This window comes from Theobroma cacao, chromosome 4 (assembly GCF_053813885.1).
Source record: "Theobroma cacao isolate CCN51 chromosome 4, ASM5381388v1, whole genome shotgun sequence".
NCBI lineage: Eukaryota > Viridiplantae > Streptophyta > Magnoliopsida > Malvales > Malvaceae > Theobroma > Theobroma cacao.
The window spans coordinates 3052612-3113559 of NC_142642.1; the positions used below are offsets into that span (position 1 = coordinate 3052612).

A 60948-nucleotide genomic window follows, 5' to 3' on the forward strand; every position below is an offset into this window, starting at 1 on the left:
GAAGATCAAGGTAGTGGATGTAGGTCAAAGAGATTGAACCACTATAAATCTTTGTGTATTGTCTACCCTTTTTTATTTTTTTATTTCATTCTTCTTTAAATCATTCTTTCATCGAACATTTAACTTCTCATCATTAACCTTTAACTAGATTCTAATTAGAAGTTAAGTTTAGCGACAGTCAAAAAGTACTATTCACCCCGTTGTAGCACACATCTTTAGGACCAACAAGTGGTATTGGCGTCTAACCCTTATTTTTAAAGCTTAACATCCTTAGGGAAGATCCAAATAGCTCTTCAAAAATCTGTTGTTGCTGAGGGATAGCCCACAAACAGACCACCTCTGTTTGATCGATCAAACTACCCCTATTAGAGCACTAGAATGTCTTTTAAATAAGAGCAATAGATTATGAAATGTAGGATGTCATCACTGATGGACCTTATATCCCCTCGACGATAAATGTTGTGACCAATGAAAGGATTACCAAGCCAAAGGCTGAATGGACTGAAGCTAAAACCAAAAGGTTCAAACAGACGTTAAGGCAATTAATGATTTGCACTATGCCTTGACTCCCACAGAATTTAACAAAATGTCAACCTGTACCACTGCCAAACAAGTTTGAGACAAACTTAGAATCATTCATGAAGGGACTTCACAAGTCAAAGAGTCCAAAATTGCTCTCTTAACCCACAACTATGAAATGTTTAAGATAGAACCTGGTGAAGATATCACCAGCATACTTGATACGTTTACTAACATCACCAACAAACTTAGTCAATTAGGTAAGCCAATCCCTGAACATGAACTTGTAAAAAGACTTCTTAGAAGCCCACTTAAAACTAGAAAGCCAAAAGTGACCGTTATCCGGAAAGGTAAGGATTTGAATGTCATCACTCTTGATGAAATTTGTGATTCTTTTCTCACTCATGAGTTAGAGCTTAAACAAGAAGAAAAAGAAGACGAGAAAAGCCAAAGAAAGGAAGAAAAGCATTGCTCTGAAAGCAAGCACTCTTAAAGAAGAATTAGATAGTTTATTATGTGATGACGATTAAGAGTTGGCCATGGTAGCTAGAAGATTTAGAAAACTTATGAGACAAAAAGATAGAAGACTGGCCAAGAAAAGCTAAAGGAGAAATCAAAGTTCTTTATGGAAGATCAAAAACAAAAAAGAATCTAATAAGAAGGAAGATATTATATGCTTTGAGTGCAAAACACCATAACACTTCAGATTGGAATGCCTATTGCTGAAGGAGGAAACTCCCAAGAAAAATAAAAAATCAAAAAAAGCTATAGTGCCTACAACCTAGTTTGACAGTGATGCATCAAGTTCAAAAGTTGATGAAGAGAAAGTGGAAGAAAGAGCAAACCTATGTTTGATGGCCAAAAATGATGAATCTGAGGTATCTTCTATCCTTTGTGATATTTCAAGTGATGAATTTAAAAAAGAATATGAATGCCTCTATGATGAGTTTGAAAAACTTGCATCAAAATATAAGACTTTAACAAGAAAGACTACATCTCTTGAGAATGATCTAGAAAAGATAAAATATGATTTCAACTCTGTTTTTGAACAAAGAAATTGACTTCAAATTGAACTAGAATATTCTATAACAGAATTTGAACTTTTGAAATTGGAACTTGAATATAGAAATGAAGCATTGCAAAAGGCAATTGATGAAACCATTGCTCTCAAGGGCTTGACGGAAGAAACATTAAGAAGAAATACAACCTTTAAGAGAAATTCTCATAGCTTCTCATCTAGGTGTTATGTATGCGGCAAAATAGGTCACCTTTCTTATGAATGTTATAGAAGAAAAAGCACTCATAGAACAAAAATGATTTGGGTACCAAAAGGCTCTCATGTATCAACTAACCTTCGAGGACCCATCAAGGTATGGGTACCTATTAGAAAAGATTGAAAATTTGTTTTGTAGGTTGAGCCAAACCAAGAGGACACATGTTCAAAATCTCAACTGAAGCAAAAGCAACCATGGTACATGGATAGTGGCTGCTCAAGGCATATGACAGGAAATGAAATGCTGTTTGCTCAACTGGATAAGAAAAAAAGTGGTACAGTATATTTGGAGATTATTCAAAAGGTAGAATTCATGCTATAGGAACTATTAGTAAAAATTCTAATGCTCAAATTAATCATGTTCTGTTTGTTAAAGGCTTAAAGCATAATCTATTAAGTATCAGTCAACTACGTGACAAGGGATTTAAAGTATGTTTTGATTCACATAGATGTGAAGTTATAGATATTAGTACCAATAAAACTGCATCCATAGGAAAAAGAATAAAAAACATGTATGTTATATTTCTTGAAGATCTTAAGCTAGATTGTGAGACATGTCTTATGGTAAATGATGAAAATGATAGCTGGTTATGGCATCGAAGACTTAGACATGCAAGCATGCATACCATTTCAAAACTAATAAGAAGAAATTTGGTTATTGGATTGCTTGAAATTAAATTTGAAAATAATCAGATTTGTGACGCTTGTCAATTAGGGAAACAAGTTGGAACATCGTTCAAAGCCAAAAGGATTATTTCAACTTCTAGACCTCTTGAGTTGTTGCATATAGATCTATTTGGTCCAATCAACATAACCAACTTAAGAGGTAAATCATATGGTTTTGTGATAATTGATGACTATTCTAGATATACTTGGGTCTACTTCCTTGCTTACAAAAATGATGCATTACCTACATCTGCAAATCACTGTAAAAGAGTCTAAAATGAAAAGGACTTCTCATTATCAGCATTAAAAATGATCATGGATGTGAATTTGAAGGAGATGAATTTGAAAATTTTTGCAATGAAAAAGGGTTAGATCACAACTTTTTTGCTCCTAGAACACCTCAACAAAATGGGGTTGTTGAGAGAAAAATTCAAACTTTAAAAGAAATGGCTCAAACCATGCTTTGTGAAAACAATTTACCAAAGTATTTTTGGGCAAAAGCTGTCAATACAGCAGCCTACATTCTAAACAGAGTTTCAATAAGGGCCATGATATCTAAAACTCCCTATGAACTATACAAAGGCAAAAAACCAAACATTTCTCATTTTAGAAGTTTTGGCTGTAAATGTTTTGTTTTGAACAATGGGAAACATTTTCTTGAAAAAATTGATGCTAAGAGTGATGAGGCAATATTTCTAGGATATGCATTAAACTCAAAAGCATATAGAATTTTTAACGAAAGAACTTTAATAATTGAAGAGTCCATTCATGTAGTTTTTGATGAAACTAATGCTGTGCAAAAGAAAACTTTTATTGATGATAATGATGCAAAGGACCTTAAGAGACAAATGGAAGAAATGAGCTTGGAGAACAAGAAAAACAGAGAAGAAAGCTCTCATGAAAGAGAAGCAGAAGTTTCATCTTTAGAAGATTTGCAAAAAGTTAAAAATCAACACAATGATCTTCCAAGGAGCTAAAAATATGTCAAAAACCACCTAAAAGAGCAGATTATTGGTGATCTTTCAAAAGGAGTTAGAACTAGAAGAGTAATTAAAGAAATACGTGAATACTTAGCTTTCATTTCACAAGTTGAACCTAAAAATTTCGAAGAAGTTGAAAAAGAATAAAGTTGGATGTTAGCCATGCAAGAAAAACTTGAACAATTTGAAAGAAACAGAGTATGGACATTAATTTCAAGGCCATTCTGTCATGACCCAATATTCCCTTCGAGCCCGTGACAATGGCCGATGTGTCCCGATAGACACTCATTACCCGGAATGCCAACCGAAACCCCGCAAGGCTTTAATATCAATTTCTCATTTCCCTTGTGAGTAACCGTTGCCAAATATCACGTTCTAAAATATTTTAAACTATTTTCAACTTAAAACAATAAAAAAATAATTTTCATCTCACAGGGATATTTTAGTCATTTTTTCTTGAAAATTTCGAAACCAGCTAATAATGTAGCATACGGGTGCAAAACACATATTTCATAATCAAAAATAAATTTGGATGTCTAAAACATTCGTTTAAAATGAAATTATGACTATTAGAGTAAAATAAAAATATTCAATAAAACATTCAATTTTCTCATAAAACAATATTTTTAGAACACTGCATAAATAATTTTTACAGCGTAAAAAATTCATACATACTGTAATACAGTAAGCCAAAGTATTTATTTAATTTACAATAACCAATGGGCCCTCGAATGACCAAAAGTAAGAAAGATTGTGAACTTACAGTTTAGAAGAAGCAAATCCAATGGTGGTCTTCGATCAAATCAGCTATATATAAACAATCCTGAGCCTGAAATGGGTGGAAATGAGGGTGGTAAGATTGTATAATCCTAGTGAGTAAACAAATACCATCTAAAATATCTAAAGCCGAATAAATGGAGACAGATAAAATAGTTTAACATAGTGTAATTCATCACCTTTTAACTTGTTTCAAGCAAATAAAATCAATTCATATAAATCGAATAATCAACAAGGCTTATGAATTTCTTAAAAGCTTTTCCTCATGCCAAAATCATTCTCATACTCAGTTATCAAGGATGCCTTGATCGAGGGCCATCCCAACCGAGTCCGCCAAGGCTATTAAAAAGTTATGTATGCATAAATTATGTTTTTATTTTGAAAACATAGCCGTTCTTTGGCGTTGGCTGAGTTCACCCTCACGTGGTGGTTTGGCGTGAAGTGAACTCTAAAGTTATACCTCAGGAGTTACCCTACTCGCCTCTCCAACCGAGGTAAAATATAACGGGATTCCATGCCCCTCTAATAGGCTGGTCAACAGAAAACTCGCTCACTGCAGTAAGTTAAACCCACCATACAATAAAATTTGCAATAGCATGACATGGCAATTATTTTGTTTTATTCTACAGCCTTTCAAGGCAAATCAACAATTTATACATTTCCAACACATTTATCAAATCAACCATTCATACCAATATTGCCATAAGGTAATCAATTAGAATCATGAATTTACAACACACAAAAACAGTCTCGAATTACTCTATTTTCAAACCATCATTCAATTTTAAAACAATTTTATGAAAGCATTTCATTAAATCACATTTTGTTTATAAAATCGAAAAATTAATCATTTAATTCATTTTCCATAAAATTCACAAAATCAAATAAAACATACTTTAGATGATTAAGATGATGATAAGGTTACTCACTATTTTGGGAGTCGAATTCCAAATACTCCGATTCTTGATCCTCGGGTATTATCTCTTTACTTTTGCCAGAATACTCACCACCTAGACATAATGCACAATAAGCCATTTACTACATTGTGCTAAATTATTATAAAACCAATTCAGGCTTTATACTAATGTATGAAATGGGATACAAATTGTTCGGATTATTGTCTAAACACGATGTTCTACACAAATTCAATTGTGTACCTAAATTAAACGGTATTGGCCTAATTCGATCTATCACTCGATTAATTGGCCAATACGTCCAATTCAACTCCAAATAATTTCATTTTTCTCCCAATACTCCAAATCATCAAACACAATTTAAATAACTTGAAATATGACAAAATCATCCTCACAGTTTCTCTTGGAAAATTCGACCATGGTGGGTTCATCAACACTATAATTTTACCTACTTGATTCTCACACCATAAATCACTAATTCCCAACCAAATCACTTGAAATAAAATCAAAATCATCCTCAATATTCCACATGGAGAATTCGGCCAATGATGGGTGATGGGAGAACATGAATTTTTCTTGCTTGTTTTCCTTCAAAACATGATAAATCAACTATAAACACTAAAATATCTCAAAATCTAACCAAATAAATCATCAAATCTTCTCTCTCTAAATTCAGTCAGCCATGAATCCTTCATGGCATCTTGTGATTCAACCATGAAAAATGTAAAATAATGCATGGGAAAGGTAGATCACAAGTCAAAATCAAGAAATTTTACCTTTGATTGCTTGATTACTTGAATTTTCACACTTTTCCCTTCAATTTTTCCACCTAGGGTTTGTTTTCTTGTTTTCTTCTTTTCTTCCTTTGTTCTTGCTTTGGCCGGCCATATGAAGAGAAATGAGCTGATTTTATGCTGATTTTTAAGCTAAAAAAATAAATAGATATAAATTTGACACATGTCACCATTCCATTGGACCATGTGTGATACTTAGCCAGTAAGCAATCTCTCTCCACCACAAAAATTTCCTCAATTATACATGATAATATTGGGTAAAATCCATGTTCTGGACAAGTGTTGGGTGGTGTAAAATTACAATTTTGCCCTTATGGTGGCAAAATGACTATTTTACCCCTATGCTCGAAAAAATATCTGAATTAAAATTTTTCACTTCACAAACTCAAATTATGTTCTAAATAGTCAATCTTGATCAAAAACTTCTTCCAACATTCCAATTTTTAACCTCGGGTGGCAAAATGACCATTTTGCTCCTAAGTCATGAAAATTCCAATTTGACTCCAAATCGGTCCTCGAACTCTGAATCACCATTTTAAGTCATTCTGAGGTTTTAAAATTCTCAATTTCATTTTAAAATCTCTATTTGGATTAGTTCGAGGTTTAATTAACTTAATTGTACCATTTAGTACATTACCGTCCTTTAACAATTTTTGAAATACCCAAATAAGCAAACATGCATTCTTATGTAGGAATGGCATAATAAACATATTGTAGAGTCAAGCTTGACACATTCAATCACCCAATTGTTGGTACAAAGTGGGTGTTTAGAAACAAGGTAGATGAACAAGGTAATGTAATAAGAAACAAAGCTAGGTTAGTTGCTTAAGGATATAATTAGGAAGAAGGTATTGACTATGATGAAACCTTTGCTCTTGTTGCCAAGTTAGAAGCCATAAGGTTATTATTTGCATTTGCTTGTTTCATGAATTCCAAATTATTTCAAATGGATGTGAAAGTGCATTTTTAGATGGCCTTATTCAAGAAGAAGTTTACGTCAAACAACCCCCTGGTTTTGAAGATTTTGAAAAATCTGACTATGTTTTAAATTGCATAAGGCCTTATATGGATTAAAACAAGCTCCAAGAGCTTGGTACGAAAGACTTTCAATATTTTTGGTTAAAAAAGGTTACATTAGAAGAAGTATTAATACAACCCTATTTAATAAGAAATGCTTGAATGATTTAATTATAATTCAAATTTATGTGGATGATATTGTATTTGGTGCTACTGATGAAGTTTTGTGTAAGAACTTTGCTGAAGAAATGCTGGGTAAGTTTGAAATGAGCATGATGGGTGAACTAAAATTCTTTCTTAGTCTTCAAATTAAACAATGTGAGGATGGTATCTTTATCAATCAAGAAAGATGCATACAATACATGCTGAAAAAGTTTGATGTGATGAAGCAGTTAGACCAAGATTGATAAAGATGAAAAAAAAAAGAGTGTTGATCAAAAGCTTTATAGAGGTATTATCGGCTCTTTACTCTACTTAACTGCTAGGAGATCTGACATATAGTTTAGTGTATGCTTGTGTGCACGATTTCAATCACATCCTAAAGAGTCACATTTAACAGCTGTAAAAAGAATCTTTAGGTATCTCTTAGACACACAAAGTTTAGGATTATGGTATCCAAAAGGATCATCTTTTAGTCTTATTAGATACTCTGATTCTGATTTGTTGGAAGTAAAACAGATAGGAAAAGCACTAGTGGCACTTGTTAGTTTCTTGGAAATATGCTTGTTTCTTGGTCATGTAAAAAGCAAAACTCTATTACATTATCAACAACTAAAGCGAAATACATATCTTTAGGAAGTTGTTGTGCACAAATTATATGAATTAAACAACAATTAAAAGATTTTGGAATAACCATGCATAATATTCCCAGTTCAGCATTCTAGGACCAAACACATTGCAATTCAACATTCATTTTATTCGAGATCATGTACTTAAAAGAGATATTAAGATTGAATTTGTTGACATTGTGCATCAACTATCAGATATCTTCACTAAAACCTTAAGTGAAGAACGATTTTACGAAATTAGAAGAAATTTAGGGATACTTAATGTAAATGAGCTTTAGGTAAATCTTTTAAGTTCTCCTCATACAAGTCAGTAGAAACTTAATTGGTTAAGAGAATCATCTAACTGATTAAAAACGTTCTGTGTTAATCTATCTATTCAAAATGTGTGACTTAGTCGATTAAATGTAAAACTTAATCAGTTAAGAAACTAAAATAATTTTTTAAAAAAATTATTTTTAAGGGAAAAAGAAAAGGAGAACGAGGGAAAAGAAAACTATCTAACTAAAATCAAAACTGGGGACCAAAATTTGAATTTTGAAAATGAAATGTCTGACCTTATTTAAAGAGGGAGATTAATAACCTCTCTTAACTTCTCATCTTCTCTTCATATTCTTTCTTCTTGAACTGCCTTTTCGATTCCTTATCTCAAACTTTTCAAATGCTATGTTAGAAACCACAGAGAATAATGGCCAAATCTTCACTACCAAGTGACGCTCGGGAAAGGAAAAAAGGGAAACATCCTATGGAAGACAATCCATCATCCAAGGCTCAAAAGAAAGGGAAAAAGAATAACCCAATACCAGTGACTGAAAAATAGGAAAGAAACAGAAAAAGAAGACATTGGAATCAAAAAGAGAGGTGGAAAGAGGAAATCCCAACAAAAAAAGTAACTCTGCATCCTCAAAATTTAGGAATAAGATTCATGAGGAAAGATTTAAGAAAATAGAGAATGCACCCATATCTTGTGAAAAATTCATTAATTGGGACAGTTTTGATGAAGTTCCTAATATCAAAAAGGGTCTGTCAGAATATTTTGAGGAACTTAAATTAAAAAAATTAAGTTTTTTTAAGAATAGATCTTATAGTGCTAGTCTTGTTAAAGAATTTTACTCTAGCATTGCACCAGATAAAACAAAGCTTGATGATTCAGAGGATTTTGTTGAGGATGGTTTTAATGTGCTTTCGAATGGAAAGGAATTTGTGCTCATTACTACTAATCTAGGTAACTTGTTGAAAATTGAATGTAATGTGGGAGAATATGAGATTTCAGAGGAATATGATCCCCCTTCTCTATGGGAAATCATCACTAGGAAAAAGGAAAAGTACTCCTTTAGGAGTTATGCAAGCTTTATCAAGAGTCCTCAAACTAGGATCTTACACTACTTTATTGCAACAACAATTCATGGACGAAGTGGCAGTTTTAGCTATGTAAGTCTCCAAGACATGTGGCTAATGGAACATGTATTCAATGCAACTCCTCTCAATTTAGGAAGATTTATGGTTGAAAGAATAAAGAGAACTTGCCGTGTAGATAAAATTAATCTAGCTTATGGGAACCTCATCACTTCCTTGGTAAGGAAAAAGGGAATCTGGAATACAAGATATCAAATGGATCAGGTCAAAAGCAGAGATCAAGCCATTTATTTGGGAAGTCTACCAAAAATGGGATATAAACTTGAAAGAGAAAAATTTATTAAAACTCCCAAAAACACCCCAAGAAATGAGAATTCCACTTTTGCTCAGACCAAGTCAACCCCTTTCAAATCTCCAATGAAATGATTTTAAATTTATTAATGAGAATTGATGGCAAGCTAACTGATCAGTCTGATAAGATTCTGAAAATTGAAGATCAACTGTAAGGCCTGGTAAATATTATGAAAGAAAAAGGAAAAGCACCATCTAGTCCTACATCTGAAGGTACCTTAGTAGCCCCAAGTCCTATACTTGAAGGACAAACTGCTGAGAATCCTGCTCCTTAAACTAAAGGTGGTGAACTTGAACCTGCCACTGCAAGGAAACAACCTACTCTTGAACTTGAAGTTGAAGGAGAATACAATGATGATACAGAAGTAATTGGTTATCTTGATGATATCATTGACAATTTTAATCTTCAACAACATGATGAAGCACAAAAAGCTAAGCCATCTCCAATAAATTCTGAGGAAATCTTAATTGTGGATGTGTTTCATCAAATGGTAAGGGAAGAGTAAGCTATAAAAGAAGTAGCGAAAAGCAAAACACAGAAACCAACACCTGCAAGAACTTCACCTGACTCAGTTCACACCACAGGCAGAAGTGAACTTTTTGACAAAGTGAAAGGGAAAGCAATTGCATATGCACAGGTTATAGTCAAACCTACTAGAAAAAGAAAAAAGACAATGGCAACAAAAACGAAGTTCCTCAAGAGAAGAATGTCTTCCAGGTTGACTGACAAAGCTAGATCCTTAGTTAAATCCTCTAGCCAGAACCCTCTCCAAGTCTCGAACACTCTTTCCCTTGATTCCTCACCATAAAAAACATCACCCTTGTCATCTCCCAAACCCATCAATGTTCACTTTAGGACCGATGAATCCACCCCCTTTGACCCTTCTTAAATCAACAGACCACCCCTGTTTTGCTGATGACAAAAAGGGGGGAAAAGTAAAAGTAACAATACAGTAATTTAAGAATCTAGGAATCTGATTCTAATGATGCTTAGTTTTTTTATGACATTCTATTATTTTGACTACTAATGGTTAGTATTTGGATGTTGATAACGTACTTTTTGTTATGTTATTCTGTTACTTTTGTTGGCTTGTTAATGACATTTGGTTTTAGAATGGATATGGTCTGTTGATGATAATATGTTGATGAAAGCTGGTTACAATATTGATGATATCTTGTCAACTTATTACTGGTAGTTATGCAAGTTTGTATGTCAACTCATGAATATGTTTTGTTATATGTCTCATAACTATCGAATCAATGCTTTCTATCTACATTAAGAAGTAGATAAAAAATAATTAACTAGCCTGCTGAGTTGGCAAACAAAATAACTTGAAAAGATCATTCATATATTAAGGGAGAGCACACACTCAAGGGGAGAAACTCCTCATCTTGTGTAGTACAAAAGGAACAAATAGACATTGTGATTTTAATCAAAGGATGTTTTGTCATCATCAAAAAAAGGAGAGATTGTTGGTTCCATAAGTTTTTTATGAGAACAAAACATTCCCATTCATTAATGCCTAATTATACTACTTGAGTGTGCAGGATGAAAATGTATGTCAATAATAAATCAATGACTGGAAAGCAAACATCAAAACTCATCAGAATAAGGAGTTACAAATGAGCTACAAAGAGAAGTCTCTTAGTCAGATAACCAACGGAGTTAGTTAAAGTCCAAAAGTAGAATTGGCAGCTTTAAAGACAATAGGCTTTTAATCGGTTAAAATCTTACTTAACCAATTAACGGAGTAAAGCAGATTGCAAGATAGAAAAGACTTAATAGACTAAGAAGTATGGTTAGCCAGCTAAAAGCTCACTGTCAAAAATTTGATTGCGAGCTAGAAAAGACTTAATGACTAAGAAGAATGATTAGCCAATTAAAAGCTCACTGTCTAAGGATTTGAATTTGAATGTCTGAAGACAAACTAACAGCTAGAATAGATTCTAAACTATTTCCAACAGTTTAAAGCTGTCAATATCCATCAAAGTTGATTTTTCAAGTATAAAAGGCATCTCTAACGATTAAGAAGAGTATGAGATGCTTCCAAGAAAAAAAAAAGCCCAAAAATAGCAAAAATTCTCTCAATCCTTGTCACGACCCGAAACTCCCATCGAGCCCGTGACAACTGCCGCGAAGCCTTGACAGATATTCTTCCCCCGAATGCCCTTCGAGACCTCGCAAGGCTTTTGTACCAGTTTTTCTATTCCTATCCCTTTTTTTCTTTTTTTTTAATAATAAAATAAAAATATTAATTAAAATAATCTATTTTAATGTAAAACAATATATATATATATTTTTGAAACATCAAAAATTAATTTTCTGCACATAAAAACAAAATAAATTTATACATACCGTAATATAGAAAACTGGAGTATGCAATTTAAATTACAATGACACGTGGGCTCCTAAATAACTGAGAAGGTTTAAGTCTATAACCTTGCTTTCTAGGATGCAACTCCGAAATTTACTTCTCGATGCAATTGACAGTCTACTGCCTATTTTGAGCCTGAAAAATGTATAGGAAGAAGGGGTAGATTATAAAATCTCAGTGAGTAGACAAATATCATCAAAATAATCTAAAGCCGAGTAATAGGAGACAATTAAAATAATTCATCCCAACCCATATAAATAATTGGATTTCATCCAATTACTCAACATGGCTTATGTACTTTTCAAAAACTTGACCCTTGCCAAAAATCCATTCTCAGGGATACCCCGTGAAGGCATCTTACCAAGATCGCCAAGGCTGTTTATTGTCACACACACAAACACATTTCACCTCTGACAACACAGTCGTTCCTCGACGTTGGCTGAGTCCCAGTTTCACGTGGTGGGCAGCGTGAAGTGTAATCAAATCCTACCTCGGGAGTTATCATACGCGCCTCTCCAATCGAGGTAAGCTCAATATTTGGGAATCGTGCCCCTCTAACTAGGCTGGCCCACGGAACTCCCGTCACTGCAGTGCCCACTTTATAATCCACCAACCAATAAAATCACAATAGTATGACATGGCTCACTTAACACATTCAAGGCAAATCAAAGCAGTTCACATATTCTTTAAATCATAAAAATAATAAGTCATACCCACATTTATCATAAGCCATTTAATATAAAATCATGGATAAACAACACAATCATAGTATAGGTCTCCAATTACTCTAGTTTTGAAATCATTATTAAATTTTCAAAAATTTTATAAAATTATTTTATAAAATCTCATTTTCTCATAAAACACAATAATTTTCCAATTAAACTATTTTTTCATAAAATCACACAATTAAATAAATCTACTCTAGATAATTAAGACGATAGTAAGTTTACTCACTGTACTAGGAGTAGATATACTCCTATTCTCGATCCTCAGGTGTAGTCTTTTACCCGTATCAGATAGCTCACCACCTATCCACAATACATGACACAAAAAATTTAATAATTTGTGTCAAATCAATATATATTATTTCAGGCTCTTATCTATGCGTATGCACTAGATAGGGTGTGAAATGTTTGGACAATCGCTTAATCACAGTGTCCGACCTAACTCGCCTATACACGGTGTAAATTTCTAAAATTTCCAATTCAACTCCAATTCCATCCATTTCAATTTCAGTTATCCAATTATATCCACAATACCTCAATGACTGTGAATGTAGTCCAATTTATCAGTTCGGACCACAAATTACGCTTTTACCCCTAGTGGGTAAAAATTTCAATCTTTTTGCACCAAAAATTCCCATTTAATTTCCAACCTCATAATTCATCATTTTTCCATCTAATTCTCTTAAAATAAAGTCAACCTCATCCTCACACACCATTGGCTAGATTCGGCCTAGAGAAATTCATGGAGAAAATGAATATTTTTCTTGTTGTTTTACTCATAAACATGCTAAACTAACACTAAACACTAACATAGTTCAAAATCAAATTAATCTAACAACTTTCTCTCTCTAAACCCATATGATCAGATTTGAATCCATCATCAAAACACATAATTTAACCATGAAAAATAAGGAGAAATGCATGAAAATGATAAATCTTAAGCTAAGCTTGAAAAATCATACCTTTAAACACTTGATTCCTTGAAAAATCACACTTTTTCTTTGAATTTTCTCACTCTAGGGTTTGTTCTTATTTCTCTCTCTCTCCTGCTGGTTTTGGCTGACCCTCCCAATGAAGAATTCTGAAATTTTCAAGCCTTTTAATAGGCTTAATAAAATATTATTATTTTATTTACCTTTTGAATATTTTATTACTTTATGTTTTTTTTTCTAGCCATCTTTTTTACTTTCTTTTTCTACCACTCAATCCTCTTCACTTATTCATGTCTTCCATGAAATTTCTTGACTTTTCCAAAGTTTTGGCGGAGTAAATTTTTAAAAATTACACTTTTACCCCCGTAAAGTGAAAAATTACATTTTTGCCCCAAAAACTAAAAAATTGCCCATAGACATATTTTTCATCCCTTATACTCATACCATTCTCCAATTTGTCAAATGTGATCTAAATTCTCTCAAAATCTCAAATTTTATCTACGGGTGGAAAAATTACGATTTTGCCCCTATATAGTGAAAATTTCGGTTTGACTCCGAATTGATCCTCGAACTCCGAATTACCATTTTGAGTCATCCCTGAACTATGAAACTCTTAATTTCACCTTAAAATTCCTATTTGAACTAGTTTGAGGCTTAATCGACTCAATGGTACCATTAGGAGCAATATCATCTTTTAACGATTTCTCGAACTTCCTAAATATACAAACATTCTATCGAGCATGTGAATGACATTATAATTATTTTACAAAGAAGGGTTTGACAATCCTTCTTGTACTTTACTCAAATCTTTGTAATAGAGTTTAGCACTTCATCTTGTACCATTCAAATCAACTTAGTGATCATAGGTACTTTCCCATATCTGTAATTCTTGATTACTTAGAGTGTGCGAGGCACTCTAAGGGATTAATCAAACTTGGTTTAGCTTGGTTGTTGTTGTAGGTTCTATATAAGTCTTAGAAATGTTAGTTTTTGGTTTTGGTTAATCTCAAGAAAAACCATTGTTAAAGGTTGTGGCTGAGCTTGTGAAAAGCCATTTTGAGTTTTGATTGATCCCGTGAAAAATCATTGTTAAAGGTTGTGGCTGAGCTTGTGAAAGGTCATTGTAAAAGCTTGGGAATTCCACCAATTCTAGTGATTTGATTTGAAAATCCTTGATTGGAAGATCAAGGTAGTGGATGTAGGTCAAAGAGACCGAACCACTATAAATCTTTGTGCATTGTCTACCCTCTTTTATTTTTCATTTCATCCTTCTTTAAATCATTCTTTCATCTAGCATTTAACTCTCATCATTGAACTTTAACTAGCTTCTAATTAGAAGTTAAGTTTAGCAACATTCAAAAAGCGCTATTCACCCCTTCTCTAGCACACATCTTTGGGACCAACATAATTAAAATAGCATAATATTCAAAAAATCTCTAAATTATTTTTAAAAAATTAAAATCAATCTTTACTCTTTTATTGCGTTGAATCAAACTTTTATGCTTTTATTTTGGGTTAAATAAACATTTATAACTAATAATTGATTAATTATCATTAATTAAAATACCATTTGTCATTTTATACAAATATGACATTAATGTGGATAATGAAAATGTCACATGATCATGTCATCATACCACATCAACATGCTACATGATCATCTATTATGATATATCTGCATATAACGTTAACGCTATATGGCATAAAATATCTAATGACATTTTGACTAAATCAACTATTAGTCAAAAGTGCTTATTTGGTTCAAAATAAAACTATAGGGGATTAATTGAACTCAATAAAAAATAAATATTATTTAAATTTTCTTAAATAATTTAAGAACTTTTTTAAATATTAAGTCAATCAAAATTGATCAAACTAATTGTTCCACTCAAGTATAACATTAAAAATAAATTTAACTAATAATACGTAGTAGTAATTTGATGCTGGTGTATAAATAAGGTTGCCATACAATGCTACTTGTCGTTTGCACCCTTTTCTGAATATGTTTAAATATTTTAATTGATGGTAATCTTAAATTGAATTTCACCACTCACACCCTTATTTAGAGGTGTATTTTCAATCGATCTGAATTTAAAATTTTAATAACGGAATTAATCAAATATTTTTATAAAAATAATCGAAATCGATCAAATAATATTTTAAAATCGATTTATTTCAATTGATTGAGTCATTTCTAACTATTAATAATATTTATATATAAAAAAATCAAAATTTTGCTTAATGTACTACTAATAAAGCGTAAATGATTTTAGTTTAATCATATATATTTTAAAGATATTAATATACATAATATAATTAATGATTGAATTTTCGATGGTTAAGTTATAAATTTTAAATATAAAAAATCTATCAAAATAGTCAAATAAACCACCTCTTTTAACCGATTGACATGGAAATAAAAAAAATCAAATTGATTAATATCAAAATAAAAACCAAATCGAATTAATCGAACTCAATAGATTATTTGGATTTGCATAAAATAGCAGTCACTCTTACACTTGATGAGTATACATACATAGTAGTTGATAATTTGTTGGAGGGTGGAGGGGGAAGTTACTGAAATCCCCAGTGTTAAGAACCAGCCCCAATAGAAAAGAATATCGTAAAGCCAAAGGAAATTTGGCCTTTGCATATATAATAATGCTTACATTTACTGCAAGATTTCTCTTATTGGTCTTCTCATTTATTGATCCCACAAGCTCATTTGCATGGCGGGCACGTGGCAATGCAAGCTCAGCTGTTGTTGACAGAAGAAAAACCATCGGACGATTCTTAATCCGCTTGCTTCAAAATCATGATCAAATCCGCACCTTTGATTTCTCAAACATGTTGAACTCGCAACCTGGCTACGTAAAGCTTTGGCCAAGACGAAGAGAAGAAGCTCAGACAGAGCGGTTTGGTGTTACTTTCCTGGCCAGTTTCAAATTCGAAAAAAGAAGATACCACTCTTAGAGAAAGGAAGAGATGATCAGCTCAGAGAGATGGGGGTGGTTTTCTCACTTCCAAAAAGCCCAAACGCCATTGATTTCTGTTGCAAAAAGATGCAGAACTTTTGCAACACTTGGAAGCTCTCCACCTTCCACTCGTCAGCCATTTCTTGGCTGTGGCCTAACCACCCCTATCCTCCAACCAACGCTTCCCATTTCTCAACATTAACTCTTAACCTCAACTCTGGTTACTTTCCCTTGTCTTGGGTTCTTTCCCTACCAACACTTCACAAAATTACACACCAAAGGAAGCGCCCAGGAATCCACATTGCACATTTGTCAGCAGAACCCTAACCCTGCTTTGTTTTTCTCAAGATTGTTATCAACTTCAAACCCAGCTTTAACCCATCGAAGTTTACCCAGTGGAGTGATCAGAGTGAGCATATTTTTTTTATTTAGAATGAGAACAAAAGATCTAAAAGCAAAGCATGAATGTGAGATGAACAAATGTCACAAGAACCAGGCAATGTATTCACCAAAACCTTGCCAAAAATAGCAAAAGTAAAGGGCTACCTTTCTCTTTAACCCAAAACCCTCCATTTCGTGATTGCCGAGCGTCCATCACCGGGTAGTTTCGATCTGCACAGCCAGAGAGAAGCAGTCTCTCTCACAGAAATCTAAAGCTTTTTTTTCCTTTTCCTTTTTTGTTTTGTTGTTTTTCCTTTTTGAGTTTTATTTTGGTGTTCAGCCAATTGAGCTAAGGCCCAAAAAACCCTAATGATGGCTGCGGCTACGCCTAGTGTTCATGAGAAACCCGAGGCCCTTGCTTTGGTGGCAGGTGTAGAGGGTGTCACTGTAGGAGGGGACAAGACCCATCAAGCCTCGGGTCGATCCGGGTTGACCCGTGACCTTATCGCTGCTGTTCCAAGCTTTGGTGTTAACAGGAAGAAAAGGATGGCTAGACAGAGGAGATCATCTTCCACCATCAAACTCCTCTCTTTCACTAACTCCTCCAGTAGCTCTCACGTGCCATCCTCCACTCTCCCCGCACGTGTGAGTTCTCAATTTCTTACTTCAAAGTTTTCATATTATTTTCTTTTGGTTTGCTCAAAATATCAGCTAAACTTAAGTTACAGTCTTTTGGTCTGGGTCTGGGCTTTCTTTACAGGGTGGAAGTAACCCATCCCTCGACCCTGTGCGGTGTGATCTGAGCTAGTGTCATGTTTTATTGTCTCCTATTATCTTGTCTGTATGCTCCTGCTCGGACTTGTTAATATAATACCTAGTAACAGATCATATCTGCTACAATTGTTCTTTGTTTCCACACTGTATATATGCTTTACTTGTCAATTGAGCTAGCTAGCCAACCGTAATTCATTCTTTTTCCTAAGAAAACGATTTGTTTCACTTCTTGTTGTTACTTACTACTAATCTTATTATCTAATTAATAAGTATATATTAGCTACCTCAGAACAGTAAAGATCCATCAACCTGACATAGAACATCAACAGAAAATCATGGTCTATAGAGAAGGAGCTGCCCTTCGTTTATGGAAAAAATAAAGTTATTTAATTAAGAGCTCATTATATATATGGTATTTTGCAGATTAAATTGTCAATTATTTGTCTCAAAATCTAATAAAGAAATTTTGATCTTCTCATAGAGAATCATTGCATTCTCAAGATTCTACTTTTGTTTTTGATCTAAGAATTAACGGATATGCAGAAATTTGTGACTTTAGATTAAATAATTACTTGATAGGTCTAGCTAACGGATATGTATAGACACTTGTTCAGATTAGTTAAAATTCTATTTTAAGAAATGTTTTTTCATTTAACGTATTAGTTTTAGTAAATTTAAGAACAGACGGTACATTAATTATACTTGAACAAGTGCGCAATGTGCTTATAGACACTCTTTAAGATTTACCTTGATTTGCAATCATTATTTAGGTTCTTTTTCTTCTATTAATTATTTGTAAGTATCTCAAAAATAAATGGAGCCTGGAATTAGTTTCTCCAATTCTCTGATCTCACCTGATATTTAGTCTAGTAAGAAAGTATACTTTTTCATTTGCCTAATAATTTGATCAAATGTGTCAAGACTGAAGAGGCTACCACATTCCCAGCTTGCCCCGGGGCATAGCATGTTTTGTACATTTTCTTGTATTATGACAGATGTATTTGCCGTTTCATGTTTTTTTTTTTTTTTGTTTTTGAAGTTGCAATGTTGCCATTCTGTCTTGTTGCATATCATTGTCTCATAGATATAGTGGATTTTGGATTCTGCTATCTCAATGGTTCTTTATTCTATTTGGTGATCATTCTGATGACCTCATAACCATCTTATGCTTTAGGTTATTGATCCAAAGAAATTGAGATTCCTTTTCCAGAAGGAACTTAAGAACAGCGACGTAAGCTCCCTCCGAAGAATGATACTCCCAAAGGTTTCAATCCATTCTTCTCCCACTTTCAGATTTGTTTATTTTCCATTCTTGAAGTCCTATGGTGCTTAAAACATTGCCAGCCTGTGTAATTTATCCGAACCATTCATTTGATGCAATTCCCTATCATGGAAAATTCTGAATTAAACACTCTTCGTTTCAGAGAGCAGCGGAGGCTCACTTACCTGTCCTTGAGTCCAAAGAAGGGATTCTTATCAGCATGGATGACTTAGATGGCCTGCATGTGTGGAGCTTCAAGTATAGGTAAGTTCTCTACTGGTTTTTGAGTATCGGTCTTCTGTGGCAAGAAAACTTAAAGGAAACTTGATCACCAAGAATTAGCTAGTCTGATAGGGCTTGCTTCCATGTGGATGGAATTTTGGTTGGATGAGCATCAGGCAGAAGAATGATATCTATTTTTGTCCTTAAATAGCATGATAAACTTTTTGTTTCCTTCTTTGTAAGCAGGTTTTGGCCTAATAACAACAGCCGTATGTATGTACTCGAAAATACAGGTAAACACATATCGTCCCCTCATAATTTTTCCGTTCTACGCTTGAAAATGTTTTCATTGCCAAACCATGATTGATTCATCGTTGCTGCATTAAATTTCACAGGGGAATTTGTTAACACACATGGATTACAGCTTGGTGATTTCATCATGGTGTATCAGGATAGCCAAAATCAAAATTATGTATGATCTGCCAATATGAATTTAAGCTTTTAGAATTAGCTTTAACTAGTTTCTTAACTGACCTTGATTGCTATTACTAGCCTTCTCATTGTCGAAAGATTTTCAGGTAATCCAGGCTAAGAAGGCCTCTGATCAAGATGTATATGCTGACATAGCTAGAAATGCTGTCAATGACCTATTCCTCCATGATTATGAGGTTAGTAAATCCAGCTCCTATTATTATCCTACGATGGACGATACTGGCATGTCATTTATCTATGACACGACCTTCTCAAATGACTCTCCACTTGATTTTCTGGGTGGATCAATGACCAACTATTCAAGGATCGGATCTCTCGAAAGCTTTGGCTCGGTTGAAAACTTGTCCCTTGACGAGTTTTATCAAGTTTAAATTACATCACTGGTGTTATATTTTGTTAAACCAAGCTGGCACAGCTTCATCTCATGAAATCTGAAAGAATATGTGGGCAACTTCAATTTGGTCCTTGAAATGGTGTACTTTTGCATCAAATCTCAGCATATATTGTCCGATGTTAAAAAAGAAAAGAAAAAAAAAAGAATAAAAGTAAACAAGTGAAAGAACTTGTTGCTATCATCCTGTGTTGCTTTTGATATGGACATGACTAAAACTACTAATCAAGGGATATCTCAGTGCATATATTTGTGTAGTATCTCATTTACATTCTCAATTAAATCAAGGGATATATATATATATATATATCTCAGTTAAATCCTAAGCCTTTGAATCAATATATATGGAGCTTGGGATTATACTTGGTAGAAACATCATTGCATGTATATGATGACAAAATTGGTGTGTAATTGAACAACTGTTTTGATTTTTTTGTAGATGATCATAAAAGAGGAAAGACTTTTAAACTGACCTCATTTTGTTGACTTACTGTCATAAAATGTAAGGCTTTGATTTGATTCCATGATGATTACACCAATGTGATCAAATCAACGTCAAATGGGTATAAAAATGATAAGTATAAATCACATGATTTAAAATAAAAATATAAAAATTAAATTAAATATAATAAAAAATAAAAAAAAATAAATTATAATATCAAGTAAAAAAGAACCGCTTTTACCTCAAGGTAAAAGCACAACCAAGAGAAAATAAAGAGAATGGGCTAGTGAAGTAGAGGAAAATGATGTAAGTCATTGCTATTAATTGATCATTCAAGTTTTAAAAAAAAAAATACATTTCTATAAAATAAATTTCTCCCACTAATTACAACTTTTCTTGGAAAGAAAAATAAAAAAGAATGGTACAAACTGCGTTGCTATCTGTATTTGTTTTTTTATTTGACATCAGCCAGTTCCATGCTGCCAAATATTACTGGTAACAGTACTCACTAGTTCTTTACATTCTTTCCAACAAATTTAATCGTATCGAATTTTTTTCTTTCAAAAGCAATGAATTCTTACACAAAATTAAAAAAATATATAAACATTATGGATTTGAACAATTTCAAGTAAAATAGTTAAAAATTCATATTGTTATCTTATTTCCAATATTTAGATATCAAAATGGTTAGTTATCAAATTTAGACTTAAAATAATAAAAAATCTATTAACAATTAAATCTATATTCTTTTGTTATACCCCAACTATTTCTTATATTTTAATTTACATTTGCATGAGCCTTTAATTTTAATAAAAAAATAAAAAAAATCGTTAAACTTGATATTAATTAATATTTTTTATTCATGTGATATATGACTTGATAACGTAATATATTTTATATCACCGGTTATCAAGTGAGACAACAAATATCAATTGATGTTAAATCTAATGATAATTAATTTTTTTGATAAAATTAAACGTTTGTATGAACACAAATCAAATAATAATGATTTGTTTGAATTTAGAAATGTTTTTAGTGCTTAAAACCTCAAAATTACAAGGTATATATATAAATTATATATAATTAATCCTGCGATTTTATGTGTAAATGTTTAAAAAATTAATAAGTTAATTTATTGTTTTTATTTTATAAGGAATATAAGCTTCAAAAAGAAAATACAACTTCTTTACAGTAAAATTAAATTTTAAAAAAATAAAGTAAAATCCCTTAAAAGTTGTACCTGTATTTTATGATCCTTCCTTTGCCACTAATAGCCATAGCCACGGCACCCGACCTGTGACTGTCTTCTATCTCTCTGTTTCTCTGTGTTTTTCTTTGTTGTCAATGGCGAGCAGATACTGGGTGGTGTCTCTTCCGGTTCAGAACTCAGCCTCGACTCTCTGGAATAGTTTACAAGACCAAATCTCCAAACATTCCTTCGACACTCCTCTTTACAGAGTATTCTCTTTCTTTTTTTTCCTAATTAGATCTGATTTTTCTCTTCTTTTTTTTTTTCCTTTTTTCTAATTGAATTTAATTTGCAGTTCAATATACCCAATCTCCGTGTTGGGACTCTCGACTCTCTCCTTGCTCTCAGCGATGATCTCTTGAAGGTAATATCCTCTTTTTATTGTAACTATGATTCAGTTTCAATTTCCTTTCTTTCTGCTTTTTGTTTATCAAATTCTACTGATTCTTAGATCTGCTAATTTCTGATGTTTACACTGAAGCATTGAAATTAAAAATTTATCAACTTTGCGTTCTTACTTTGATTTATGCACTATTAGCTTATGCCTTTAGATTAGTTTAAGACAAAACAAATGAAATTAAGAGAATTTTATGGAATTGAATTTGATTTTCTGGTGATTTCGATGAATATCCAGTCAAATAGCTTCATTGAAGGAGTTTCTCACAAGATCAGGAGGCAGATCGAGGAACTGGAGAGGGTATCTGGAATGGAGAGCAATGCTCTCACTGTCGATGGAGTGCCCATTGATTCTTATCTAACCAGGTAAAATTTTGCTTACTCTAGTGAATGAATGTGGAATTTATTATGGATCTGATTGGGTATTATGGATGGTGTGTTTTTTATACGAGTTGGTTTTTTGGTGTTGTGATGGAAGGTTTGTTTGGGATGAAGCGAAGTACCCGACAATGTCGCCTTTGAGGGAAATTGTTGATGGTATTCACACTCAAGTGGCAAAGATTGAGGATGATCTCAAGGTAACAATTTCTCCGTTGTATTTTCTGATTTATACACCTTTATACACTTGGCTTTATGACATTTGTTGGTTGAATGGAAAGTTGAGGTCTTAACATGTTGTGTATTATGTTAGGTTCGTGTTGCTGAGTACAACAATGTGCGCGGGCAACTTAATGCCATAAATAGAAAGCAAAGTGGAAGGTATGAGTATTGCTTTAGTCTGATTGTTGCATATGCAAGAATATTTTGTTTTAATAGCTGATCAAATTCTGCCTATTTTAGCTTGGCTGTTCGTGATCTTTCTAATCTGGTGAAGCCAGAAGATATCATTACTTCGGAACACCTAGTGACTCTCCTTGCAATTGTTCCCAAGTATTCACAGAAGGATTGGCTGTCAAGCTATGAAACATTGACTAGCTATGTGGTAAGCAACATCATTCTTGGTTTAAAGGTTAACTCCAGCTGTCAATTAATTGCTGCTTCTGCTATAGAATGCCACCTGACAGAGCAGTTATTCTTCTTGTGATATTTTTGAAGTCTCTGGAATAGCTGAATCTTGTGATGCTGACTCGTTGTTCCAGTTTATTGCTGGGGATTTGAGAAATAGAGTTCATTTTTGGGATAAACTTCACAGCTTTATTAATGACAAAAAGTTGTGTGTGTTAGGTTTACCTTATTGTGTAGAACCATTGCTCTTAGCATTTACATTTTGTATCGGCAGACTTGTTTATTTATTTCATAGTTATTAAACTTTATTATTGTTTGTTGAGGTCATTCTGAGTGACACAGCTAATTGTTTTCAGGTCCCTAGGTCCTCCAAAAAGTTGTATGAAGATAATGAATATGCTCTTTACACTGTCACATTATTTGGTCGTGTTGCAGACAATTTCAGAACGAGTGCACGCGAAAGAGGCTTCCAAGTGAGTGCATTGTACAATTCCATTTTCATTTTCTATTTGAGTGCCATTCTTTTGGCATTCTCATGCATGGAGAGTGTTATCCTTAAAAATTTTTAACTTGGTTGGAGGATGTCTTATTCCCATGTTGCTGTATATCTATTGATGCCAATCAGATTCGTGATTTTGAATATAGTCCAGAAGCACAAGAGAGTCGAAAGCAGGAACTAGAAAAATTGATACAAGACCAAGATAGCTTGCGAAGCTCTCTTTTGCAATGGTGCTATGCTAGTTATGGAGAGGTATTTTGTGATTCATTATTATTTTCCTGTGACATTCCTCAAATATCACTCATTTTGAACTGTTTTATGAATGAGTTGTTTGGCTGTAGGTTTTCAGCTCCTGGATGCACTTTTGTGCTGTACGTGTCTTTTCAGAGAGCATTCTGAGATATGGTTTGCCGCCATCTTTCCTGGTAACATTAACTCTGTGATTTCCATAACCGTATGTGAACCAACAATTGTGTGAAGACTGAGTACTGGTTTGATCTGATTCCAGGCATGTGTTTTAGCTCCATCTGTGAAGGGTGAGAAGAAAGTGCGGTCCATCCTTGAAGGATTATGTGATAGTACAAACAGGTAAGTCCAACAGGCTTCATTTTTGTTGTGTGTGATTGATGAAACCTTAGTGAAAATGGTACAAACATTCATGGCTACATTGTGCAAATCTGCCCCGATATGGATGCACAAACAAATAGAAAAAATTATGTTTCAAATTCCCCATCTTGTTACAATTAGTCTGCATTGAGGAAATGTTCTGAATATGATTAGCTGGAAATTGTGTTGAAATGAGTTGGTATGTACATGTCTAACGTCTAGTAACAATGGCTATGTAAATCTTGAACATACCATATTTATCGATACTGTTGTGTAACTGTGAACTTTTACTTTGTCGATCTTGAAAAAAAGTTGCCTTGATTGTCTTACAATGTTATTTCCTGCTTTCCCGAATTTCACACCAATACTGATCTTCCTTAAAATGCAGCACATACTGGAAGACTGAAGATGAAAGTGGAGCAATGGCTGGTTTAGGAGGTGATGCTGACGCCCACCCCTACGTCTCCTTTACAATCAACATTGCTTGATGAATGCCAAAGTCTCAATTAGCTTTTGTCTGTTCTTGATTCCAAGCATATTCATCAGGACAACAATAATAATAAGGACGAGTGTCGGAGATGCTGTATATTAGGTTTAATAGCTCGATTCTTTTTGTTATTTATGACATCCTCAGCTTAGGGAAGCTCCATTTGAGGGTTTTGTGGAATATAGTGGATGAACCTTTGTGGGGGATGCTGTCTGAAACTATTGTGTTCTAAATTTATGAGGCTTTGATCCTTGGTTTTTATTGTTAACGAGGAGTGATAGATTGTATTGTGATTGCTATTTTTACATATATATCATAAAATGCATCTTCTTGTTTCTCTGAATTTGCTTTACCTTCGGTGCATGCAGCATGAGCAGTTGGTCGAAAATAAAAGACATAATATCTGATAACCTTTTTGAAGTATTTACAAAAATTTAAATATATTTTTATTGCTATATTGTATTCAATTAATTTTTTATATTTTCACATATAATATGATAATAACATGACATATTAATGTTCTACAATTTGATCATATTTCACAATTTTTAGTTTTCACATGAACATGTCATATTAACATAAAACATTTTAACTAATAAAATTATAAAATGATCTATGACTCATAATAAAAATATAAAAATATGACTGAGAACCATAAAATTATTCTGCTTATTCACACTTATATTTTTTTATAATTCTACTTAATAAAATTAACAATCTAATCATTTGTAAAAAATTCACAAATCACCAACCGATGAAAAAATTCTACAAAATGTGAAGTAAAAAGATCACCAAAACATCAGGTGAAAAAAAATTAAAATCAGAAATATAAATTAAATTTACTATGAGATATAAGGCCCAAATTAGAAATTCCAAAGGAATCGAAAAGACAGAAACTTACAGCAATGTGATTTAAGGGAAATAAGAAAGCATAAATTGCATGCCTTGATACAGCAAAATAAATTCTCTCCGCATAAATCAAATGGTTGCTTAAAAAGTTCAAAGACAGAAACTCAGTTGTATACCCCCCATCTGCTCATTATTTTGCTGCTGCTGCAGAGGGTAGAGTTTGATCTTCAAATGAAATTCACATATGATGATTCTAACTACAAAAATGGTCTCTGGAGTTTTTAGAGGATGAGACCAAAATCATCCTCTGACAAGAACCAACAGTAGTCAACACAAAAAAGAGTTGATAGAAAGTTCTGAATGCAAAAAGAATTTTTTCCACCAGCTTGACAGCCATTCAAGCAATCCTATGTTTATTTTATCCCTACGAAAAAGGTTTTGAAAGGCCTATTAGAACAACAAAACTATTTCAGTTGATTTTTCCGAGGTTCTATGCCTTTACAACCTCAACAGCAGGAGCAACACCACCAGTGGTTGGCCTGAAAGATTGCATAAAATCCCATCAGCATAAACTATAATCACATGAAAATCTGTATTTACAGAGACTGATGCTTTATTGCAATGGTGGGAAGAACTTACAGTCCCACAAACACTTTGAATGCATCATAGATACCCCACTGAGCTCCAGTTAGTGTTCCAATCATGACAATACGAAGGGGAAGCCCACGGGTAAACAGACCCCATAAACCAAGCTTCTTCACAGCCTGGATAGCCAAAAGACATTATGGTCATGGCAAAGTAAAAATGATTCATTAACAGCAATTGAAGATCAAAAGGATTATCCAAGGTACAGAACTTACATCACCAACAGTTGCTCCTTTGGCATTGTTGAGGAAAGAGACGAGGTTGTCAGCAGGATGAGAAACAATAGCACAGAACACACCAGCAATGTAACCACCAGCAAAACTAATACCAAGTTGCAGAGATTTGCTGCATTGGTCCTTTGGAGTGGGGATACCATACTTGTAGATCATCTCAACAATGGTCTCAAATGAAGCAAACTTCATCATGGTATCTGAAAGAAAGGAAGAATGTCAAAATAATCCTTCAATATAATTAGCAAATGCTAGAACTACCATGAAAAAAGTGGGCTAAAGAAATAGGGAGAAAGAAAAAAAAGGAAGCACAAGCAGACAGTACCAGAACCTAAAAAATAAGTAATGATAATAAAGCCCGTAATTAGCAAATGTATCCGCCAAACTTACATGGAATCTGACGGCCCCAAAGAGGAACAATGCCCTTGTACAATCTGCAAAGGGGAAATTATTAGAAAGCTCATTCTGACAAACAATTCCCTGTATTACTTAAAAATGAAAATTAAACAATACTGAGAAACATACCCAAGAGCTCCTTCAGATTTGACAAACTTGGGAAGACCATCTGATAAACCCCTAGCAAAACCGGGCTGGGTTTGAACCCTGACCTTGACTGCCTCAAAGGGGCAAAGTGCAACATCAGCAATCACCTCAGCAGATGCAGAGCCAGCAAGATAGATCAAGGTCTTGTACTTTGAAAAATATTCAGGTCCAGCAAGGTCAGAGTAGTACTTCTTGAAAAACTCGTAGAATCCAAACTTGCCGGCACCCTGTGCACTGTAACCCAGAAGGGTAGGAACCCAACCACGGAAGAAGCCTCTGACTCCTTGCTCCTTCAGCAGAACTCCAAAACCAGATGTAATACTTTTGTACTTTGCAGGGTCAATCTGGCAAAACAACAATCCAGATGTCAATTTAGATCCTCCACCATACCAGATTGCTAACATAAAAACAAATCCATAAAGCATAATCTACTGTTCTATTGCAAAATAACTATATATATGATGTATAGTTGTCAGGTGCATAATATACAAACTATTTCAATGAAAACTGAACATAGATTAACTGAGACAAATAAAACATGTATTCATATAACAAAACTTCCCAACTTAAATTTAGGAAATCCTTCTACAAACAATAAAACAAATACAATTACAAGCAAAATTCAATAAATAACATAATGCACAAAATAAAAATCAAGTATCTATCGTACAAGATCAAGAGCGAGAGATTTTGACAGAGAAATCAAATATCGAGTGCAATCAAAGTGATACTCCTACATAGTTGCGTATTTCTAGCACTGAAACTCTAAAAAGCAAAAAAATCAATCACTAAGGCATCAAAATCGAAAAGAAACGTGTCCAAATTCTTCAATAACAGCAACAGACAGTGATATATTTCTGGAACTGAAGCAGTAAAAAACTAAGCACAGATCTAACAAGCAATAATTCGTTAACAAAAATTCTCAAACGAGCAACAAGCTAAGCTCAGATCTAACCTCAAAGATTAGTAAACAACTTAGAGAGAAGGTAAAAAAAGAGAGCCAGATCTGTAAACCTGCATATTACACTTGACCAGGTCAAGAGGAGTAACAGCCATGTGAGTGAGACCACAGCTAAGGATACCGCCGAAGGTACAAGCAGCGTAGAACTGCGGCGAGTACATCTCGATCTTCTTGCCAGGCTCATTCGGCGAGGCGATCATGAACGTCCTCGTCTTGATCGACGGAGAGGATGATACCGCGGGAGCATCGAGTGTAGCGGCGTGCGAAGCACCGAAGGCAGGGTTGTTGGCGCTGAGGAGTCGATCGAGAGAGAATGACTTGGCAGAAGAAGCGTACAGGAAGCTCGGGATTAGGGACTGTTTGGAAGAATCGGAAACCGAAGCCATCGCCGAAGGATAAAACGGAGAAATATTTGAGAAATGGAAGCGAGAGAAATTTTCTCGGATTCCCTTCTCTTCCCTTCTCTTTTTCTTCCCAATCTCTCGCTGCCAAATGCTGCGTTAAAAACCTGGCATTTCCGCTTTTATTGGGTAAAGGAAATGAGAGAGGAAAACCCTCGCGTGATTTGTACATACCATACCGAATTGACCATGAGGGTTGCTGTTAATTACGAAAACGACACTTCGTCAACCTCCTATAGTTTTTTCTTCCCCGGTGGCTGGGTATGGCTGGCTTTAGCTGGGGCAGGCATCAACCTTGCCCTTCATTGGGCCACCCTGACGGCACCTCCAACAAATTGAGAGAAACATATTATGCTTTTCATTTTTTTTGTCTGTGAAAACTTAGAAGAATGAAATTGGATAACTATAACACAGTAATATTATTAATTACTCTTTTTATTTTTAAATATTTATCTCTTTTATTTTTACGAAAATTAATTTGATGTATTTTATATTACATTTTGAACAACTTTTTTATAATATAAATGTGTTATATAATTTATTATGAAAAAATAAAAAAAATATGACAAATAAATTTATAATATGAAAAACGGAATTCATTTTTATATATCCCAAAAAAAATTAGATATTAAGACAAAGGTTTATCCTTTTTTTATTTTTCCAGAGACTAAGACAAAAATTTTGATTTTGTAATATGAAAAAAATCATGAAAAATAAATTTAAAATATAAAAATCAGACTTTATTTTAGAATATTCTTAAAAAATAACAAAAAAAAAACGAACCAATAGTATTATTAATTATTATCCAATAATAATTGTAATTTTGTTAATGTAGGGTTCAAAAATCCAATTATAGGTTCAATTATTTCTTTTTTGTGTTTATTCAAAATCATCAAGTTCTATTAGCACTATTTTGAATTATTACTTTAAAAAAAATGCAATGATTATTGGTGTGGTTAGGCTTGTAATTGCGTGCAGCAAACACTGGTAGAATTGTAACTTAAGGACGGCTATAAAATAGTGGGCTAACGGTAGCCACAATGGCATATTCCTCCACATATTTTGGGACCTTAAAATCTCTATGTTTTCTTCTTATTCTTCTAAAACTAAAAGAAGAATCTTTTATTTCTTTTTTCCCATGTTTGAATAAATATTTAGACAACTTTTTCCAGTAATAAAGGGGTAATACTTTTGATGAATAAGAATGACATTAATTTTGAAGCATGCGAATCCAAGTTCTTGATTAAAATTTAATTATTACTATTTTATTAGAATTTGATTAAAAATCAATATTTAATACTCAAATTCTTGATATTTAATTACTATTTTATCAAAATTCGATTAGAAATCAATACTTAATATCACTATGAACAACAAGAAGCACCAGCTTGTCACCCAAACACCAAGGGTATGAGCTTTAGGTACAGTCGTTATTCTATACTGAAGAATGTAATAGAGATTAGTGTTAATTACTCTTTGATTTTGTTTTTATATTTACATATAAATTGTTAATATATGAAACATTCAGATACTCGAGACCATATATATATCTTTTAATTTTATTCTTTATGTGTTAATTAGATATCTTACACTATCTGATTTGATTAAATAGAATTAAGATTTTTCATAGTTATAATTTTAGTAAGATTTGAATAGTAAAATTACTACACAAGTTCAAGTAGTAGCTATAAGGTACTTACTATCCGAATATAATTATAAATAATAATTTTTAATATTAAATTTTAAATTTATATATATTTTTTTGTTTATGTAAATTACTTATAATTAATATAATATTACTAAAATTCTTTAATTATTTTAACTATTATTTTAATTTTTAATTTATTTTTAAAATTAATTTAAATTTATTAATTTAAATTTTATAATAATATACATAAAAATTTATTTTAAATTTATTTTTGTTTCGGATTAAGTACAAGTTTGAATTCAAGTTTTTTACAAGCATTAATAATCAAATTGATATATTAAGAGTACTCGAGCATTTAGCTCATTAATTGGTGCATGATCCCCTACTTAAAAAATAGAATTCGAATTCTCTTTTTTTCTAATTATAAAAAAAAAAATTAATACATACATTAAGAAAAAAAAAGTGCACTGTATATATTGGCCAGAAACTTATAGCTACAAGTACAATATATATCATGTATCTAACAATCCAATTGATGCAGAGAAAACACCAACAATTTAAATCAATAAATTAACCAGAAACCACGTTTAGCATCAAACATAATCATCAATGCTTAAGATAAATCCTAGAACATGCCATTCTAAAGAAATATAAATTAATCCAAATCAATCCACCATTCTAAAGAAAAATAAATTGATCCAAATTAATAACTTGGCAAAGTCCTTAAAATAACAAAAAAATAATGAATTATACGAAAATCCACAAAAAAATTAATACAAGAAATCCAAAAATTAGCATGATTTGCATATGAACATATTTCAATCCAAATTCTATCAAATAAGGCATGGAATATCAAGGTAAAATCCAAAGTCATGCAAATATAATCAATTAATGAGAATTTCAAGCCTTAGTAAATAATTTTTGAGAAAATAAAATATTATAATATACCAGTATTTCATTTGTTCATTTGCAAGTATCTATCTCTCTTTAATTTTTACAAAGATTAAATTAAAATTTTTTATTTTGATGTATTTTATATTATAATATGATTTTGTAATATAAAAAAGTAAAAAAATCATGAAAAATAATTTTATAATATAAAAAACAGAAACATTCCAAAAAAAATTACAAACTATGACCTAAATATTTGCCTTGCATCTATATTAGATTAAGATGGTTCATCAATATTTGTGATGAATATATTTGTGATGGTTCATCAATATCCACATCTATGTAACCCTATAAATAGGATTTTGTACTTAATAAAAAATAGACAATCAATAATAATTGAAAATAGTGAAAAATGAACCAAAAGTTCTTCTATGAGAAATAAACTTAAAGTTTTTTCTCAATTCTTCTCTCAATTATTTTCTTAATATATCTTTCTTTATATTTTATATCAAAAAAATAATTTTACAATATAAAAATCTGACTTTATTTGGAGATATCCCAAATAAATTAGACATTAAGACAAAAATTAGCCCCTCTTTTATTTTGATGGAAATTAAGATAAAAATTTTGATTTTGTAATAGAAAAAAGTAAAAAGAAAATCAAGAAAAATAATTTGTAATATAAATAACAAAGATATTTCAGAAAAAAATACTAACTATTACCTTAATATTTGTCTCTCTTCTATTTTTACAGAGGTTAAGTAATGAAACAGTAAAAAAGAAAAAAAACATGAAAAATGAGTTTAAAATATAAAAAACATATTTAGCAGAGTCAACGATTGACAGGTCATAATGTACACAAAATAAAGTAGCAATTTAGTCCCTGATTTCAAAACAAACACAAGGGCATTCAAGTAAAATCCGATGGACAGAAATAAGTCAAGCTTTCCTCCAACATTCACGTCACCTGATTTCAACTTACTCCTTCCTACTTCCACCGGCAGCTGAATTGCGCGTTAGTATTTCAGTCTTCTAACCCAACATTAACAGCATAAACCGCCTTACTATATTTCAGATATCAAACCAATCAAAAGGGTCAGTTCAAAGCAACATTTTCACCCTTTTTCTTCCTTGGAGATGAAGGTATTTTGTGACAAGTTCAAGGGAAAGGTCAGCTCTGATGACTATTCGGCCATGCTGGACCACCTTCATGCCTACAGCAGTGGAAGAATCACTATGATCCGTTTGAAGGAGTTGGTGGAAGATTTGCTTGGAAAATACCCTGGATTATTCGACCACTTTCTTTATCTTTTCAACGTGTCTCATGGTTTACCACCACCATCACAACCAGCACAGAACATCAACAAAAGGAAGAGGCCTGCAGGTTCTGAGGAGGGAGTTGGAGAAACCCATGGACGCAACAAGAAGATCATCAGGCTGAGGTTAACTTCTAGTTCAGTTCCAATCCTTGACCACCCTGAATCTACTTCAAGAAACGATCGTCTGTCTCGAGCATTAAGGTTTTGTGACAAAGTAAGGAAGGAAACCAGTTCTGAGAAATATCTGGCCTTGCTGCGATGCCTGCACTATTATGGCACTGGAAAAATCACAAAGGGTGACATGATGAAGATGATGGCCGACGAGTTTCCAGAGTTTGAGCAAGATTTTCGTCAGGTTTTGGAGTTTTATGAGAGTTTAAGTCAGCCATCACCGCAAGCTGAAGACAAAGCGAAGAAACCAAACAAAGACATCAAGAGTAGTACTACACAAACACAGCTTGATGACTTGACACCAAGCTATCGATTTCTTCCAAAGAATCTTTCAGCAAATGAGATCAGTAGCGGCAGCGAACCTGGCGATCTTAAAGTACTGAATAACTGCTGTTATTCCAAGGGTTTGTTCAACAGTGGCAAGGAAAGGCGTGTAGACCCTTATGAAGAAATGTTGAATGAGCATGAAGATTACTTGTATGAGAGAGATATGTTGCTGGAATGGCTGCGTTCGACAAAGAAGAATGCAACTAAGTTATATGAAGCCATAAGCGAGGGTAAAATTAAGCAGCCAAATCCGGAGGAGGTGGACAACTATTTTAATCCTTATAATTTCAGATTTATAGAAAGAATGTACGGCAGTATTCACGGACCAGCAATATTGGATGAACTTCGTCAGGCAGCCCACATTGTTCTCCCTTTCATTATGAAGAGGCTAGACCAGATCAATTCATTTTCTTATCAACCAACCTGTTAAACCTATTGCCGTATTAGTCAGACAATCTTAGCTAGATGTCTGTTTGTTTTATTGGGGGCTCTCCCCTTTCCTGTAATTAATTTCTTTTATACTTTTAGCATATTTGGAATAAAAACTTCAGTTATACAATATATATTTTATTTCTTTTGACTCCTGTCTTTTTGCATATGTCTCAATAGGCTTGCTTGCCATTTGAATTAAGTTGAAGGATGGTTGCACAAGTTATTTGTGCATAGAAATCAAGAAAGGTTTTGTTTGCAAATCATTGAATTGCCCTTCATTGGTTTTTCATGCACTGTTTAATATGTTTTGTAGCTCAAATTTTGTGGCCTTTCATATGTTTCATGCAATCTAAGATATAGCAAACTAACATTGGGAATAGATAATGAAAGCTTTTATGGTTGCTTTTGTTGCATTGCTTTTGAATTTTGAAAGCTTTTAATATGTTATAGCAAACCAAGCTATTCGTAACGGAAGTATCACACAAGAATTTATTTATCCTCAATAAAAGGAAAGCGGTTGCAATATAGAAAGAATCTCCTTTTAAGATAGAGGGAAGAATCAGAGCTTCCAAAGTTCTTAACGTGTTTCTTTTGTTTTTGTTTTTCATCTCTTTCTTAAACCCAAGAAACATCCAATCCTTCTTGGGTGAGAACACTTTGGTTCAATGGAGAACAGTGCAGCTTCTTCTTCGCCTGCTTGCCCCCAACTGTCCCAATGGCTTCAGACAACTCTATCAGGTCGAAAAAACCATCCATCCTCCGCTTTCTATGCTGATGTTTCTTTTCTGTTCTTTTCTTTTCTTGCTGCAGTTTTTGTTTGACCTCTTTTATCAATTTTCTGCAGATTTGGACGAGAAAATGAAGGCCATGATGACCCTTTTGGAGGAAGAAGACAAATCATCGTGCCTGAAGGCTGATATTGCTCATAACAGGAAACCAGGACTCGTGCAAATGTTGGGAGAGTTAAACAGATCATACTGTTCTTTAGCAGAAAAGTATGATCAGTTGAGGTCTGAATCACACAATGTCCGTCATAGGTCTTCACCATTGTCCTCTAACTCTAAACAAATCCAACAGGCTAGCAATAAGAAAAGAGTTGTGGGAGCCTCTGATGATCTCATTCTGGAGGCTTCTGATTCTCGCCCCGAATCTGTTGTTGATGATCCTGATTTCAAACATTATAGATCTAGCTTTGAATACCTGAACAAGTTAGCCGATGATCTGATATTAGCAGAACAATGCAACATGTCTACCATTAGAAAACCTGAACAAACGAATGGAGAATTTTCAGATGAAGAGAATGTTGTTTCCAAGATAAATGGGTTTCAAAGACTTAAACCAAAAGCAGCAGAGTTCCAGAAGGGTAGTTCTGAAAGTGAGAATACATGGTTTCAACTCAAGTTTCAATTCACAAAGCTTATGGAGGAGAATCTGCGCCAGCAAGCAGAACTGTTTAGAAGGAATGAGGAGAAGAGAGAAACCATCAATGAGCTACAGCTACAGCTTGAGCACTTAAAGAGTGAGAACAGGGCCCTGCAGAAATGTCTCCATAGCTCAAAAATTGGTGTGAAGCGCAACCATTCTCAGACATCAAGATCAAGAGGACTATTTTTGGGCAAGTTCTTCCAAGGAGGTTGTTCATAATTCCTTTTTCTTTTTTCCATCTGTTGAACAATTGATTTTCCACTTCTATCAAGTGGCAATAGTTTAATCAACGAAAGTAAATCAAATCATCCATAACAATGATGATGTGATGTATCCTCTGCATGTCCTTAAGAAGAAATCTTCATGAATATCATTGTATAAATTGGCAGAGTAGTCCTGAATTTTCAAGAAACTGTATGCCGTACTATACTGCAAGACAGTCTTTAAGACATCATGACAGGAGTGAATGCAACTTTATCCTTTTCTAGTTCAAAGAATGATCTTTAAGCTGCTGGCAGATGCTTGGTTGTCTTGTTGTTCTGGAATGTAACCGCTTAGCTATATCTAAATAACTACTCTTCTGTCAATTCAATAACCATTCCATCAAGCATTCAAACTCAACTGAACTCACTCTGTTAGAAGGTGATGTATCTTTTCAATAACTAATGGTAAAGCTGATTGATATCAAACCTTGTTAGTGGCTAGGAGCATCGGAGAACTCTTTTTCAGACTTCAAAGTCAAATCATTATGCAATTTCTCATGTCCCAAATCATTTTGAGAGCCAAGATGAACACCTTGTCGTTCAAGTCAAAGATGCCGGAAGCTCACAATTAACATTCTTTTCTAATCTTCAATTTTTGTTGTCCAACAATGGATATGTCACCAATAATCTCCACAAGAACAGATTCCATCCTTAAAATGGTGAAATCGCTTTGAATCTCTGGCAACAATTTGTCGATCAACAATCTTTGAGATCAACTTCATGAAAGTATGACAGTCCCCACAAATCCTAAGATTCTTAATAATGTGGATTGTTGCACCAGGAACTGTATGCATGATTGCAAAGACAACAGCCAACTTCTCACTATGAACCCGCAAGGTCAATCCCTTCTCTTCCTCATCCACATCATAAAGAACTGATGTCATATTGGGTATGTAGCCAACTTCTTGCAGCTTTACATTTAACTCTTCCAGATGCTCATGTGTCTTCTCATGTTGAGGATGCTCCTGATCTCCAACCAAGAAAACATGAACCTTACCTTTCAGCTCAACCAAACTGAATCCAGGTGGTTTAATCAGTCCACGGTCCTTCATAAGAAGTCTCATTCTCTCAACATCTTCCCACCTTCCAGCATCAGCATATATGTTAGAAAGTAAAACATAGTACCCACAGTTATTTGAGTCTAATTCGAACAATTTATTCGCAGAAATCTCTGCAAGCTCCACATTCTTGTGAATCCTACAAGCTGCAAGAAGTGAACCCCAGATTACAATATCAGGTGTCACCTTCATTTGCTTGATCAACTTGTAAGCCTGGCTGAGATATCCAGCCCGTCCAAGAAGATCAACCATGCAACCATAATGCTCCACCCCAGGTTCAACATTGAATTCGTCTTTCATCGCATTAAACCAACGCCAACCCTCTTGTACCAGACCAGCATGGCTACAAGATGCCAGAACCGACACAAACGTTATGTAATTAGGTCTGACCCCAGTTCTTATCATATTGTAAAACACCTCTAACGCTTCTTTGGCATGACCGTGCATTCCATAACCAGCGATCAAGGCAGTCCAGGACCTGACGTTCTTCTCTTTGATGCAACTAAATGCTTTCCTTGCCATTTCAACTCTCCCACATTTGCAATACATGTCAATAATAGAAGTCCCCACTATCACATCATCCTCCAAACCCATCTTTATAACCTGTACAGAAACACAAATTCCAGACCTGATCAAACAGTCGACACTTTACAAAATCATTTATTAGCATGAATCGTTATACTAACAACATAAATGAACTACAATTAGTACCTGGTCATGAATACACTTCCCGGCTTGCAAAGCTCCCGAATGAGCACAAGCTAACAACACAGCAGAAAGTGTAACGGCATTGTAATTGACATTATCATCCCTTACCATTCCATGAAAAACCTCCAGAGCCTCATTTGACAATCCATTTTGTGCATAAACAGCAATCATAGAATTCCAAGAAACCTCATCCTTGTCAACCATCGCGTCAAACACTTTCCTAGACAGACCCACATCCTCACTTTTAGCATATGCATCCAACAATGTATTTCCAACGCTCACTTCTCCATCAAACCCCTTCTTTATAATCATTCCATGAACCCCTCCACTTGCTCCTTTTATCGGAACACGAGAACAAGCCGACAGAACAGAAACAATGGCAACTGGATCAATAAGCACTTGTCCAATTGCATCATTTCCACCATTTTCACTTTTCTGAATCAATAACTCTTTAAAAAGCAATAAAGCTTGGTCGGCACAATTGTTCTGGACATACCCAGTGATCATAGAAGTCCAAGATACTATATTTCGTTGAGGAATTTGATCGAATAAGATCCGGGCATCCCTCAATTGCCCACATTTGGAGTACATATCAATGAGAGCTGATGATACGAAGAGGTCAGAGCCATAGCCGAAGATTAAAGCTTGTTGATGGGTTTGTTTGCCAGAGTTAAGGTCGAGTAAAGCAGAGCAAGACTTGATAGCGCATGGGAAAGTGGAGCGGTTCGGTTTAAGAGAAAGCTTGCGCATTGAAGAGAAGGCTCGGAGAGCTTCGGCTGAGTCTCCGGCTCGGGCTAACTCGGCGATGATTGAGTTCCAAGACCAGACACTGGACTTGTCTACATATTTGCTGAACCAGGCGGTGAGGTTGGCATTAGTGGAGTAGTGATATTTGAAAGTAATACTCTTGAATGCTGAACCAGGGTTTGGAATCTTCATACTACATTCATTCTCATTTCTAAGTTCTGGGGCATTTGCTGCCTTTGACAGCTTATTATTATGAGAAAACTGATTGTTGGGATGATAATATTTTAACTTTGTCATTAAAATAATAAATAATAATATGATAATTGATAAAAAAAATACAATATTTAATCATTATTTTTTTAATAATGCAGAGAACTATTATAAAATAACAGAAACATCATCCAAAGAGTTTTTTGACTTTTTGCTTATTGAACTTCTTGGAGTAATGATTTTTTACTTTTATTTTCACAAGTAAATAACAAATGCTTTTAGTAATAATAATTTTCTCTTAGCTAGTAGTGGTAACAATTATACATGCAAATAATGAAAAGAAGATATATATACAAGTATATATAAATGATAGGGTTAAGGTTAATTGGAAAGAAAAATAATTGTAAGCGAAAATCTTACTAATTGATCATAAAAAAGATATTCTTATTATGATATTTTAAACTAAACATGAAAATAACATATCATCCAATTAAAATCTTGGATATCGAATATTACCCTAGCTTTAATTGTTGGTTTTTCCGTTTATTCTTATTTTGGTGTCGAGTAAAAAAGAAAATCCATTAATAAGTAAGTATTTTTTTTTTTTTTTACTCAAAAAACTTTTAACATGTTATAATAGTATTAAAAAAATAGACAAACTCCACCACATCTTTTATAATGTCAACTTTTCAAGCCCGTTTATATATTTTATGGTTTCAATTAATAACATCTCACGTCTCTTTGCAATTTTTTTTTTGAAATTAACATTCTGTGGATGTTTTTTATTGCAGATAATTTCCTTTCTTATAAGGGATCAAGATTCAAAGTCTTAATTTTATTTAATAAAATTACAAAAATACTTTTTAAGTGTGAAGTGAAATTAAATTGATTGTTCTTAAAAAACAAACTGATTGGGACTGAACCTGCTAGGATGTGTATCCAGCGTCCAATTTCCTCTTCCTGAATTGGTTAACAAATTTTTCCTACTTCAACTGTATTGTTTTGATAAATCATTATGTATGATCCAGGGGCCATCAGCAAATCTAAAGGCACTGCAGATGGTATGAAAATTTCATAGGCCGTGGAGAAAAATGGATGGAAAACTGGTAATTAATTAATCACAAGCATCTCTAACACAAAAAGCAGAAGAGATTATTACTTATGTTATGCTATAAATGTGCTTAAACGGTAGAGACTGATCTCATTACAAACAGGATGAAGAGTTGCAGAAGAATAACAATGGCACCATCAGACTTAGCTGAACTGCAGGAGCTCTTCCCCACAAACTCCCCCGAGCTCGGTATGGGTGCAAATGCTTCTGAACCTGTTGGAACTGCTGAACTTGTAGGCCACTGCGGGGGAGCTTGAGAAGGGAAAAAGGAAGACATGTTGGGTGCATTGACATATGGCAAAACAGCTGGAGAAGCTGAAATTGCAGGCTCGTTGGTTACAGTTTGCAAGTTGGCAAAGAAGATGACAATGGGTACAGCAGCAGCAAACAATTTGGTACAAGTAGCCATGGATGTCTGATCAGAGAAACTCTTTGAAGCTGAAACTTAGGAGAACTGAAGTTTTAGGTATGGGGGGGTTGAATTTGAATCTGGTGAAGGGATGAGATTTCAGGGAGGAAGTTGCTGCTGCATTTCACGAGATAATACTCTTGCACTTTAAATTTGCACCTAAGAATTCATGCCTTTATATTTATTGAAGCCCTCTGGTTTCTGTTGATTTGTTTGGTGTTCGTGGTAAGAACAGTGGTAGATTCTTTTTTCTATGTGCTTGTCGGCGAATGAATGCCTGCGTGGCACATGATCAAGGCCTTGGATTTTGTAAAATAAAGATGTCTTTTTCGTCGCTGTATCCATGTGAACGAGTTAACGCATGATTGTCCTTCCATAGCAAATTCATGTTCCAAGCTAAAATATGCGGTGATCTTGATTAGTTAGGAATATTTGTGATTGAAACAAATTTGTAATTATTAAAAGCATCCTGTTGAACAAAACAAGAGTGTACTGTGCAGATGATCATTAAACACTTGAAAAAGCTCAATAAGAAAAGTTGCATACACTTTTTCTCTCCAACACATTCATTTTTGATCCAATATTTATGAGATTCGGGTACTTTTAAAAGAAATAAAATTTAAATATGAATATTTTAAAAGATTATTCGGGAATGCCTATTTTGTTCGATAACATTCTTCGATTTGATTTGGTAGATCTTCCCACATCTAATTTGGACATGCTTACTTGTTTTTTGGGCAAGTCTACACTCCATGGAACGTTTCTCTTCCTTTAACAATTCGTTGTTTTACGTTCAAAACACAAAGAAGTGTAAGTTCAGTGCTTACCTTAGCTTAGCTAGAAAAGTTATGGTTAGTCATATATGGTAATTGAATTTAAAAGTGTCAAATGGAAGAAATAAATGAAACTATCAAAAAAGAATTTCAGATATGCAAAAAGCAGATATTAGATTCAGTCCGGATTGTCTAACTAATACACTAGTTTCCTTTGCTATACGAAGATTTGATTATAAGTTGCGGCAGTTGGATTGGTAAGAGAAAGAACTCCGGACTTGTATCTGGTCCAGCCTCTTGATAATGAAAGGCAGAACAATCTCCGCAGCTTGATGTAGTTCATCTGCCATTGTTGGTCCGTGAATGTCCCCGTAAACTCTTTCTATAAATCTTAAGTTATATCGAGTGAAATAGCTATCAACGACTTCCGGATTTGTTTCTTTGATTTTCCCCTCACTGATCGCTTCAAGCAGTTTGGCTGCCTTCTCCTTTGTCGAACGCAGCCATTCCACCACCATATCTCTCTCGTATAACTCATCTTCACATTCGTTCAGCATCTCTTCACAAGGGTCTTTAGCCCCCACCTTGCCACTGTTGAACAAACCCTTGGAATAACAACAGTTATTCAGTACTTCAAGATCATCAGGCTCGCTACCGCTACTGATTTGATTTGCTGAAAGATTCTTTGGAAGAACCCGATAGCTTGGTGTCAACTCATCAAGCTGTGTTTGTGTAGTACTACTTTTAATGTGTTTCTTCCCTTTGTCTTCAGCTTGCAATGATGGCTGAGTTAAACTCTCATAAAACTCCAAAACCTGACGAAAATCTTGCTCAAACTCTGGAAATTCCTCGGTCATCATCTTCATCATGTCGCCCTCTGTGATTTTTCCAGTGCCATAATAATGTAGGCATCGCAGTAACACCAGATATTGCTCAGAATTGGTTACCTTTCTAACTTTTTCACAAAACATTAATGCTGGAGACGGACTATCCTTTGTTTCGTTTCTTGAAATAGATTCAGGGTGATCAAGGCTTGGAACTGAACTATAACTTAACCTCAACCTGATCATCCTCTTGTTGCATCCATCGGGTTGTCCAACTCCCTGATCAGAACCTTCAGGCCTCTTCCTTTTGCTGCTGCTCTCTGCTGATTCTAATGGTGGAGTAAAACCATCAGAGACGTTGAAAAGATCATTCTCACCAAAAGCCTTCATCTTTGAGGAACAAAAGTGGGTGATTTTGTTAGTTTCAGAAGCCTTTTTCTTGCTTTTATATTGGGTTTGATGCATGAAATACTAAAGTAAGGATAACGCGCAATTCCTTGCAATATTATTGAGAAAATCCTCATAAGGGTAGGAGAATTATTTAAATATTTAAAAATTATTAATGCTCGAATCCGAATAAAGGAAGGAATTGGTCTAAATTCCAAATTTTAATAAGAGTAGGAGAGTTAATTTTCAAAAAATAAATAAGAGTAGGAGAGTTATTTAGATATTTAAAAATTATTAGTACTCGAATTCAAATAAAGACAAGAATTAGTTTAATTCTAAATTTTAACAAAGATAGGATAGTTATTTAGATATTTAAAAATTATTAATACTCAAATCCTTATTTGGATATTTAAAAATTATTAGTACTCAAATCTAAATAAAGACATGAATTTCAAATTCTAATAAAGATAGGAGAGTTATTTAGATATTTAAAAATTATTAATACTCAAATTCTTATTTGGATACTTTAAAATTATTAGTACTCGAATCCAAAAAAAAAAAAAAAAGGAATTAATGTAAATTTCAAATTTTAATAAAGATAGGAGAGTTATTTGGATACTAAAAGACCCACGAGCATTTTGTGCATCCAGCCTTAACCACCTTTCCAGGGATTGAAGAAGCAATACAAGTTCTATGCAATTTTCTACATATAAACAACATCATGGTATCCCAAGTACAGGAATTACATTATAAATTCACTCTATAAAATCATCTGTCATCAACACTACATATCAAAAGAATCACCCAATACAAAGATCCAACTTCCAAAAGAAAAAAAATTCTTCTTTCTTCGGATTTGATGAATTGTGAAATAATAAATATATCGAAATTTGAATGCTACAACAAAGTGTGGAAGAATCACAAGTGAGAGCATGAGTTGCAGAATACAACTTGGATGAACGAATCATAGTGATGGCATATTTCTAGCCAACAAATTCTGCTGTAGGATAATACAAAGTCTCAAACTCGAACTAAAGAAGCCTAAGATGTGCAGTATCATTCAACCGTTTTATCTGCCAGCCTGTTTTCCATGAATGCTGTAATACAGTCACAGAAGAATCTTCTATGCAGATCTTATGTGACACTACAGGGCTGCAGTTGAGGAGGCCCGTAATGAGACACTTAATAGGAAGGGAATGAGTAAAAACACCAACAGAAGAGGAGACGGGGGAGGTGGAGGGGGAAGATGTACTCCTGACATTTAAGTCATGAAGGTCATGCTGATGATTGGCTTCCCGAGGAGACATTTCATCATCAGCATCATGTTCACCAATATTCGACACAAATTGTAGTCTGCTCTTACCAGACTTCTTCCTTGATAGCCCATGTCGCTGCCTTTGAAGCATATCCCAGTGGGGTGGTGGAAGAGAAGGCACATCTCTATCATGAACTGAGTTGGTTAAAGCATGGGTGTTATGGTGTGTAAACCCTCGACTCTCATTTTGGTGTAAGGAAAAATCAGATCTCAACTTTTCAGGAAGTCCAAGGACGGTCCCATTCAAGAATTGAACCATTCGAAATTCCAGTTGCCTGAGAGATTCTCCAGAAGGCGCACAAAAATCAGGCTGGTATCTTTCAATTAGACTCAAAACTTCAGGTGTATATATTTCTGATCGAGGGCACCCCTCCCAGTGCCCCATATTCAGATCCATAAGTGAATCTGAGGATTGTATCTGTGCCTCCGCAAAATTCATCTCCTGCATGATTCAAAAGAGGATAGGCAATGTAGACGATTCAATATCTACAAGGAAAAATGCATAAATCTCACCTCATATCATCATCAAAGCTGCGTCTGTCACGAACTAATAATTAGGAGATATCATGTAAATTATATAAGCAAACATTTCAGTCAAGAATCTATTATGTTATCACTGCTAGAACACAAGGCAACAATAGACACAGATCAACGTCTTTTGTTCCTAACAATGATTGGCCTTTTCCTTGACATCTTGTTACCGATTGGCTTTAACAAGGACATTAGCCTTTCAGAAATGAAGGCTAAAGTTACTATTCATTCAGACATTGGTCAAGCATATATAACAGGTATAAGCGTATCCTCTAGAAAGTTATTAAGAAGTATTTACAGTGCTTATCCAGGGCAAGATACAAAGCAGTTGAAGTTTATCGCTAGTCTAACCATTGGTTTGGTTCATTAATGAAGCCTGATCTGTAGAATATTCTACACGTATTCACTTTTCTTTTCAGAGTAGGGCCTTTCACCAGAGTGGAGTGATCCTAGATCATTGAATGTTGGGTCATGGGAAGTAAGCTGAGAGCGGGGTAAAGTTTAATTTCATTCAGCAATAAATTAGCCAGTAAAATTCCCTCTAAACCACATGAGACATATATAGATGAGGACATATATATAGCTTCTTAATAAATCTACTTGGAGTAAATTTCCTTTTAACTTTAACATAGTCCCACCCAAATAAAATATTGAGATGAGGACACATCTCAGCATAGTTTACATCTCTCTCTTAGGGCATCTGCAATGTAAGCCCATGACACATTTAATCAACTACCAATAAAGAATTCAATAAGTGACTCTATGAAATGCATGAGCAACTTTCACACATTTGATAGAACTAACTTTACCTTCATTAACTTTGCATCCAAGCATTTGGCTCATTGGTTGATGTATTATCCCCCTACCTAAAGAGCAGAGTTCGAATCCTCCCTCCGCCAATTATAAAAAAAAAAAAAACTTTGCGCATGTCTAAAGGTCTGTATTGTATATTCTCTATAACTTAGTGTCTACACCTCCAAATGAAAATAAGAGAAAAGAAGGTCAGAAAATGGATGAAATCAAAGAACCATAAGTTTGTATGAAGATACAAGATGCACAGGCATCATCACTAGTTGCTCTCACCAATGACCAATTCCTAGTACATAATCTCAGCCAGTTGTTTGATCATTGCAAGAATATTTCAACAGGCATCACGTGCATTATTTCATATGCTACCTTCTTTAGCAAACCCTTATACACTGCTAACCTCAATAAAGCCTAAAAGAACTAGCAGTTGTCAGCTACTTGATCCAAGTTCAACATTCTACTCTGTTTAAGAGCATACGCAAGTTAAGATGTGTCTTTCCTTAAAGATGTCTGTATCTTTTCCTATATGCAGCCAAGAGTTGCAACTTTAACCCCCACGGTCAAATTGCAAGGAAGGGGGGGAAAAGAAAGTAGAAGGAATACAAAAGGGAAATACAACTAAACCAAGGTAAGAAGGAACAACCTTTGAAAAAAAAAAAAAAGACTATGCTGATGCTAAATACTACTAATCAAAAACTACCAATATTACCAATGGAGTGCACTTCATTATACACCTAGTGCAACCCTCAGCAAACTCCAAAGAAACATTACAGGTCAGTGTAAAAGAATTAAATAACCAGGATGAGAAAAGAAAACTTCTTCAACCTAACACATATGGCATAGAACCTCTTAGCAAAGCAATCTAAATAGTAAATATCACAAGATAAGAGATTCATCAGAAAAAAATTCATTCTTTTCATCATCATACGGGCAAAAATCTAATCTAAATCAGGGCCACTGGATGGCCAATTTCCAACTATGACTAGTTAGTTCAACGGTATATAGTAGACCTGGCAATTCGTGTTAACGTGTCATACAAGTGTCAGACATGATTAGACACGAAACACGTTAAGACTAAATACGAACACGACACGTTTAATATTCGTGTTTTAAATTTAAAACACATACATGTATATGTTCAATACACGTGTAACACAACACGATACGATTAACACGTTTATTAAACGTATCAATATACGACACGACACGATTAACAATACGTTTAACACAATTAAATGAAAATATTTATAATTAAATATAATTTTATTATTTAAATTTAAAATCTATGATTATAAAAATAATTATAACAAAACAAAAATAATAATAATATTAAATAATCATCAAAAATTAAAAATTAGGATTGAATATGTATAATTTCATTATACTTTTTATAAAATTAAAAAAAACTTATTAAAATAATTATTTAAAATTATTTATATAAAGTTAAAATAATTTTTAACTATTAATTTTTAATAAGTTAATAAATATGTCACGTATACACGTTTTAAACACAATAACACGATTAAACACGATAACATGATTAAGTAAATATATTTAAACGTGTTTTTACGTATTTGTCGTATTTGACACGTTAAAACATGAAAATTTTCGTGTCTTAACGTGCCAGACACGAAACACGTTATGACTAAACTCAAAAACTGTTTAACCCGTATCTTCCCGTGTCGTGTTCAAAATTGTCAGGTCTAGTATATAGTTTTGCTAACCCATTGCATTGGTCTGGCACTTCCTTGATCCATATATGACAGAGCAATGACTAGAACCAAAATTCTAATCCTAATCCCCATTTAAATCCTATTCTTATTATCTCTTAGCTTAACAGGCAGGCACCTGATAGAAAGCCCCAATTGTAGCAAGACTAATTTCTCCATTTGCTCAATGGATATTAAGCTCAAAATTTTATCCTAATTAACGATTCTATTATCTGGGAATACTTCAATTTCCTTTATACTTGCAACAAGAATCAATGAAAAAGAGGCCTTTTACCTGACAAACGGAAAGAGCCATCGATCTAGCCCGATCCAACGGAGAGCAGTAAACGGCATTAAACCTGACCCCTTGCGAATTCAAGAAGACAGCCAATGCCCTCGCTTGCCGCTTCCCATTAGACGTCAAGGCGGCTCCGTCGCATCTTCCACCCACAATATCGGGCCTCAGATTCAACTCACACTCTCCATGGCTAAACAAATAAACCTCAATCACCATCCGATCACCATCCAAAGAAAAAGTCCGTGAGAAAACCGGCGGCGGAGGCAGCGGAGGAGGTGGAGCTAATACATTATATGGGTCCCACACTTTGATGGAAGGACCCATCCTAGGAGTACCCAATGAAGATAGCTGTGGAGACAGGGGGGACGCTGATGCGTAACAGGGCAACATTTCCGGCTCTTGTTCGAGCACTTTCTTCACCATATGGTTGTTTTCGAGTTCCCTCATGTTGGGTCCCTCTTCATTGTTGTCTTCCTCTTCTTCATCGTCTTCCTCTTCCTCTGCCTCTTCCTCCTCGTCTTGGCTTTCCTCTTGTTCTTCGTCAACTACTTGTGCCGATTGGTTGGAGCCCATTTTCGAGGAGATTGGAATGATCTTTAAGGAAGGGAATGGAAAGATCTAATGGAAGGTGTTGTCGAGTTCAGGCAATGCATTTTGTTCTGGTTTGGGCAACATGTGAGAAAACAGAGAGTGGGGAGTTCTTATGGGTCGTGTCCTGTTGAGCTTAAAGGGAATGAGATGAGATGAGATCTGGTTATGCTTGGTTTCCCCGGTCTGTCCGGGTTATCAATTAAGCTAAAATTAATAAATAAATTTTTGAAGGAAAATTTTATTATACTTTCTTTTAATAATTTTGCTATCATATAATCTTGGTATTAACTCTGTATTTTAATAAATTAATTTTCATATCTTTGATTATAGGTTAATTACGTACAATAATTATATAATCCATATGAACTTATTCAAAAGATATGTACTAAAATTTTTAATTTAAAGTCAATTAATTTTAAAGTTAGACTCAATTGCTTCTAAATCCGTATTCTACATTGACCATTTGATTCAATTAGCATAGTGTCATTTTGTAACACTTTACAAATTTATTTTACTTTGTTTTTTACATTTTACAATATTTTGAAAAGTCTTGTTTCTTTAATATGTCGAAATCCAGTAAAGATATATAATTATCAATTAAATAATATATAAACTCTTGAAACAAAAAAAAATGCAGAAAAAAAATCTCAATTAGCTTGTTTAAAATATTTAGAAAAAGATTATAATTAATCATTAATAAAAAAATATATAGAGAAAGATGTACTATATTATCAAAAATAAAAGAAGTAACGGTATAAAATAAAATATGCAAACACTGGTTTACATTTATGAGCATTGCTAATTCTCTATATGAAGTTGCTCTACATGAAGACCCAACATTAAAGTAAAATTATATATATATTTAGATTCTCTTTTTTAAACCAAAAATTAGATAGTTATATATGTATAATTTAGATAAAGTTTTTGATGAGAATAATTAGATAAAGTTAAAGATAAGATATTGAGTAGAAAGCATAGGGATAAGAATAGGTAGTGAAAGGTACAATTTTGTAAACCAAATAATGGAAAATAAACTAATTAATGGCTCAAGAGCCAATAGTGTCATGCCATGTGTAATTTATGATAATTTATATGTATAGTACTATTTTTTTTTTTTTGATTTGGCATTATAGAACAAATTGCTTTCCTCTGAAGACACTTCAAAGTCTCTTAACAAAGTTCCAAATTACATCTGATATACTCTACAGGAAAAGGAGAGCAGAATCATGTTGACATGTTTCAGAGGCAATTTCAGGCACTGGAGACCACATAACAAGGTAATATCCTTCTAATTATTGTTTAGCTTTTTTTTGTAATTTCCTTACTAATTGGATTTTTTCTTTAAAGACTTGTCATTGACTAATTAATTCCATTCTTTACATTCTCCTCTCGTCTCATACTTTATATGGATGCCAGGGGAAGACGAGAAACCTGTTTCATCTATTGCCAACTGACATCTTGTTTGATGAAATACTTGCAAGGATTGTCGTTGAAGATGAAGGTCCCAAAAATTTATGTCGCCTCTCTTGCGTGTACGTATTGTTTATACATATACATGCGTGTCTATATACATAGGTACACCGAGTTAATGATATGAATATTTTCGTTTTTAGATGCAAGTTGTTGTATGAAGCATCAAACGAAGCCGTAATTTTGAGGAAAACTAAGATATGTCTGACTTCTTCCTTAGAGGAACTGTCTAAGTCCTACCGAAACTTCGTCTTCAAATGTTCCAGCATGGGCAATATACGCGCACTCGCAGCTATAACAGCAGTAGTTTTCGTCGTGCTTATGATGATACATCTTACATGTACGTATTATTTTTTGGTTCTAAAACCTAATTAACAAAACTCTGGGTAATTAATTTGCAGAGCTATGGATGTTTCGTCGGCTCAGCAGGTGAGGAACAATTTCTGATGGAACGCCTGCACGCGTCGTATTTCCTGGGGTTGATCTTGTTCGAGTCTCCAAGCACAAGGAAAGAATCTTATCGCTGTCTTGCAGCGACCATTGCTTTCGAGAACTCACAGCACCTTGCTAACTTTAAGCTGAATGCAAAGAGATATCTAGCAAGTTTTGGCATCAATCGACCCTTGAACCGTCTTGAAATTTCTTGTGGTACTGAGGAATGCGGTTGCCGGTGGATTGGGAAGGGATATCCTCCTGAGTTTCTTGACAAGCAAACCTGGCTTTCTTTCAAGTGCATGCTTGGTTACCATTATGAGATGTTCAGACTTGCTGCTGCAGCTGACTTCCAGCAGGACCAATAAATCATTTCCATTAGCCATCAAAACTTCCTTCTGGATCTTAATTCCCTTTTTTTTCCCCTTTTTACTTGCTTAGAGGCATTATAAGATATCATGAAAAGCATTTTCATAAGACTGGCACTGTTCAGTGGTTCGTCTGTAATTAATTTTATAAGTTTAATTCGATCATAATATTCTAAGAAATAAAAGTAGTTAATTCGTAAGTTCATAACCCATAAAATATTTCTTCTTTATTAGTATTATTTTTCCTTTTATCCAACTATTTTGTAGTTTATTGGCAGTAAACTAACTTTATTTCACGTTAAACTTTGTACTTCATATTAGTCTTGTTAATATGGCTCGCATTGTTGCTTAGACTCGAGGAACCCAAAATTACTTTCAATATTTCTTTTTTGTTACTATTACTCTCTCGATTCCAATAAATTTGTCGCATTTTTTTTTGTTGGTCAAAATTTATAATCTTTGACCTTTTATTATTTTATTTTTCCATTGATAAAAGCATGAAAAATAGTTTTATTAAAAAAAATTAATAAATTAAAATGATTAAGATGATAGAGATGGAAGTTAGAAAATTTTGATCAAAAATATATCCTTAATTAATTATCACTATCTTTATCAGTTTTATTATTTTATTTTTAATAATTTTGTAGTAGACTTAAGATTTGGTTGAATTAGTTTCAAGCAGAATAAGGCTTTACCAAGGACCAGGTGCCACTGCCAATGCAGCACCATTTTACAAATCAAAGCACCAAACTTCACGTATTTATTATTTGAAGGAAGTTATCTGTATAATCTTCACTGATTATATATTTACTTAAGATAATTAAACTGGATTTATGCAAATAATTAACATGAGATAGGATAAGAATTTGAAAAATTAATTATATGGAGCTTATAAGATTATTAACCTTTTTTTTTTGTTATTTATTTATCAATAAATATCCTTTCCTTAATCCCTTTGCAATTGTTCATCCAAACTTTGCTGCTCTTAATTATCCCCCACAATTCTCTCTTAGTGTCATTCTTCAAAACCCAATTTCAAGGAACAGATCATTTCAGAAGGTTTTATCAAGAAGATCTCACATCTATGTTCCAAGAAGCACTGTTGACTTCTCATGATTTTTTTTTTAATTTTGTTGTTCATTTAAGAATTTATAGTCAATCATGTTCAAATTAATGAGTGTTTAAGAATTCCAGAGAATAAAGGAAGAAGTAGCAAAGAAAAGGGAAGAATAAGCTTTTTAGAACAGAGTAGAAAAATATTTTGGAATTCAACCAACTGCTCAACATATTTTTCAGTATTTATATGAAGAATTTAAAAATTGAAACTCTTTAGATCTTAAAATGTCACATCGATCTCCAAACAAATGAAAACAAACCTAAACCTTAGCACAGCATTCACCATGAAAACCAGTGCCAAGTAATAGAAAAACAATACTGAAACAAGCTTGGCTTAAAGCCTTGCAAGAAATACTAAACAACATCGTATGAGTAACAACATAATAGAAGACTAAGTAAAACGACACACTCTTGCAACGTTTCATTAACAAAAAAATTCAGTAAAGTAGAAAACAACTCCTGCTTGCTACGTTTGACACCAACGACTACTTCAGAACTTCAAGTTATCATTGCAGCCCGCCATCTGGTTTTCTCCTCTTCAACAACCAACTCAGCTTTTCATCAACCAAATAAAGATCACTTTTCTAACACACATCCTTGATCTTTAATTTGGTAAACACCCAGTCCAGATCTTAAGAACTCAAACCTCTCACGACTGAGCCCCTTGGTAAAAATATCAGCAAGCTGATCTTCAGTTGAGCAGTACTTCAAATCAACTTCATTGTTCTTCATAGCATCCCTTAAAGCATGAAATTTTACTCGAATATGTTTAGTCCTACCATGATGCACTAGATTTCTTGCAATAGCAATGGCTGACTGATTATCAACATTAAGTAAAATTCCCTTAGTCAAAACCACTCCTAGATTTGACAAAACTTTCCTCAACCACTGAGCTTGATTTACTGCTACTGCAGTGGCTATATATTTTGTCTCAACAGAAGATTGAGCCACAATTTCTTGCCTTTTGAATTCCATAAGAACACAGCACTACCAAAAGAATAAAAATAACCACTTGTGCTCTTTGAATCATCTACAAAACCAGCCCAGTCACTATCACTGTGCCTAACAACTTCAAAACTTTCATCTTTCAAGTATCTGAGACCAAAATGAACTGTCCCTTTCATATATCTGATAACTCTCTTTACTGCTTTAAAATGATCCTATGATGGAGATTGCATGAACCTTGAAAGAAGACAAGTTGCATACATAATGTCTGGTCTAGTAGCAGATAAGTATAGTAATGAACCTATCATACTTCTATACAGCAAACCACTTGCATCACCAGAATTATCAATCTTACAGAATTTAGATCCTACAGTAAGTGGAGTAGGAACAGACTTACATTCACTCATATTAAACTTCTTTAATAAATCTCGACCATACTTGGCTTGATGTAGAAAGATTTCACCATCACTCTACTGAACCTCCATACCTAAAAAGTAGGTCATTAATCCCAAATCTATCATTTCAAAAACAGACATCATTTGAGCCTTAAAATTCATCAAATACTCCCCATCTGGACCTGTTATTAACAAGTCATCAACATATAAGGCAACTATCAACTTAATTGAATCATCAACCTTTTGAGCATACAAAGTTGATTCTGTCAAGCTTCTGTCAAACCCCAAACTTCTAAAATGCTAGTCAACTCTGTCATACCAGGCTCGTGGAGCCTGTTTAAGACCATACAAAGCTTTCACTAACTTGCAAGCTTTAGTTTCTGAGCCTTTCACAACATAACCCTTTAGTTGTTCCACAAAGATGTTCGCTATCAATATGCCATTCAAGAATACAAATTTCACATCAAGATGGCTAATCTTTCAACCTTGTTTAGCTGAGAATGCTACAAGTAATCTTATCGTGTCAAGCTTGGCAATAGGTGCAAAAGTTTCAAAATAATCATTACCATATGTTTGTGCAAACCCTTTTACAACCAGCCTAGCTTTGTACTTATTTACTGTACCACCTGGGTTCAACTTAGTCATGAAAACCCATTTAAAACCAATAACATTCTGATCCTTTGGCCTACCTACCAAGTTCCTAGTGTTATTCTTTAAAATCATACTCATTTTAGTGTCCATTGTAGCTTTCCAATTAGCATCTGCACTAGCTTCAGTAAAACAAGTATGTTCTGCCACAGCAAAGTTACATCTACTATAGATATCAGTTAAGGATCTAGTTCCCCTGACAGCTAAACTTCTTCTTCAATGTCTTTAGTCTCACTGCCTCCATCATCAACTAATTTGTCAGACAATTTGACCAAATCAACTTTCTCAATCGCATTTTTTTCAAAATTTCATTTCTACCCTTCATCAAACATCACAGCCTCTCAGTCTTAACATCTAGTAGTTTATACCCTTTGGAGACTCACTATATCCCAAGAGAATTGTTTGCCGAGCCTTAGGATCTAACTTAGATCTCTTCTCATTAGCAACCTTAGAAAAACAAATACTACCAAAAACTCTAAGGTAAAACACTGTTGGCTTATGACTATACCACAATTCATAAGGAGTTTTTGATGCTAAAGCTTTAGTATTGGTCACATTTAAAATATAATTAGCAGTATTCACTACCCCAGCCCAAAACCTTTTTGGTAAATCCATTTCAAACAACATGCATTTACCCATCTCTATTTTTTCTTTCTATTGTCCCATTCTGATGAAGACTGTAAGTAACAGTCAACTGATGCCTTACTCCCCAATTCTCCAAGTACTTCTCAAACTCTGATAAAGTGAACTCCGAGCCATTGTCACTTCTTCGTGTTTTGATATGCAGCTCTGCAAAGTTCTCAACTAGTTTTCTAAACTTAACAAACTGCTGCAGAGCATCTAACTTATGTACCAGGAAATAAACCCATCAGAATTTGGTAAAGTCATCAATGAAAAGTATAAAGTACTTATTACCTTTCAAAGATGCTTGTTTTATAGAACCACAGAGATTTGTACGAATGAGTTCCAATTTCTACTAAGCTTTCCACCTCTGTTCCTTAGGATAGGGCTTTCTACACTGTTTTCCAAATTGACAAACATCACACTGTTTCAAAACCTTTTGTATTCCAGGTAATCCATCTATCATACTTTCTGAAGCCATTCTGACAAATGAATCATAATTCACATGTCCAAACCTTCTATGCCATAGCTCTGACATATTGACTTCACCATAGAAAGCACTATGCTTAGTTTCCATTAGATTTAATGGATAACATGTGTTTTTCATAGCTACAGTCAAAATCTCAACACCTGTACTGTCAAAGATAGTACAAACTTTATCTTTAAGTAGCAACATATAATTGTTATCAGTCAACTGACCAACACTCAACAAGTTTTGCTGAACTTTTGGTACAAAATACACATCTGAAATAGACTTGAAACCTTTTGGAGTTTTCATAACCACAGTACCAACTCCAAGTATCTTTAAAAACATATCATTGCCAATTTTCACTTTGGCATTAAAACTCTTATCAAGTTCACTAAACAATTTCTCATTGCTTGTGATGTGGTTGGAACTACCACTATCAATTAACCAGGTATCATTTTCAGCTGAACAATCTTCAATTTCAGCCATAAATAGCACTTCTTCAAACTCAACAACTTCCTCAGCTACTGCTGCTTTTTTATCTCCTTCAGTTTTTTTACTTTACAAACTTTCTCTACATGACCAAGCTGATTGCAACCTCTACACTTCACATTAGTCTTGTACCAACAGCACTTAGGTGTATGGTGGCTCTTCTTGCAATGAGGACAAGGAGGATACTTGTCCTTCACTTTTCCCTGCTTATCATCACCTCCTTTACTGTTCTTTTGCTTCCTTGAACTCTCATCTTTGCTCCTTAAGCCTTTGGTTTTTGCAACCAAATCATTTTCAACAGAAGCTTCACACTTGAGAGCTCTCATTTGCTCTTAACCAAACAAAGCACCAACCAGCTCATTAACAGAGATTTTGGTTAAATCTTTAAAGTCTTCCAGAGAAGAGATCTTTGCTTTAAATCTTTCTAGAATACTAACCAAAATCTTGTTCACTACTCTCTTATCACTTACATCTTCCCCCAACTATTTTAATTGATTAACTAACTTCAACAATTTGTCAGTATAATCCTGAATGCTATCTTCCTCCTTCATTTTCATAAGCTCAAACTGTCTAGATAAGTTCAATACTTGCATAGTCCTGGTTCGATCACTACCCTGGTATTCCTCTTTCAAACTATCTCATATAAGCTTAGGATTCTCATAATTCATGATTTTTGCAAAAATAGATTAAGAAACAATAGATTGTAAACAGATAAGGGCTTTGTACCTTTTAACTACATCCTCACTATGTTGTTTGATCTGTGCCAATGTAGGATTGGCATGCCTCTGCACAAGAGCTTCTCCAAACTCAATAGAATCCCAAATATCGAATGCCTGCAGGTAAGTCCGCATCTTAACGGCCCAAAAGGGATAATTCACTCTAGAGAAAATTGGAGGTGAACTAGCACTGAAACCAGTTGTTGCCATATGATTTGAAGAAGATAAACTCAGAGATAGATTATCGAGTCCCTTAAGAATAAGAGCCATGATACTATGTTCAAATTAATGAGTGTTTAAGAATGCTAGAGAATAAAGGAAGAAGTAGCAGAGAAAAGAGAAGAATAAGCTTTTTAGAACATAGTAGAAAAATATTTTGGAATACAACTAATTGCTCAATACATTTTTTAGTATTTATATGAAGAATTTGAAAATTTAAACTTTCTAGATCCTAAAGTGTCGCATCGATCTCCAAACAAATGAAAACAAACCTAAACCTTAGCACAGCATTCACCATGAAAACCAGTGCCAAGCAACAGAAAAATAATACTGAAACAAACTTGGCTTAAAGCCTTACAAGAAATACTAAACGACATTGTATGAGCCTTACAAGAAATACTAAACGACATTGTTTGAGTAACAACATAACAGAAGACTAAGTAAAACGACACACTCAAATAGAAAACGACTCCTACTTGCTGCGTTTTGACAGCAACGGCTACTTCAGAACTTCAAGTTATCGTTGCTGCCCGCGTTCTGGTTTTCTCCTCTTCAACAACCAACTCGGCTTTTCCACAACCAAAAAAAGATGACCTTTCTAACAACCATGGGTCAACGGAAAAAACAGGTTGACTTGACTTCCTGCGCTGCAAAAAGTCATTCTCTCTGTCCCAACCCTCCGTTTCCTCTCCCCTGTCCCGACCTTCCCTTGCTCTCCCCTGTGAGGCTATGACAATCCCCACAAGCCATGATTCCAGCTAAATCTATGCAACCTCTCTTCTCTCCATTCGCATCTTTAAACCTCCTCTGCCAGCAACCCCCCCTTTCTCTTTTCATCGCCAATGATAGCCTTCCATTTGCAGCAGTTGCAGCTTTGCTTATCGACCAAAAAGAAAATTGCTAGAAAAACCTAGCTGACCCTAATATTGAAACTGACATCATCTTCGTCGTGTTTTAGTGTGTAAATATTGTTGCCATATCGGGAGGCTGTAGGTCGTCTGTTCCTGTTTTCATCATCTTCATCTATTTGGTGAGTAAGGTGAATAGGACCTATTTTTTCCAGCTAAGTTATTCTGCGGTGTAGGAATTCTTATAGCTGTAATTATGGGGATTAAAGGCGATTTGCTTCCAGTGTTGTGGAGATGGGACTCTGGCTGGTGTGAGCTTCACATTTTGGCTATGGATTTTAGAGTGTAGCAGATCTTTATCCTTAATAAGTTCACAATTTAATTGAGAAAAAGAAAAAATTGTATATGATTTTGAAATTATTATGGTAGAAATTATTTAAAATAATATTAAATTTTGAATCAGAAAATATTTTCAATAATGTCTTTCAAACGGTAGAAAATATTTTCTACAATGTTATACAAACAAGAGAAAATAGTAGTTTTTCAAGAAAATACTTTTCATGGAAAATTTTTGTTTTCCGGAAGCCAATTTCAGCGAAACAAACGAAAACAATAGAAATATGAACAAAAAAACGTTAATTGTTTGTTGTTTCAACCACCCCCCCCCCCCCCCCCCCTGTGTATCATACCTTTACAAAGATCTTCACAGTAGCCATAAAATACTTCATATGATTTTGACTGAGTTTGGAGCTCATGGACAGCTGCAACAATGGGAGGGAAGTGTTTCAAAGCAGTGAAAGGAGGAGGAACTCCAGAAAGTCCTGAGCAAGGCAGGTGCAATCTTTATATGTTTTCCACGTGAATTTGGTGTAGAATGCATCATTCCTTCATGTTGATGCGAATAATTCTGATATATTTTTCTTTTGTAGAATTGAAAATCCCTCTTCGTGATATTCAGCTGGCCACTCAAAACTTCTCCCAGAACTACATTGGTACAGGAATGACTTCCAGTGTTTATAAATGCCTTCTTCATGATAGGGTAAAAAAATTTTCGACTGTCCCCCATGTTTGTTACTATATTAGGCTTGGGACCATGCATTAATCATATCCATATATCGGACAAGATACATAATTCGTTAGCAAATGACGATGGGAAAGTGCAGGTTGTTGCAGTGAAACGAATGAATATTATGGTGGGGTACTCTTATCTGAAGGGTGAAAAGCGCTATATTCGATTTGACTTCGTGTTCGTGGTTGATGCAAAGGCATTACATGAATTCCAACATCCAAAGATCGTCAAGTTTGTTGGATTCTGCCAGGAAGGGAATGAGAGGCTTATTGTTTCTGAGTACATCAAGGGAAAAAATCTGCACCAGTGCTTACATGGTAATTAAGGTTCCAGACTTCTGAATTTTCTTGAAGTCGTCCTATTTTCCTATTTGTGTTTCACAAAATGACAGTTTAAACTCTTTCTTAGGTAATCCAAATGTAGTTCCTTATATTACTTGGAAGCAAAGATTTCAAATCGCAGTTGATATAGCAGAAGGTATTCAGTACCTTCATCAACAAGGAGTAATCCACAGGCGCTTAAGGTCTACGAATGTGCTCCTTGATCAGAATTTAACTGCTAGAATAGCAGATTATGGTTTCAGAGAAATCAGAGAAACATATACCCAATCTCGTATTTGCGACAGAGGACCCATTTCAGGTGCTCTAGAATACCTCTGCCCTCAGTACATGACACTGGGAATTGCCGGCAAAAACTCTGATGTCTATGCCTATGGCATTGTTTTACTTGAGTTGTTGAGTGGAAAGGACGCGCTTGGGTTGATTTATTGGGTAACTGCTACACTTTTTACTGGTTTCTGCAATTGATTACTGTTATTTGATTCTGCAATCTGATAGTGTAAAACTCTTGTGATTTTCAGGTTTCTGATAGATTGAAAGAGGGGAGATATTTGGATATCTGTGACCCTCGAATTATTTCAGAGATTGATGATCAAATATTCAAAGTAGCTGTTGATATTGCTATGCAATGCACTGCTGCTAATTTGAGTGATAGGCCAGAAATCTCAGATGTGGTTGTTGCTTTGGGTGCTTGCCGTAATGTAGTTGGCTGAATTGGTTGAACTGATGGAGAGTTTGATGATCAAACATTCAGAAATTTCAATTGCCTTCAAATTTTGTTCTTTCTTTAGAAAATGTCAATTGTTCTTGTGAAGGAAGGTGGTTGTTACAATTCACGATGGAGATCTTCTTGCTTTCCTTTTTGGAATTATTTCGGAGGGCTGCTAAGACATTTTGGTACTCGAAACAATAGTCAAATTCTCGATTAGATACCTAAAGTTTTTAAAAAATTCACCATTAAATACTCAAAGTAAAGCAGTGTGTTTAAGATTTACAAGGAGCATCAGACCTAGGGAGGATGTAATGGAGCAGTTGTAGGAATTTGCTGCTCCCTTTACAGGAGTTGGACGGGAGAAACAGTCAATCAGCAGCAGGCCATGGCAAACTATTTTAAAAGAAGTGAGTGAAGATCTTACAACTTGATTTATTGGCAATTTTAGTTACTGTTTAAGTGTTACTATTGGGCATTAAACAAATTCCCTCAACTTCATTTATTAAGTAGATTACTAGCCATGTTCAAGATACTGTAAGATTTTGATCTTGTTGTGTTGTAGTCTGCAGTTGCTATGAAAGATTCTAAGTTTCATTTCCGAGAATCAAATTAGGCTGCAGTCTGTCAAATAAATGCTTCGACTTTCAGTTCTGTTTCCACTTTCATGTTAAATAGCAATGTCTGAAAATATCGTAAACACATCATAATGATAGATGAATTAAGCCAATGAACAAAATGAAATTACTTATACATTGCTACACTACCCTCGGAGTCGATATCCACCGTGACTGAGCCACCCTCTTGAACATATCCGTTCAAGATCCTGTCAGCCAAGGTATCCTCAAAAAGCCTCACGATAGCCCTCCTCAATGGCCTTGCTCCATAGCTTGGGTTTTTTCCTTCTATCACCAGCCTCTCCTTAAATCTCTCTGTCACTTGGATTTTGATGTTCTTTAATTTCATCACCCTATCACTAACTTCCTTAAGCATCACATCAACTATTTCCTTCAGCTGTCGGTTGGTTAGCGTATGAAACAATATAACTTCATCTATCCTATTCAAGAACTCAGCCCGGAAAATTTTCTTCAGTTCTTCAGCCACTTTCAGCTTGATTTGCTCCGATTGATTGTTTCCTTCTCCAATCACAGTACCAGCAACATTGGCTGTCATTATTATGATGGTATTTTTGAAGTCAATTAACTGCCCCTTATTATCTGTCAGCCTACCATCATCCAGGATTTGCAGCATGGTGTCAAAGACATTCCTATGAGCCTTCTCAATCTCATCAAAGAGAATCACAGTGTGAGGCCTGCGACGAACAGATTCAGTCAGCTGGCCACCATCATCATAGCCAACGTATCCAGGTGGAGAACCGAAAAACTTTGAAACCGTATGCTTCTCCATGTATTCACTCATATCCACCCTGATCATCGCTTCTTTGGCGCCATAATATTCATCTGCCAAAGCTTTAGCCATTTCTGTTTTTCCCACCCCTGTAGGACCGGTGAACAAGAAGCTTGCTATGGGGCGAGAAGGGTCTCTCACACCAACTCTAGCACGGCGTATGGCACGACTGATTGCTTCAACAGCTTCATGCTGTCCTATAATTCGCTTTTGCAAAGTACTCTCCATATTCAATAGCTTAAGACTCTCTTCTGAAGAAAGTTTCTCGACAGGAATTCCTGTCCATGAAGCAACAATTTCTTGTATACTGTGTTCTGTCAAAATCTGAGTTCTTGGTGGCTTATGCGCTTGACAAAGCTGAACTCTAGCTCCAGCCTCATCAATGAGGTCTATTGCCTTATCAGGCAGAAATCTTTCACTGAAATATTTAGAAGCAGAGAAGCATCAGAGAAGATGTAATTAAACTGAATTATAAACATGAATTGTGGTATTGTAACCTGATATATTGATGGGATAACTGTGCCGCAGCAATCAAAGCATTTTCTTCGTAGATGACATTGTGGTAAGCTCCATATTTTTTGCTTAACCCTTTCAATATATGTATTGTTTCATCTACAGGTGGTTCAGGCACTTCCACTGGCAGGAATCGCCTTTTCAGGGCTGCATCTTTCTCTATGTATTTTCTGTATTCATCTGGGGTTGTGGCACCAATACACTACACCAGCAAAATTACCTCAGTTAAAACAGTTAATAAAATCTAAAACTTTGTAGTATGTGTACAAACTTAAACAGATAAACTACTTTTAGCTCCCCTCTCGCAAGAGCTGGCTTCAAGATGTTTGCAGCGTCAAGGCCTTGGCCTCCAGCACCAGCTCCAATAAGTGTATGGACCTCATCAATAAAGAGAATGATTGCACCTTCACTTTGTTTTACTTCATCAATAAGCATTATTAATCTTTCCTCAAATTCCCCACGATTAGATGCTCCAGCAATAAGACGCCCCATGTCAATAGAAAATATCTGGATCCATGGCAAACGAAGTTACCGGGCAATCGACACAAAATTTTCATTCCCAAAAACCTTTCAGGTTTCAGGATGAATAGCTAAACTGAAACCTTATACAGCGGCTACCAACCTTCTTGCCCTGGAGTTTTAATGGTACTCCTGATTTTATGATGTTTTGCGCCAGCCCTTCCACAATGACAGTTTTCCCAACGCCCGGGTCACCAATGAGGCATGGATTGTTCTTTCTCCTCTTGCACAGTATCTGTGTAACTCGCTCTACTTGTTTCAGCCTTCCTACTAGAGGATCCAACTTACCCTGAAAAATTAGAACCGAGCCATTGTCACCCCATTCGCTCTCAACAAGAAAATGACAGTTATAAATAACGAACACCAGCTTATAAATGTAAACAAACAGTTTCTATTTAACAATTTGGAACCAACAAGAAAAGTATGGGTTATACCTCCTGTGCCATTTTAGTCAAATCAGTTGCGTATTTGTTCAGCATTTCCAACTTAACAGATTGTTGCTGCTCAAGCTTCTCCATATCAACTCCAACTGTTCTCTATTCTTCTTTATGTATCTATATGCTAGAAAAGAAAACATCAACTTGTGGAATTTGGCTGGGAACTGGAGTCATCTTGGGTGCACTTTTATACCACAACCTGGAGCCAATGTTGTAGGATGTTACTCAATTCAACGCAGCATTGGCTGCCTCATCACTTCCCAAGATTGTTGCTTGCGGTTCTCTCTGCAATTTTCCACCAGCATTGGCTGCCTCATCACTTCCCAAGATTGTTGCTTGCAGTTCCCTTCGCAATTTTTCCACTTTTCGTTCAAAATTGGGTGCAGCTTCCAAAGAGTTCATGATTATTAGTAACTCATGTTTTGTATATTAATTGCAAACAAGCTGGAGGTGAGTCTTCTCCCTCCCTGTTTTTGTCCCCTAGGTTTCCTACAAGTGTATAATCATTAATGTTACATTAGTGCTAATATACCCTTCACAGCAATCAAGTAAGTTGACCATCAACATTCAACAGTCACCTTGTGCTGCACTGGCGCTGCTAGAATGTTTGGACTTTGGGACAGATTTCAGGTTCTTGGATCTCCCTGGACAGAGAAGAAAGCCCAAGGTTTTACAAAAAAAGGTTGATGGGTCCAAATGCATTTCTACGAAGGGCATAATAACACTAGCCTGGTTTGTTTAAAGTTCATCATAGAGGGCCCGACCATAAAAGACAATCTCCCAATCCTGAGCCATCCGAGACATTTCATGCTCTAAAGAAAAAGATCGCTTCTTAAGGATTATAAATAATAATTTGTAATATTAAATTTTAATATTTTGTATATAATTTTTTATTTATTAATATTGATAATAAATATAAAAATTGATTTTAAATTTGTTTTTTAATCAAGATTTTAAAATGTTTGAGTATTTTAACATATAATATCTAAGATA

At 34.4% G+C, this 60948-nt stretch overlaps 11 protein-coding genes across 13 annotated transcripts; 6 read left to right on the top strand and 5 right to left on the bottom strand.

The window, feature by feature from the left end:
• Nucleotides 1-17192: 17192 nt before the first annotated feature.
• FUS3 (AP2/B3-like transcriptional factor family protein) lies at nucleotides 17193-19940 on the top strand. Its single transcript, XM_007031929.3, has 6 exons — nucleotides 17193-17465; nucleotides 18769-18858; nucleotides 19019-19119; nucleotides 19324-19370; nucleotides 19473-19549; nucleotides 19656-19940. The coding sequence occupies exons 1-6, from the start codon at nucleotides 17193-17195 to the stop codon at nucleotides 19938-19940; spliced, it is 873 nt and encodes a 290-aa protein (XP_007031991.3).
• A 1713-nt stretch (nucleotides 19941-21653) lies between these two features.
• DET3 (vacuolar ATP synthase subunit C (VATC) / V-ATPase C subunit / vacuolar proton pump C subunit (DET3)) lies at nucleotides 21654-24912 on the top strand. The gene is made up of 11 exons (XM_007031932.3): nucleotides 21654-21860; nucleotides 21947-22015; nucleotides 22286-22413; nucleotides 22526-22625; nucleotides 22739-22806; nucleotides 22888-23029; nucleotides 23409-23525; nucleotides 23678-23803; nucleotides 23893-23976; nucleotides 24060-24139; nucleotides 24546-24912. Exons 1-11 carry the CDS (start codon nucleotides 21747-21749, stop codon nucleotides 24643-24645), a joined length of 1128 nt encoding a protein of 375 aa, XP_007031994.1. The 5' UTR covers nucleotides 21654-21746; the 3' UTR covers nucleotides 24646-24912.
• Nucleotides 24913-25555: 643 nt separating this feature from the next.
• LOC18601107 (mitochondrial phosphate carrier protein 3, mitochondrial-like) lies at nucleotides 25556-28404 on the bottom strand. Its single transcript, XM_018119639.2, has 6 exons — nucleotides 27926-28404; nucleotides 26894-27255; nucleotides 26759-26802; nucleotides 26354-26568; nucleotides 26133-26257; nucleotides 25556-26032 (listed from the first exon to the last, which is right to left on the bottom strand). Exons 1-6 carry the CDS (start codon nucleotides 28256-28258, stop codon nucleotides 25984-25986), a joined length of 1128 nt encoding a protein of 375 aa, XP_017975128.1. The 5' UTR covers nucleotides 28259-28404; the 3' UTR covers nucleotides 25556-25983.
• Nucleotides 28405-31942: 3538 nt separating this feature from the next.
• On the top strand, nucleotides 31943-33190 carry LOC148763065 (paired amphipathic helix protein Sin3-like 2). Its single transcript, XM_088805821.1, has one exon. The coding sequence runs from the start codon at nucleotides 31950-31952 to the stop codon at nucleotides 33057-33059; it is 1110 nt and encodes a 369-aa protein (XP_088661947.1). The 5' UTR covers nucleotides 31943-31949; the 3' UTR covers nucleotides 33060-33190.
• A 527-nt stretch (nucleotides 33191-33717) lies between these two features.
• On the top strand, nucleotides 33718-34705 carry LOC18601109 (protein NETWORKED 3C-like). Its single transcript, XM_007031935.3, has 2 exons — nucleotides 33718-33799; nucleotides 33906-34705. The coding sequence occupies exons 1-2, from the start codon at nucleotides 33727-33729 to the stop codon at nucleotides 34703-34705; spliced, it is 873 nt and encodes a 290-aa protein (XP_007031997.2). The 5' UTR covers nucleotides 33718-33726.
• Nucleotides 34706-34709: 4 nt separating this feature from the next.
• On the bottom strand, nucleotides 34710-37493 carry LOC18601110 (Tetratricopeptide repeat (TPR)-like superfamily protein). The gene is made up of 2 exons (XM_007031936.3): nucleotides 36519-37493; nucleotides 34710-36410 (listed from the first exon to the last, which is right to left on the bottom strand). Exons 1-2 carry the CDS (start codon nucleotides 37452-37454, stop codon nucleotides 35367-35369), a joined length of 1980 nt encoding a protein of 659 aa, XP_007031998.2. The 5' UTR covers nucleotides 37455-37493; the 3' UTR covers nucleotides 34710-35366.
• Nucleotides 37494-38653: 1160 nt separating this feature from the next.
• LOC18601111 (uncharacterized) lies at nucleotides 38654-38992 on the bottom strand. Its single transcript, XM_018118966.1, has one exon. It carries the CDS (start codon nucleotides 38990-38992, stop codon nucleotides 38654-38656), a length of 339 nt encoding a protein of 112 aa, XP_017974455.1.
• Nucleotides 38993-41698: 2706 nt separating this feature from the next.
• LOC18601113 (uncharacterized) lies at nucleotides 41699-46408 on the bottom strand. The gene is made up of 2 exons (XM_007031939.3): nucleotides 45634-46408; nucleotides 41699-42733 (listed from the first exon to the last, which is right to left on the bottom strand). The coding sequence occupies exons 1-2, from the start codon at nucleotides 46207-46209 to the stop codon at nucleotides 42008-42010; spliced, it is 1302 nt and encodes a 433-aa protein (XP_007032001.2). The 5' UTR covers nucleotides 46210-46408; the 3' UTR covers nucleotides 41699-42007.
• A 939-nt stretch (nucleotides 46409-47347) lies between these two features.
• Nucleotides 47348-48674, top strand: LOC18601114 (uncharacterized). Its single transcript, XM_018119656.2, has 4 exons — nucleotides 47348-47504; nucleotides 47644-47759; nucleotides 47841-48000; nucleotides 48099-48674. Exons 1-4 carry the CDS (start codon nucleotides 47454-47456, stop codon nucleotides 48495-48497), a joined length of 726 nt encoding a protein of 241 aa, XP_017975145.1. The 5' UTR covers nucleotides 47348-47453; the 3' UTR covers nucleotides 48498-48674.
• Nucleotides 48675-54676: 6002 nt separating this feature from the next.
• On the top strand, nucleotides 54677-57737 carry LOC18601117 (putative wall-associated receptor kinase-like 16). Of its 3 annotated transcripts, none has more exons than XM_018119644.2 (6): nucleotides 54677-55154; nucleotides 55725-55793; nucleotides 55893-56002; nucleotides 56127-56349; nucleotides 56441-56802; nucleotides 56892-57737. In XM_018119644.2, the coding sequence occupies exons 2-6, from the start codon at nucleotides 55733-55735 to the stop codon at nucleotides 57081-57083; spliced, it is 948 nt and encodes a 315-aa protein (XP_017975133.1). In that variant the 5' UTR covers nucleotides 54677-55154; nucleotides 55725-55732; the 3' UTR covers nucleotides 57084-57737. The 3 variants fall into 3 exon arrangements, with proteins under 3 accessions (XP_017975133.1, XP_017975134.1, XP_007032005.2); XM_018119645.2 differs by having other exon boundaries at nucleotides 54678-55145; nucleotides 55725-55797; XM_007031943.3 differs by having other exon boundaries at nucleotides 54678-55145.
• Nucleotides 57738-57823: 86 nt separating this feature from the next.
• Nucleotides 57824-60036, bottom strand: LOC18601118 (chaperone protein ClpC1, chloroplastic-like). Its single transcript, XM_018118968.2, has 5 exons — nucleotides 59953-60036; nucleotides 59622-59807; nucleotides 59288-59506; nucleotides 58984-59201; nucleotides 57824-58904 (listed from the first exon to the last, which is right to left on the bottom strand). The coding sequence occupies exons 1-5, from the start codon at nucleotides 60034-60036 to the stop codon at nucleotides 57824-57826; spliced, it is 1788 nt and encodes a 595-aa protein (XP_017974457.1).
• Nucleotides 60037-60948: the final 912 nt, after the last annotated feature.

Excerpts from the sequence above, each read along its gene's own strand:
- DET3 (XM_007031932.3), top strand. The coding sequence starts at position 21,747 with ATGGCGAGCAGATACTGGGTGGTGTCTCTTCCGGTTCAGAACTCAGCC. Across the intron at positions 21,861-21,946 it reads TCGACACTCCTCTTTACAGA|TTCAATATACCCAATCTCCG; the intron begins GTATTCTCTTTC and ends TTTAATTTGCAG. Across the intron at positions 22,807-22,887 it reads AATAGAAAGCAAAGTGGAAG|CTTGGCTGTTCGTGATCTTT; the intron begins GTATGAGTATTG and ends TGCCTATTTTAG.
- LOC18601111 (XM_018118966.1), bottom strand. The coding sequence starts at position 38,992 with ATGGCTACTTGTACCAAATTGTTTGCTGCTGCTGTACCCATTGTCATC.
- LOC18601118 (XM_018118968.2), bottom strand. The coding sequence starts at position 60,036 with ATGGAGAAGCTTGAGCAGCAACAATCTGTTAAGTTGGAAATGCTGAAC. Across the intron at positions 59,808-59,952 it reads TGACTAAAATGGCACAGGAG|GGTAAGTTGGATCCTCTAGT; the intron begins GTATAACCCATA and ends CTAATTTTTCAG. Across the intron at positions 59,507-59,621 it reads TAAAACTCCAGGGCAAGAAG|ATATTTTCTATTGACATGGG; the intron begins GTTGGTAGCCGC and ends CCATGGATCCAG.
- LOC18601113 (XM_007031939.3), bottom strand. The coding sequence starts at position 46,209 with ATGGGCTCCAACCAATCGGCACAAGTAGTTGACGAAGAACAAGAGGAA. Across the intron at positions 42,734-45,633 it reads TGGCTCTTTCCGTTTGTCAG|GAGATGAATTTTGCGGAGGC; the intron begins GTAAAAGGCCTC and ends TGAATCATGCAG.
- LOC18601117 (XM_018119644.2), top strand. The coding sequence starts at position 55,733 with ATGGGAGGGAAGTGTTTCAAAGCAGTGAAAGGAGGAGGAACTCCAGAA. Across the intron at positions 55,794-55,892 it reads TCCAGAAAGTCCTGAGCAAG|AATTGAAAATCCCTCTTCGT; the intron begins GCAGGTGCAATC and ends TTTCTTTTGTAG. Across the intron at positions 56,803-56,891 it reads CGCTTGGGTTGATTTATTGG|GTTTCTGATAGATTGAAAGA; the intron begins GTAACTGCTACA and ends TGTGATTTTCAG.
- FUS3 (XM_007031929.3), top strand. The coding sequence starts at position 17,193 with ATGGCTGCGGCTACGCCTAGTGTTCATGAGAAACCCGAGGCCCTTGCT. Across the intron at positions 19,120-19,323 it reads GTGTGGAGCTTCAAGTATAG|GTTTTGGCCTAATAACAACA; the intron begins GTAAGTTCTCTA and ends CTTTGTAAGCAG. Across the intron at positions 19,550-19,655 it reads ATAGCCAAAATCAAAATTAT|GTAATCCAGGCTAAGAAGGC; the intron begins GTATGATCTGCC and ends AAAGATTTTCAG.
- LOC18601114 (XM_018119656.2), top strand. The coding sequence starts at position 47,454 with ATGTTGACATGTTTCAGAGGCAATTTCAGGCACTGGAGACCACATAAC. Across the intron at positions 47,505-47,643 it reads ACTGGAGACCACATAACAAG|GGGAAGACGAGAAACCTGTT; the intron begins GTAATATCCTTC and ends TATGGATGCCAG. Across the intron at positions 47,760-47,840 it reads TTATGTCGCCTCTCTTGCGT|ATGCAAGTTGTTGTATGAAG; the intron begins GTACGTATTGTT and ends TTTCGTTTTTAG.
- LOC18601109 (XM_007031935.3), top strand. The coding sequence starts at position 33,727 with ATGGAGAACAGTGCAGCTTCTTCTTCGCCTGCTTGCCCCCAACTGTCC. Across the intron at positions 33,800-33,905 it reads GCTTCAGACAACTCTATCAG|ATTTGGACGAGAAAATGAAG; the intron begins GTCGAAAAAACC and ends AATTTTCTGCAG.
- LOC18601107 (XM_018119639.2), bottom strand. The coding sequence starts at position 28,258 with ATGGCTTCGGTTTCCGATTCTTCCAAACAGTCCCTAATCCCGAGCTTC. Across the intron at positions 26,803-26,893 it reads AAATCTGAAGGAGCTCTTGG|ATTGTACAAGGGCATTGTTC; the intron begins GTATGTTTCTCA and ends TCCCCTTTGCAG. Across the intron at positions 26,033-26,132 it reads TTCAAAGTGTTTGTGGGACT|GCCAACCACTGGTGGTGTTG; the intron begins GTAAGTTCTTCC and ends GCAATCTTTCAG.
- LOC18601110 (XM_007031936.3), bottom strand. The coding sequence starts at position 37,454 with ATGAAGATTCCAAACCCTGGTTCAGCATTCAAGAGTATTACTTTCAAA. Across the intron at positions 36,411-36,518 it reads GGAAGTGTATTCATGACCAG|GTTATAAAGATGGGTTTGGA; the intron begins GTACTAATTGTA and ends GTTTCTGTACAG.
- LOC148763065 (XM_088805821.1), top strand. The coding sequence starts at position 31,950 with ATGAAGGTATTTTGTGACAAGTTCAAGGGAAAGGTCAGCTCTGATGAC.